The following is a 71,856-nucleotide window of genomic DNA, read 5'->3' on the forward strand; positions in this document are numbered from 1 at the left end:
CAAAGTTCCTTAGTTTGTCCGTTAATCATTTCTGTCAACATTTTCTTCACAATAAACACTCCATAGCGATGGATGTCAAATCAAGAAGAATATAGTTAGGACAATTGAGCAAGAGTTCAAAGAAATGAGAAGAAAAGGGGAAAAGGAGAAAAATGAAAATGAACGGAAGAAGAGTGAGTAAAAGAGCAAAAAAAGGGGGGGAAATAAATAAGACATGAATAATGAATGAACTGTTGACAACTTTGCTGAGAATGAAATACTCAAGTAAAGTGGGGTGGTTATTAAGGAAGATCAATGCAAAGGTGAATTGGCAAACGAAGAATCAAGAAACAATTAGAAAAAACTGGGGCAGTTAGGATGATTTTATTATCATATGAGCTTTTTATGATGACATCTACATGCTAGTTTTGGTTTTCCCTACCCATTTACATTTTGTCCCAAAATAAAGTCCTCTCTGATCAATAAGAAGGCATAATTCATGTTGATGAAGAATATGAAGAGCAATCTCCATTCATATGGCTATGAAGAGAGCTTCAATAAAGAATAAAAAAATGAAAAAAAAAATGATGATGAGAGTAGACCATGAATTAAATCCCTAAGGTGGCAATTTGAGCATCCAATGCGTATATTAATTGTTATTTGAGCCTTTTAATCAATCATTTACAGCTTCCATCCCATACCATGTTTCATCCTAATGAGCAAGACCTCATCGATCTCTGAAAAATCGACCAATCAGCACTAAACAGACCTATTTGGCCAACAGTGAAGGACTGTAGTTGTCACTTGCTCTATTAAAGTATCAGTTTTATAGCCCACCATTTTTGTTAACAAAAAAAAAAAGAAAAGTAGAAAAAAAAATCGGGGCAGACCCATGTGATAAAGGTTTTATTACAATGAATCCCTTGTTCAACAACTTACAATTTCATCGTGCATGCTTTTGAATTCAATGAGTTTTGAGTAATGAAAGTATACACACTATCATCTAATGCGAACTAGACACAGCCCATTTGGACATAATTACTCTCATATGAGTTAAGGTTGAAGGCACTTTTATTCTTGAGTTTTGAAGCTTTTCCTTCTTATCATTTCAATATTTAATGTCTTTGTGCATTGCTCGATAATTGAATATTTACTTGTGCCATAGTTTGAGTTGTGTTAACCTTTTCAATGCGTACCTGACTTCTATCTTGGCTTTACCATCATATCATATCATTTTGCTTATTCATGTAATCCGTTGGTCCTGTCAACCTTTATGCTTTAAATCGCGTCAGAAATTCCGTTGGTCATGTCAGCCTCTATGCCTTGACCCGCGTTAGAAATCCCGTTGGTTATGTTAGCCTTTATGCTTTGACCTGTGTCAGAAAATTCCGTTGGCCATGTCAGCCTTTATACTTTGGCCCACGTCAAAAATTCCGTCAGTCATGTTATCTTATATGCATTGACTCACGTCATAAATTTTGTCGATCATATCAACCTGTATGTTTTGACCACATCAGAAAATCCCATTGGTCATGTTAGCCTCTATGCTTTGGCCTACGTCAAAAATTCCGTCGATCATGTCAGCATCTATGCTTTGACCCACGTTAGAAATTATGTCGGTTATGTAAGCCTTTATGCTTTGACCCACGTCAGAAAATCTCGTTGGTCATGTTAGCCTCTATGCTTTGGCCCACGTGAGAAGATCTCGTTAGTCATGTCAGCTTTTAAAAAACCAAATTAAGAAAAAAAATTAAACCAAAACCAAAATTTTCGGTTCGGTTTTTGGTTAAAACCAAAATTTAATAATATATACTTTATTATATATATTATAATATATATTATATATTATGAAATTGAATTTTAGTATATTATATATTAATATATAAAATATATAATATATATTATATATTACATATAATAATAAAAAGTTCGGTTGATTCAGTTAATCGGAATTCTAATCCCAAAAACCGAAATATCCAAACTGATTTAACCAAAAACCGAAAAATTGTACTGAAAAAACCGAAACCGAAATTTAACCGAATAAAGCTCACCCCTCACCCCTACCCACGTAAAAAAATCCATTTGTCATGTCAGCCGCTATGCTTCGACCCACGTCAGAAATTTCGTTGGTCATGTCAACCTCTATGCTTTGACCCATGTCAGAAAATCTTGTTGGTCATGTCAGCCTCTATGCCTTGGCCCACGCAAAAAATTCCATAGGTCATGTCAGCCTCCATGCTTTGACCCGTGTAAGAAAATCCTGTTTATAAGTATAATTTCTTTGACCGACACTAGTATTTTAATCAAATAAAGTTGATATAAATGATAATAAAAAATTAGAGAATAGAGAAAGAAAAGAAAAGCAAAAAAAAAAAAGAATGAAATGAATGATAAATAATGTTTAAAAATCTTATTTTACATTGTGTTATGTCAAAAGCAGTTATTAAAATCGTTCAAAATGTTCTAAAAAAACTAGAGAATATTTATTGGTGTTTTGTGATTGTGCTTTACAAGAATTTTGAACCTTTGTCTTAATGATTGATTTGTTTGTCTCTAATTTGGTTTTCTTAGTGATAGATTTACTTTAATCCAGTTTTCACCAATTTCCCTTGTCCAGTTTTTGTAGATTTATCATGATCTAGTTTTTCACAGATTTACTTTGATATTGTTTTTGCATATTTACTCTGATCCAGTTTTCACAAATTTACCTTTATCTAATTTTCGTAGATTTACCCTGAGCTACTTTTTGCATATTTACTTTGATATAGTTTTAACAGATTTACCTTAATTCAATTTTCGCATGTTTGCTTTGATATAGTTTTCACATATTTACTTTGATTCAGTTTTTCGTATATATACTTTGATCAAGTTTTCGCAGACTTATTTTAATCTAGTTTTACAAATTTACTTTGACCCAGTTTCCACATATTTACTCTGGTCCAGTTTTTGCAAATTTACTTTCACCTAGTTTTCGCATATTTACTTTGATCCAGTTTTTCCGCATATTTAATTTGGTCCAGTTTCCGTAGATTTACCCTAATCCAGTTTTTCGTAGATTTACTTTGATCCAGTTTTTTCGTAGATTTACCCTGTTCCAGTTTTTGTAGATTTACCCTGATCCAGGTTTCACAGATTTACTGTGGTAAAGTTTTTTTTTTTTTTTTTTTTTGCAGGTGTACCCTGATCCAGTTTTTGCATATTTACCCTGATTCTGTTTTTTGTAGATTTACTTAAATACAGTTTTTGCATATTTACTTTGATTCAGTTTTTGCAAATTTACTTTGATCTAGTTTTTGCAAATTTACTTTGATCCAGTTTCCGCAAATTTACTTTGATCCAGTTTTCGCATATTTACTTTGATATAGTTTCGTAGATTTACTCTGATCCAACTTTCATAGATTTACTTTGACATAGTTTTCGCGGATTTATTTTGATCCAGTTTTCGCATATTTACTTTGATCCAATTTCCGCATATTTAGCATGATCCAGTTTTCGTAGATTTACACTGATCCAGTTTTTCGCATATTTACCCTGATCCAGTTTTCGTATATTTACCCTAATTTAGTTTTTGCATATTTACCCTGACTCCACGAGGTTTTCACCTAGGAGGGCCATTTTTTTCAAAATATTTAGTTTTCACTAACTTTGTAAGGTAAACTGATAAGTTGCTTTATCACTATTACTTTTTTTTTTTTAATTTCCTTTACGACAATTGTACCTTGATTCCAAATGTTCTTGATACATAGGAAAGGTCGCTTTACCAAGAGTAAGATGACCTGTACATAATGAAACATTGTTGTATGATAACTCCTTTTCGTTTCAATCCCCTCCCTCATCTTGCCCCTATTCCAAGCCCACCCTTTGGAAAAATCTCTGAGTGCTTTATTTTGGTTTTTGTTGTTTTGTAGTTTCCTACCTCACAACAAAGAGGGGTTGTTGTCAGCACTCGATTTTTGCTCGGTTCGTCGCTTGAACCCCAATTCACCCCAAATTCCCAACCAGACCCTTCCCATCCTTTTAAAACACTTAAAAACCCCAAAATCCCGACTTTCAGCCCTAAAGCCCTCAAGTTCACCATTAAACCTGCCCGATACCTATTTGATGAGCCCGACCAACCCCCACTTACTCCTCAACCATTATATCAGACACAACCACCAGACCTAGTACCTCCCAAAACACCTACCCGTAAAATTTTAGCTCAAAATTCCTCAGTTCACCTATTCATCAAGCGAAGATTCCATTCCGATGCCTCTTGTTAACCTAAGCACTAAAGTCCCAGTTCTCCTTCATCTTAACACATCTGAACCGATCAAACCACATCATTAAACTCCCAACACATCATAACACCTGCTCATAAAATTTTACCCCCAGATTCTCCTACTATCTCTTTTATCAAATCAAGATTTCGTTTCGAAACATTCTATTTACCTAAATTCCTATGATCTTAACCCTCTAAGATTGATAAAACCTCATCATCAGATCCTAGACACCCCCAAATACCCACTTGTGAAATCTCAGCTCAAAATACCTCCCTGTACCCTTCAATCACACCAAGACTCCATTTCAAGGTCTCAGATTGACCAGATTACAAATCTGCCCGATTCGGGCCTAATTGTCTCAATCTAACCTACCAATCACCTTAGACTATGCAGAAATCCTACCTTGAGAAATTTCATCCAAAATAGACATTGTTTGCCCTTCGATCACAAAAAAGATTTTGTTTCGAGACTCTAGATTGACCGAATCAAATCCCGTGCAGATCTGACCAATCTAATCCCAGTTGGACCAATATGACCTCACCAATCAACTTAGAATGTCCAAAAGCTCCACCCTGTGAAAATTCATCTAAGAATACCTTCATTTACCCTTCTATCTTAAAAGATTCCATTTCGATCAATTTTATCGGCACACACATGGACGACCCCACTCCGCGGTCAAATCCATCATAACCCTCTGATCATCAACCCAAAATGGCAAAAACCCCATCGTTGAACCAGAACCCCCATTCGACCCTTGGGCTGACTTTGATCTGAATTCATTCAAATTACCAAATTACCCTTGGATCGCCCCAAATCACCCAAATGCCATTTTAACCTAATATTGAAACTTTGGAAAACTTCCCAATTAGTAGCTTGTACTTGGGCTTAGTGCCACTTTAGTCCCTAAACTTTAAAGTGCGACAATTCAATACCCAGGCTCTCAAAACATGACAATCCAGTACCCGCTGTTAAATGTTAACCAACCATTAACTGACATTTGAAAAATATACAAATGCCCTTCAAGTGTCACCAAATTTTTTTTGTCAACTATCAAAACATTAACAAAAAAATTAACGGTCTCAAATTTTTGCCTCTTCTATTCAAAAAAGTTAGGGTCATTTAAATGCCCAATCAAACTTGACTCCAACTTTCTTGAATGGAAAAGTCAAAGATTTGGAACTATTAATTTTTTGTCAATGATGAGATAGTTGATAGAGAAAATTAAATAACTCTTTAAGTATTTGTGTCTTTTTCAATTGCCAATGAACAGTTGGTTAACTAAATTTTTAAAAGTTTGGATACTAAATTATTGCATTTTAAAGTTAAGGAAACCAAAGTGGCACTAGAAGTAAAAGATACTAATACGAAAATTTCCCTAACTTGATTTCATTTGAAAGGAAGGGAGACGGAATTCATTTTTTGAGACAGTATTATCTCCTTCGAAAGAGAACCAGAGCGGCGACAGTTCTCAGCTCGGTAACCTTTTCCAGCTCCGACGTATCGTCTCCCTTCTCCGAATTATTCATCTTCTTTCTGAAGCGGTGAATCCAGCGGCGGAGAACAACCCTCATTTGACACTGTTCATCTTCCACCTCTGGGCCTTTTCCACTCCCTTCATCGGATTCCTCTCCCTCTCTTTTATTCTATTTCTCTCTCTCTCCCATCTGCTTCTTGCTCCTCTTCCTTTTTTTTTTCTTTTACTTTTTGAATCCCCAAAAATGTTGTTCATCATTTTCCTCTCGACCCACGAACTAGCAGCAGCTAAAATCACCATCTGACCGAAATCCACTGATCGCCTCCTTCTTTTACCTCTCGACACCGAACCAGCGGTGGCGATCGTCTCAATCCTCCTCTCGTTAGATCCGACACGATCTCCGTCCGCTGTTGTAGCGAACCCAGGCCAAAACAGAATCAGGTAAGCTTCATTTTTTTTTAATCACCGCTTCTTCTTCCTATGCAGTGTGATCGGGATTTGAGGGGAAGGGGGAGATCCAACAGAACCACTTCATGTAGGTTCTCCGTCCCAACCCAATTGTTGGGAGATCGGATTTGAGCGTCTCTATTTTTTCTATGTTATCGGCCTCTATTTTATTTCTCTGACTCTCCTATGATGAATCGATTCTAGATGAGACAAAGGTTGCTGCAATATTAAAGTTAATGTTTTACATCTTTTTATTTAATTGATTTTCTATTGTGCTTGATATGCTTTAAGATTAGTGATTATTTGCTTACTTTGTTTCATTGTCCGTGGTTTCACTATACGTGGTTTGTTTAGGATGAACTTGTAGTTGTGATTCCTCCCACTCCCACGAATGCATCTTTTTGAATTGAATAGTAGTTTGATTTATTTAAGTTTAATCATGTTAAAAAATGCTGGGTTTGTCTTGAACATTCGGCTTCACTGAGGTAAGACAAGACTATCAATAGTGGACCTCTGATTACATAAGAGCAATTGGGCCATAAAAAAAACTAATAATAAGATATTGAAAAAATATCGTGATACCTTATTCTCTATTTGTTTTGCTTTATTATGCTATTAGTGAATTAAATAATTATATATTATGTGTTTGTTTGTTTGGGATACCATGTGGGTCCCACCTATTGGACCTAGAAGAGGGATGCTTAACCCTTTCTCTCTCCCATCCGAATCTTACCCAGGCTGGTTCAACCTGTGTCTCAAGCTTTGGAGTCGCTAATAAATCAATATGTTTTTTTGATGCAAATCCCGGAGGTCCCATCACCTCCAATTTCGTAATTGATGGGTGGCGATTCCATTCCCAGCCCAAGTGAGCCATTTTTTCGACACTCAGAGTGGCTAACAGGTTTGAGACATTAAGATTTACTAAAATTGAATCATTGATTGATGAAATGGTCAAACGAGGGATTTTTGGATGAAATTTGGTAGGTATCCATTTTTTAATGTTCTGAATCTAGTGGAAGCGGTGGACCTTTAAATCAGAGGTGTGGATTGACAAATTTAGTTTGCATTCAGGTTTTAGCTTATGGGTTATCAACCAAGGAGAAAGTCCAAAATGGAATTTTTTGGGAGGAATTTGAAAAATTTAAGGCTAGATTTGCTAGGTGCTTTAATTTGATGATTTTGGTATTGGGATGATTTATTGTGTGGTTTAATGATAAACGTCAAATTGAAATCTTAGTTGATTAAACGGTTAAACAAGGGAAATTTTGAGTTAAGATTTGATGTGTGGGCATGAATTAAGTGGATGGTTCTGATATGAAAAAATAAATGGTTGATCTTGGTCTTCGAGGTCTAATCATTCAAGGTTGTTGAAATGGGATTTTGATATTTTCAAGGTTTATCGTCATAGATTTGTGGTGGGATTTGCTACATTACAAAAAAATGTACATATACTAATAGTTACAAATTTGTTGGTTTAGATAGTTTTTACTAATGGAAAATTTTTATCTGTGACTATATGTCCTATAAAATACCAACACAATCATCAATTCATCACTAAAATCCTATCTATATTGACGGTCATCTTTGTTGATAGTTATAATACATTGGTATTTGTAGTTTTTACCGATGGTTATTAGATACATCGCTATATGTTTTATACAATACCATAGTTTTCAAGGCGTCTGGGCGACACTGGGGTGCCTAGTCGCCTCGGCGATAAAAATTTTATAATATGAAAAACTAACTTTTGGCTAGTTTCCTAGTTTTATATATCATTCAACATGTATGTTAATTGAAAAATAACAATTCTCTTTATTAAAAACATTAATTTTTTTCTAAAAATGTGGCAAAACATCACATCTAAAAGATAAAAATCTTTTACATATATTAATTTCATTATTTTAAAAAATATTACTACTTTAATAAGTATTTAACAGAGCAAATTCATATTAATTAGCAGCTAAAGAAGGTTATTAACTTTATATGATAAATATTCAAGATAGAAAGTAAAATAGAAAAAAAACAAGGATTGAGTTTCTGCTTTATTTAATTAGAGAGAGAATAGAAAAAAATAACTTTATTATTCTATTGTTACTTTCCCCTTTATTTTCTTTTCTCAAAACCCTTTGATCTTTTAAATTTCAGTAGTAAAACATTAAAACAAAATATAATTGATATATATATATATATAAATAGTATAAAATAAAATGTACTAATACATACATTAATAAGATACAACAATATAAATGATATTATAAAAGGCGCCCACCTTGTCATTTTTGGCGCCTAATAGAGCGCCTAGTTGTTAAAAGTTAAGGCGTTTGGGCTAGACACGCGTTGACAATTATGTACATTAATAAGATACAACAATATAAATTATATTATAAAATGTGTCAACCTTGTCATTTTTTCGTCTAGGTGGGCGTTTAATCGCCTAGGCGGGCGCCTAATTGCCTAGAAGGGAGCCTAGTTGCTAAAAGTCAAGGCGTTTGGGTGAGGCACCCAGCCAAGGGCGACTAGTCGCCTAGGCGAACGCCTTGACAATTATGTACAATACTGACAAGTATTGATATCTGACAACCTTTATTTTATACAATATTGGTGGATATTATCATATTGATATTCATCACTATATGTTTTATAAAATACTGACAGAAACATGGTCCATCACTATATGTCCATACTATACTAACAAAATCTATAACATCCCTATATATAAAATTAATGTTTTGAAAATTGGCTCGATAGCTAAACCGTATTTGCCTTCACATTATTGGTAATCGGTTCGACCTTTTGGATTGAATGGGTCAAATTGTTGCATGTTAGTATATTATTAATTATTTTATATATAATTTATATTTTTATTTCAAATTTTAATTTTTTATTTATATAAAATTATATATATGTATGTATAAGTTGATTCTAACTTTATTGACTAGTAAAATCAGGACGTACGGGGCATTCTAGTTTTTAGTCTAGTTTTAATCAACTCGTAACTGGGATTTTGGGCATTTTTTTATATGAATCATCCTTTTGAACCGAAATGTCAAACTATTGATATGTAAACTAATTGCCAAAGCGGTTTTGATTTCAGGTCGGTTCTTAAGACACTGAGTTGAACTATGGTTTTGAAAAGCGAACAATTTCACCCTAAAACAACTGTCCCTGGCCAAAAACCATTAATTTGCTCAATAATCCGCGGATGATCGGATCGTTTGACTGAACCGATGGCCAAAACGGTTCCTTGTCTGATCCGATTTTTAAAACCTTGGTCTAAACCATGCTTACCAGCTTCAGGACATAAGATAACACCCGCGCGCGGGGAAAGCTGCGCGCGAACCCTTTCTATGCTCTTCGTCTCTATCTCTGATGTTTAAACCCTTTCTATGCTCTTCGTCTCTCTCCCTCCGTTTTTTCTCTATTCGATCACATTTCTCACCTTTTCCACTCCTTCTTCCCTTCTTCCCTTCTTCCCTTCTTCCTTGCTCTCCAGCCGTTGGTTCTCTGTTCATCATCCCCACCGGTGAGAGCGGAAGAGTTGCAGCAGCAGTACATCGTTTACTCTCATTGACTCCAGCATAGGCCTAACCCTTATTCTCAGTGAAACTCGAGCCTGGAAACTCGCTTTCCTTCAGAAAATCCTCCCAGACTGTGATCTCCCCTGCCGCAGCGAACGAGTTCAGGTCCATATTCGATACAGGTGAGCTCCATTTTCGCAGTATTTTCTCTTAAATCACATTCCTCATATTCGCATCATCTCATCAAGTATATCTCTGTGTAATGGTCGGTATTCGGGGAGGTTATCAGAGCGTGGCAATGAGGCCATCACCAAACCGGCTTCTGAGAAGCATTTTGAAACCAACTCAATTCCGTGAAAGCCCAATCCCATGCTACGACTGTCCCGGTTCTTTTATTTATTTATTTATTTTTTTCTATTGTGGGCTCCAGGAAGAATTTTGGTCGATATTTTTAAGAAATTGGTCATTACCTGGTTTAATAATTATTGTTTTTCTCTTGGGAATATTACAGTGAATGTTAATGGCGTCGCTGTTTAATATTTACTTCTGTTCTCCATTCTATTGAAAATCAAATTTGCTTTGAATGAAATGGTCAAAGGGTGTTAAACCCTGGTATACGTATAGCAGTCCGTTTCTTGCAGCTTTTCCATTAATCAGTGATTGTTCTGCTTGCCATCTTCAAGATTTGTATTAATGCGATGTATGCTCTGTTGTTTTGATCATCGATGCTTAGTTTGGATGCTAGATTTTTGTTCTGGGAATTGGGTTAAATGGCCATGGTTGTACCCCCCTCGAGACTGAGATGAATATGGCTGTGCTCAAGCTAGACAAGAATGAAGTATGAATAAAATCAATTTAATAAAAAAGGGGAAGATGATCATACAGAAAATATGAAAGAGCTGAAGTGATCCCATATGTAGGCATATGTTAAACCTCTTATAAGAGTTAGAATTATTAAATCAACAATGATAGAAAGATACTAAAAAAATCAAGAGAGTGGTTTCTGAAGTGGGCTGGATGCCTCCCTTTTGTGTATGCATGTGTCTATGTGTGTGTGTGGGGGGGGGGGGTGAAATTTCTTGCATTGGCCAAATAGTTGCAAAATTGTCAAGTGCTTTTCCTGTTTTCTTTTGTTTTTGTTTTCTCCCTTTAACAAGTCATTGAGTTCAGTTAGCAGAAGTTCTGAGAAACTGAGGGATTGGGCCTAAAACCTCCTGAAATATATCATGGCTGAGGTTTTGACCGAGTCACCTTAAAATCTTTGATGAGCCTTGTATGTGTTTCAAGATGACTTGTAAGCTTTGTGACAGCATGGTGCTCTGTTATTCCATGTTTGCATTCAATAGTATTGAGCCTTATGTCATTCTGCACTTCTAGTCTTCTAGATTGTCCATCAGGTCGCTTGGTTGACCCTTTTTAATTATTTTAATATTACCTCAAGGAACATCATGTTTATATGTTGTCTGGATCTAGGTGTAAGACACTAGATGGTTGGTGTAACATCTGTACATGTTGGTAGGCGAGACATAATATCTGGGAGTGCAACTTTGGTGGGCTAAGTTCCTTCTGAAGCCCAAATCCCAGGTGTGGAAGTCATTATCTAACTTGTTTTTATTTGAGAGAAAGTGTAATCGATTGTATTAAGAATCAGAAAAGTACAGTATATGATATAATGTACAAGAAAAGCCCAACACAGAGATTACAAAGGTAAGTGTCTGTCACTAAATAAAACTTCCCTCTGAGCACCTGACTTGCTAGGTTGTCTTCTAAAGAGTTTAGTTCCCAAGGAATCCAGCTGAATTTAAACAATCAAGGAATTCAAAAGGTCTCTTGCCTCAGTCATATCAATACTTTAAACCTTAGTTGAAGGAGGAATGGAGGTGTGAGGTAGCAGAAGAGAGATTCACCAGTCAGTCATTGCCTGTCTGAATAATGAGGTATTATATGGAGGGAGAATTCGAAGTAGTGGGAAGGTGGGGAAAGGAAGTCTCGTTCGAAGCAAAGCAATACAAACTAGAAGAAGTAAAAATGAGGTTTCTGGTGTTTCTGAAGATAAGAGAAGAAAAAAAGAGCCACGGTGTATCTCCAAAGGGAGGTAGCAGCATGGCTGAAGGGTTTCCAAGATGTAGCTTTAGTGTCAAGGAAAACACAAGCCTGGAAGAACTCAATCAAAATCAATGGAAAGGAGTTTGTAGCTGAACTCGACTAAATAGGAAGGGCTGGTTTATAACAGTTTCAGAATGGTTCGGTGAAGGTAGAAGACAAATGATTTGTATTCCCATGGGAAAACAAAGCAAGGGGTGGATGCTGTTCGTAAAGGAATTGCAGATGTTCTTATGGAGAAACGAAAACAGGCCAACGAATATCCAACCCGACCAAGCACAGGAAAATCAATCACATATAGTTGGTGAGAAGGAAGATCAAACATACCAGAACTAGCGCAAAAAATATGTGATACTTGCAAACAAAAGAGTAGGCAGTTGGGGATGTGTCGCAGAGGAGATTAAAAGAAAATTGGAAGTGGATGGAAGCTTTGTTCGTCGACCATTTCAAGAAGATAAGGCAATACTAGAACTAGAAGCAGACAATCGGGTGGAAGAAATACACGCGCTTCCCATTCAGACTGTTGAAGGAGTAATGGTGAACAGTCAGTTGTGTCCGAATGCAAATCGTGTAGATCAGATAGAAATCTTCCGCATCAAAGTGCTAGGGCTCCCATTTCATCTTTGGTCCTGTGAAAACTTCAAGAAAATCACAGATCTGTGCGACAGAGTCCTGGAGGAAGTGGCGTATCTAATATCAGCTGATGTGGCAGCTGGAGGGAGTGGAAATAAAAGAACAAATTTTGAAAGGGCGCCAAAACTGGACCAAAGGTCTAAACTGGTCGAACCAGATAACTTAAACAGGTCATGTGACCACTTAAAATCACATGGGCGCAGGCCGGCCCAAAGGCTTGGGGATGGTTGCTCGGGTCTATCATCGTTCAAATCAACCCCTGCAACCTCCTCTATTGCAGCGGTCACGGAAAATCTTTCTAGAACCCCTCTAAAAGCAGCCGACGACGCTGGGGTAGGAACCGACCGGTCAGAGAGCAACTGGAAATGGATGCCGGTTGCAAAAACAAACTCTAGACAAGTCGAACCCGAAATTTAATAGGCCCGAGCGTGAAGACTCTAAGGAAGAAGATGATTGGGAAGATCCAAGGCAAGAAGATGTCTGGCACGATGAAAGCAGCATTGGAAGTGTTTCACCCACTAAAACTTACAATTTGTGGAATGGTGAGATAACAGGGACGCAAATATTGTTTGAAGACCCCTCTAGAATCTCTGTGTTGTCACCAGAAGAAGAAATTTAGGTGAGACTTCCCTCATCCCCTAAGGTGGACCTAGTTGTAGCTGACAGTGATCCAAGAGAAATACCAAGGGAGACACAAATTCAGGATATCCAAGATAGAGAACCGGATATCAGCATTATCCGAAGCACAGATACACAAGAGGAACAGAAGTTAGATGATATCCCAGCTTTACCTGTCAAGGACTCTCAATCAGTCGGCTTCGATCAAAGGGAGGTTTTGGACGTGCCGAACCAGGGAATCCCTACACCTTTATCTCCTGTTCCATTTTCCTCTCCGTTGCTTCCTTCTAAAGAGGTCTCTAATTTGTTCTTGGCTACCTGTGCAGGTCCTGTCATAACCCCACCTACTATGGAACTCTCAATCCGAAGTGCCACAATTTTAGAGCCAAAGAATCTTCTAGGAGATGGAGTAGAGGAGGAGAGGGCTAGGGCTATATCATTAATCCTGGAAGTTCTAGCTAACCCAACCCTAGGTATGGATAGTGCTGATGTTAGCCTAAACCCACTCACTACCCAGACAAAGCAAACCCAGAATGAGACCCTGGAGGGGACAAAGGAAGATGGGCAGGAGGGAAAGGAGGGGTTAGAAGGAGATAGGGTGGGTGGTACAAAGGCAAAAGGAAAGAAAGTTTACCTGAGAAAAAAGAGTAAGCAAAGGGAAAGGAAAATGAGTGAGATTGAGAATCTTAAGAGTGGAATAAATTATGAGAAGGAGGAGAATGGGAAGAAAAGAAGAGGGGAGTGCTGAGAAGTACCAACCCAGGGGTGTCACAAATCACTAAGATGAAAGTAATAAGTTCGAAAGAGAAGGTTGCTGAGAGGGTGAAGCAAAGAGAAGGTTGCTGAGAGGGTGAGAGGGTGAGAGGGAGAGGAACTGTGTTTTCATCTGGTGCCATTGTCTGAGATGGTGAGAGGGTGAAGCAAAGAGAAGGTTGCTGAGAGGGTGAGAGGGGGAGGAACTGAGATGGGAGAATTTGTGGAGGTAGGCCGTTGGAAAAAAGTTTTGAAGATTGAATCTAAGGAGCTCCTATTTGAGGAACTGAGATTAAATGGTCAGCTGAGCTTGAAAATCAGGGAAGCAAAGAGAGGGATGGTGCTGTTAGAAGGGTTGGGGGTAATTGAAGGGCTCAAGGAGTTTGTGGAAGGTGCAAGTAACAAAGGCAAGCAAAATAGTTGGAAAGAGCTTTTCTCAGAAACTGGAAGAAGGTTTGTTGTAGAGTGTAAGAGAAACCTTAAAGGTTATTTTATCTCCTTGACAGAATTTTTTGGCAAGGGTAGAAAGCAGATGATCTGCTTTCCAGAAGGAAGGAAGAGTCAGGGCTGGAAGGCAGTTCATGGTGCCTTATGTGAACTGCTGAAACGCCTAAGTGTTAAAAGAGAAGCAATAGTAAAAAGGAAGGTAAGCAGTTCTAGTAGTATGGTGAACAAGATTAAGCAAGAGACTCTTTTAGTGTTAGCTGGGGCAGGTAAATACAGAATGGGAGTAAACATACAGAGAGGGGATTGGGAAAGTAAACTGATAGTTAAAGCTTCAGCTCCCATTCTTGACTGGAGGAAAGTTGCAGATCTGTTAACAGCAAGTTTAGAGTTGAAGAGCACATTTATTTTAACATCCTTTGAGAAGGACAAGGCTTTGCTGGATTTGCTTGAGAACAGAGTAGAAGTTGAGGCTTTAAATATCCAAGCTAAGCTTGGAAATTTCACAGTTTCAAGATGGTGTCTGGGATCAAACTCCAAAGATTTCTTTGTTGAAGATGGAGTGGTGGTGCGTCTTTTAGGTCTTCCCTTTCACTTGTGGAAGCAAGAAACTGTTGAAGCATTGCTTTGATGTGTGGAGGATCACTAGGAGGTGCCTTTTGGGGAGACCTTCGTTCAGCTTCCATTTATTGAATGGAGTAAAACCTGAGGAGATTCTTCGGAAGATAGAGGTGCTAGTCGAAAGGCATTGCTACTCAGTGTGGCTGGCTTCATCCACTGAATCGATGCTCTGGAAAGAGGCTCGTATGGAGGGAGATGAGAAGGTTGAAGAAGAAGAGCTGCGTGGCAAGAAAGGGTTGGAGGATTCAAACAAGAAAAGCACTTTCACTAAAATGGAAAAACATTTGCTGGAGAAACAAAAGGGTAGTAGGCAGGGGGTGGGATTTTCGCGTGTGGAAGAAGTGAATAGTCTGGAGGGTGGTAGGTCCTTGTTAGACAGTTTTGTATGCCCTTAGCTTCAATCAGAATGATGTACTTTATGAGTTTATTGTAAATGAATAAAGATACATATTTGATTCATGTTCCCTTGGTATGTTTCTGTGTAATACCCTTAAACTGGACACTTAATGAGACTCGTGTTAGTTTAGAATGTTCACAGCCAGTGGGTCGGCCTGGGGAGACCTATCCTGACAAGGTTGACACTGTGGTGCCACCAAGTCGGTTGGGGTGGCCTGTCTCAGCTGCCAGGGTGAGACCCTAGGCACATACAGTGTAGGATTAATTGAATCTTTGAACTGGACCAGATTTCCAGTATTGCCCTGGACCTTGGAGATTGATGGGCAAAACTGGAAAGTTACACCCGACCCCTAGACTCGATTATGATACTACACTAGGTGTCGGATTGGGCTGTCTTTGATGTATCAATCAGTGAGATCCTTAGCGGGGGTCAAAACCTGGTTATGTTGGGACAGTCCGAGAATTCATCTGAGTGGGTGATCATAGTGACAGGATCAGCCCCTTTGTCGGACAAAGGTAATGATCAGGGATGCACTCTCACTGATGGAAACCAAGACTGCCGGCAGCCGATTTCAACCGTTGAGATTTGTTTTGCAAAATATATTTTATATAAGATATAAAAGTATATATGTATGGTTTCTAAATTGTTTGCAAGAAGGTTTTAATTCCCGGGATCCATATAAGTGGAGAGTGCAACACTGTTCCTTGCAGCCGAGGGAGAGGTCCTCTCTTGTCGGGCAGTGTATGATCATTATGGGCTGAGAGGTTAAGTGTAAGACCATTGAGGATAATGCCTGATGGGCTAATCTTGCATCTGCCCACAGTCCCTGGGTGTTACAAGGTGGCTTGGCCCAGGGACCACTTAGTGTAAGTGTTGGGCCCATAGAGTTCATTTGATGGGTTTCAGGGGGTACACTGTCTTCAGCAGTGCATTCGGCTAGGCCTTGTAACAAAGGCTGGGCTGAACCCATGTGGCTGATGTGTAGATCAATGCTTGGGTCCCACGCCATACAAGGAAGCCCAACTGGGCAGCAATTTGGAAGCCTTTTGAGTACATAACCTTAAATGGGCCTTAAGCCCATTTCGAACTGGGCTGATTTGATCAGTCATTTAAAGGGGGCGAATTCTAAAGAGGGTCAGCTGAAAGGATTGGGCTTAGACCCTATCCACTCAGAGAGTCCAAGATCTAAATGGGATTTAGATCTGGAAACCTCCTAATTAGATTAGGAGACAGCTGATCTTATCTGCAGATAAGATAAGGGTTATCCCTTATCACTAAGGGACTTCTAACCCAAATATGATTTGGATTAGCAGCTCCTAATCTGATTAGGAGCTGATCCCTTTTGAGATTATAAAAGGGGAAGGGGGCGGCAGCCTACTACACAACAACATCCATAGCATTCTTCTCTTTGAAGAAAGAGAGATTGAGAGATTTCCTGCATACTGCGAATTCTCTCCTGCCGCCACCTTCCTGCTTTTGCCATTCCTTCAGTTCGATCTCCAGTTCTTGGGAGCAATCAAGATTGGATCTTGATTTCAATCTTTTAGGGAAAAGATTGGTTGGAGCTGTACTCAAGTCGTCCAGTTGATCCTTAAGAAGGGTCAAGTTCTTTTGGAAGAACGTAGCTGATTCTGCTCCACCCTGCACTGCGCCATCTTCAGTGGGAGCAGTCTTTGGATCCTTCCTTGGGCGTGAACACCTCCATTGGGAGATATTACTTCTCTATATCAGGTATAATCCTCTCCCATTATTTTTGGTTCAGATCTGGTTCAATTTATGGTTCAAGATTGATCCTTGAAAATACGATTTTCTAAATAGGGAATACGATTCCCAGTTGAAGGGAGAGAAAAATTTTTGAAATTCGCCCCTTATTCCGCAATCTTTGGGCGTCCATAGGATGGATCTCTCCTCCCCTTCACTTTGCACAGGTTGTAACCGGCGCCAAGACTTTTTTGAACAAGGAAAAAGGGGTTGGTCCAAGGAAGAATCGAACTTAGACCTGTTAAAACCAAACCGAGGTCGGGGTTGGACGTGCATGACCTTCTTAAAAGTCACGTGAGCTCGCAGGTGCTTCAAAATGGGCCAAAGCAAAAGCCCATGTGGGCTGCTAATGGTATTCTTAAAGGCCCAAACATGCCAGCGGGCCCGACCTAGCTTGTTAAAAAGGCGCGTGAGCCTTTAAAGAAACTCGTGACTGGGGTTTCGACTATGATAGACATCAGTTACGGTCTATCATCGTCCCCAGCCGCGAGCCAAAGGGGGGAATGTGCGCAGCGCCGGAAACCAGAAAAGAAGAGGGCGTTACAGTGGGTCTCCCGACGAAGCTTGCAGGAGCTTAGCCCCGTGCGAGGCTTCTCAGAGAGGTTGGAGCCAAGTTTCACTAGGGGAAGAACTGAAGAGAAGAAAGAGAAGTTTGAAGGATGGGTGCAGTGCGGTGAAGGCGATGATGAATCGGAGGACCTTTCTGTCGATGGCTCTAGCGTGGGCAGTGTAAACGATGAAGGCAGCTGTGCTGGAGGTGATATGGAAGGGTGGTATATTGCAAGATTATTCCAGGGTGAAGACTGCAATCGGATTATCTCATTCCCAAGACCACAGAGTGCGCAAGGTTTATCAGAAGGGGAAAATCCGGAGAACCGGAAGCAGAGCAGGAATATGCTATCTAGGGGTGACCCAGGGGTAGAGTGGAAAGATCACCAGGTTGACCAAAGGATAGAAGTACATCCCAACCAACTCAGGAAGATAATTGTTTACCAACCTTCAGAACAAGAGAAGGAGGCCGGGAGCAGTCCTATTCTAGCTTGTCCATCTGTCCCAGGTAACCATGTGATTTCGGTTTGTGCTATTAATGTGTCTCCTGTGTCTTTGGTTCCAGATTCCGTTTCTGTACCATGTCCTGTAGCCCATGAATATGCAGCCGAGCTAGTAGGCGGGCTCTCTGAGGAGGGGGAGAGGGGAAGGAAGGATTGTGGGAAGGTGCGGGAATAAAGGTATAGGATGGACAAGTGTGGGAAATCATTGAAAGAGTGTTTAAGGATGTGGAAGGGCAGCTGATATGGAGGAGGGAAGGGGAGGAAGGGACAGAGGAGGGGTTAGTGGAGAGGAGGGACAAGAATGAGGGTAGAGATGGAGAGGTTTACGGGGATAAAACAAGGAAGGAGGGAGGTAACATTAAGGGGAGGAAGGTTGGAGAGGAAAGAACTGAGGTGGGACTAGAGGAGAGGAAGGAAAGGCAGGTGGACAGAGATGAAGGGGATTCTGTAGGAAGGGTAGGGGTGGTGGAATCGGTGAGAGAATACACGATAGCAAAATTTGTAGGGAAGTTGGGCTGTAAGCTGGAAGATTTGAACGAGTTGAAAGAAAGTTTACAGAAGAGGAAGATGCAGATCATAACAAAGAAGAGGAGGTTGAGTGAAGTAGAGAGATTAAAGAGAGATGTAGAAGGAGACAAGAAGGTCGAGGTAAAAGGAGATAGAAGGAAAGGGGGAAAGTAGCGGGTAGGTGGCAAGGGGTTTGTAAAAAAGAAGCAGAATGGAGATTCTTAGTTGGAATGTGAGGGGAATTGGGAGTGCGAAGAAGAGAGCAACAATAAAAGAGGTAATAAGACGGTATGACCCAGACATTGTGCTGTTGCAAGAGTCTAAGAGAATGGAGTTTAATGACAAATGGGCGAGGAGTGTATGGAAAGCCAGGGGGATTAGCTGGGTGGCGGCTCCATCGTGGGGTGCTTCCGGGGGGATTGTAACAATGTGGAAGAGGGATGTGGTTGAAGGGATGGAGGAGTTGATCGGAAAGTACTCGGTTTCCATGAAGTTTAAGCAGCAAGAGGATGATTATATGTGGGTGCTCACAAATGTTTACGGACCGAATGACTACAGAGAGAGAAAGGAGCTATGGGAGGAACTGGCTGATGTCAGAGGGTTGTGGGATCGGCCTTGGTGCATGAGTGGGGATTTCAATGTGATTAGGTTCTCGGAAGAGTCCAATAAGATTAACCAGAGGGTGACAAAAAGCATGAGGAAGTTTAACAGTTTTGTGGATGCCTTTGAGCTTACAGAGATTCCCCCTAGAACATAAGGCATTTACATGGTCAAATCTCCAATCTAGACCCATTTGCTCTAAGCTGGATAGATTCCTGTTCTCTTTGGATTGGGAAGAACATTGGGGAACCTTGGATGCTAGAGCTCTCCCAAGGGTGACCTCGGATCACTGGCCCATAGTGTTATGCAAGGAGGAAAGAAGGTGTGGAGGTCCTACCCCCTTTATATTTGAAAATATGTGGTTACTGCATCCAGGGTTTCCTAAGAAAGTGAGGGAGTGGTGGCATGAGTGTAACCCGTCGGTGGAGTGGGAGGGGATGGAATTCCATAAGAAACTACAATTCTTGAAAGCAAGAATTAAGGAGTGGAATTTGATGGAGTTCGGGAGGACAGAAGAAAGAAAGGGAGACTTGATGAAGAAGATTGAAAGCCTCGACTTTAAAGAGGAAAGGGGAGAATTTGGAGAGGAAGACAATGACCTCAGGAGAGAATTGAGAAGACAGTTAGAGGACTGCCTGCACAAGGAGGAAATTAGCTGGAGGCAAAAATCTCGGTGTAAATGGCTGCAAGAGGGAGATAGAAACACTAGGTATTTCCACTCTCTAGTAGATGGCAGGAGAAGGAAGAACTTTATCTCCAAATTGGTAGTAGATGGAGTTGAGTTAGTACAGCAAGAGGAGATTGCTAGGGCCTGTGTGGAGCACTTCAAATCTATTCTAAGAAGGCTTGTGAGTAGAAGGGTGTGGGTAGAAGGTTTGGATAGGCCAGATGTAGGGGTGGAGAACAGGAGAAGGATGGAAAGAAGTTTTAATATAGAAGAGATGAAGGAGGCTGTGTTTTCTATGGATAGAACAAAAGCTCCAGGGCCAGATGGGTTTACAATGGCTTTTTATCAGGATTGTTGGGATATCTTGAAAGATGATCTCTTGCGGGTGTTTGAGGAGTTTTTCAGGAGAGGAATTGTCAATCCGGGTGTGAACTCTACTTTTATAGCCTTAATTCCCAAAAAGAAAGATGCATCCCACCCGAAGGATTTTAGGCCAATAAGCTTGGTTAATAGCTTGTATAAGATCATTGCAAAAGTGTTGTCTTTGAGGCTGAAGAAGGTACTGCCGGATATCATTGCACACTATCAAGGAGCTTTTGTGAGTGGAGGACAAATTACAGACCAGATTTTAATTGTTAATGAGAGTGTGGAGAACTTTAAGAGGGATAAGAAGAAGGGAGTGGTCTGTAAGCTGAACTTGGAAAAGGCTTATGACTTGGTGGACTGGGAGTTCTTGAGGAAAGTTTTAACTAAATTCGGGTTTGGGGCTAGATGGTGTAGGTGGATCATGGGTTGTGTCCGGAATTGTCATTATTCAGTGCTAGTGAATGGAACAGTGGTAGATTTCTTTGCAGCTAGTAGGGGTATAAGACAAGGAGACCCCCTTTCTCCTTTCTTGTTCATTTTAATTGCGGAGGTTTTGGGGAAACTGATTCATAGAGCAGATTCTAGGGGGCTCATTAGAGGCTGGAGGGTTGGGAGGGTGGAAACCCCCCTCACACACTTACAGTTTGCTGATGACACGATTATGTTTTGTGAAGGTGGTAATGTGAGGTTTATCAGGAATTTAAAGTCAGTGATACAACTGTTTGAGCAAATGTCCAATTTGAAGGTTAACCTTGGGAAAAGCTGTGTTGTGGGGGTGAATTTGGAGGAAGGAGAGATCAGGGAGAGTGTTGAAGTGCTGGGGTGTGAAGTCTCGGGGTGGCCTCTGAACTATTTTGGATTACCATTAGGTGATAATCCCAAGAGAGAGAGTTTCTGGAACCCGGTGATGGAAAGGTTTGAAAAAAGATTGGTATCCTGGAAAAAGAACTACCTCTCTCTTGGCGGGAGAATTACACTAATTAAGGCCACACTTGCTAACTTACCCATCTTTTTCATATCGGTGTTTAAAATCCCAGTGAAGATTGCTAACAGATTAGAGAAGATAATGAGAGATTTTCTGTGGGAGCCGGGAGAAGAGAAGAGGGATCATAGAGTTAGCTAGGAAATAGTGTGTAGGAGTAAGTCGTGTGGTGGTTTGGGGCTTGGGAGTATTAGGAGAAGGAATATGACTCTGCGGGAGAAACTATGGGCTAGAATAGTGGCAAGTATTCATGGGTTGGAGCACAATGGATGGGACGCTGTAATCAGAGCTAGGATCATAAGCAATTCTCCTTGGAAAGCCATTCATGACCTGTTACCAGTTTTCATTCCTAATATCAGGTATGACTTGAATTCCGGTAACTCCATAAGATTTTGGGAACAAACCTGGGTGGGGAGCGCCCCTCCAAAGGATCAGTTTTCGTCTTTGTATGCTCTTTTTGTTTTGAAAAATGAGCCGATCTCGTCTTTCACCACCCCGTCCTCTTCCACTTCTGGGATTGGGTGGAACTTGGGTCTAAGAAGGGATTTGAGGGACTCAGACTTCGACTGTATTTCGAGCCTTCTTGCACTTCTTGATAATGTTGTCTTAGACCCCACTAGGGCGGATTCTAGAATTTGGACACCTACCCCCAATGGCCTTTTCTCTTGTGCTTCGTTCTTCTAAGTCTTAAGTCAGTCCACCAATCCTACCCTGACCCCTTTTCCTGTTGGTGAGGTTTGGTGCAGAGCTATACCTCCTAGGGTTGGTAATTTTTGTTGGGAAGCCTATCTGGAAAGAATCAACAGTAGTGATCTACTCCAAAAGAAGAGACCCAATACTTGCTTGTCACCTCAGTGGTGTGTTCTGTGTAAAGCAGATGGGGAGACTGGTTTTCACCTAATGGTGTCGTGCCACTTCGCGAGGTCATTATGGGATTGGGCTTTCTCCTGTGCAGCTGGAATCCCCCATCAGACATGCAGGGCCTTTTCGCCCCTTCTTTTTTCAGGTGGCGGTTAAAAAGGGGAAGGACAATGTGGAGAGGACTAAGGGCTGCAGTATGTTGGACACTGTGGAAAGAAAGAAACTCCAGGATATTCTCAGAAACTCAAAGAGGGACAACAGATTTGAGGGCTATCATATAGTTTAAGGCGGTACAGTGGCTGAAATCTTTGGAAATATTCACAGATTACACTGTGGATGACATGTTGAGGAAGTGGGGTGAAATTGCAAATTGCACGCAGACCAAGTCAGTAATGAGTGTGGCTTGGATCCCCCCACCTAGTGGATTCTTGAAATTAAACTTTGATGGATGCAGTAGGAGAAACCCGGGACAATCGGGGATCGGGGGTGTTTTTAGAGATGAAAATGGGGTCATCTCTGCTATGTTCTCAGGCCCAATTGGAGTGGGTGACTCCCTTAGAGCTGATATATATGCAGTTATGGAAGGAGCTCGGAAAGCTAAGGAATTGAACATCAAGGAACTTATAATTGAAGGGGATTCAGAGGGTGGTGATAGGGTGACTGACTAAAGATCAAAATGATTTATGGAAGTATAACAATGAGAAGAGGAAATTCAAATGGTTGGTGCGGGAGATGGAAGTTAAGACATGTTGGATTAAGAGATCAGCTAATTCCCTAGTTGACGGTTTAGCAAAACAAGGGGCAGAAAGGGATTCTTTGTTTTGGGCTAAGCTGTAACGTTAGTGTCCTTATATCTTTGTATTTTCTTCTTTCCTTTCTTGAAGTTCTTTGTGACTCTTGGAAGATAAGTGTGTTTGTCTTCCAATTGTAAATTTTCTACTGATGAATTAATGAAAGTGTTATTGATAAAAAAAAAATAATAAGTTTGAATGTAAGAGGATTAGGAAGTGCCAAGAAGAGAAGGTTAATCAGGAATATTTTTAGGAAAGAAAAACCAGACTTGATCATGATTCAAGAAACCAAATTATCATAGTTGAATAGTAGGTGGATAAGGAGTATTTTGGGAGCTAGGGGTTTGAGTTGGTCATATACACCCTCATGGGGAGCTTCAAGGGGAATTTTGACCATATGGAGGAATGAGGAAATGGAATGTGTGGAAGAATTGATTGGCCGGTATTTAATCTCCCTAAAAATTAAAAGAAAGTTGGACGAAAGAGAATGGGTTTTAACAAATGTGGATGGCCCTAATTCTTATAGAGAAAGAGAAGCTTTCTGGGAGGAACTATGTGCCATCAGGGGATTGTGGAATGGCCCGTGGTGTGTGGGGGGTGATTTTAATGTCATTAGATATTCGGGGGAATCAAACAACCTGAACTAGGGATTTACTACTAGCATGAGGAGGTTCAATAGGCTAATAGACTCTCTGGAATTAAGAGACCCCCCTTGCTTCAGGTGGATTATACTTAGTCAAACTTTCAATCCCCCCCAACTTGCTCCAAACTAGACAAATTCCTCTTATCTCCTTAGTGGAAAGAAATGTGGGGATCCTTGATAGCAAGAGGTTTTCCTAGAGTTACCTTAGACCATTGCCCTATTTGTATCGAGAAAGAAATCCAGGGGGAGGCCCTTCCTTTCAGATTTGAGAATATGTGGATTGAGGACCCTACTTTTAAGACTAGGCTAAAGGAGTGGTGGGAGGCACTCAGACCTTTGGGGAGGTTGAAAGTGGTAGGTTTCTTTAGAAAATTGAAGAGGCTAAAAGAAAAAATAAAAGAATGGAATAAAGCCCATTTTGGAAGGGTAGAGGAAATAAAAGATAACTTGGTGAAAAGGATTAAGGAGCTAGATAGGAAAGATGCTCTCAGAGTCATTTGAGAAGAAAGAGGGGAAAGATGGAATCAAAAGCAAAAACTTGAAGAGATAGTACGAAAGGAGATTTGTTGGAGATAGAAATCAAGGTGTCGGTGGCTAGCAGAGGGGGACCAAATACTAAGTTTTTTCACTCTCTTGCAATTGGAAGGAGAAAGAAGAACTTAATCTTGAGTGTGGAGGAAGAGGGACAAGTGGTAAGAGAAAGTCGGGTGATTACAAGGATTTTTGTAAATCATTTTAAAGAATTCTTCTCAAGCCCACACGGAGTGTTGCCAGAATTGCCAAAGATGGAAGGGTTGTTTTGTCAGAAGAACAATCTCGTGTCCTAGAAAGGAGATTTTCTCTGCAAGAAATCAAGGAAGCTATTTTTTCAATGGACATATCTAAAGTCCCTGGGCCAGATGGCTTCTCCATGGCCTTCTATCAAGAGTGTTGGGATATGGTGAAATCAGACATCCTGGAAGTCTTTAATGAATTTTTCTCCAAAGGGGAGGTATTACTAGGAGAAAATGGCACATTTATCACTTTGATTCCAAAGAAGAGGGAGGCTAAAACCCTTAAAAGACTTTAGACCAATAAGTCCCATTGGGTGTGTTTACAAAATTTTGTCAAAGGTTTTAGCAGCAAGACTAAAATGGGTATTACCCTTGATCATCTCTCCTTTTCAAGGAGCTTTTGTAGAAGGAAGGCAGATTATGGATCAAATCTTGGTGGCTAATGAATGTGTAGGGGAAAGAAGAAAGGGTAGAGAAAAGGGGTTGGTTTGTAAGGTAGATTTAGAAAAAGCCTATGACTTGGTTAATTGGGATGTCCTAAAAGTTTTAGAAAATTTCGGATTCGGAGATAGATGGAGGGCTTGGATCGAAGGATGCTTGAGTTCAGTTCACTACTCAATCCTAATCAATGGTACAACAAAGGATTTCTTCCCGGCCAGGAGAGGAATTAGGCAAGGTGATCCCCTATCCCCATTCTTGTTTACCTTAGTGGCAAAAGTGTTAAGTAGAATGGTGGCAAAAGCTGATGCTCAAGGCCTCATTAGAGGGTGGAGGGTAGGTAGACATTGAGTGATTGTTACCCATCTCCAATTTGCAGATGACACCATATTTTTTTTTTTTTTTTTTTTTTGTGAAGGAAACAATGAGGAGTTGGTGGAAAATTTGAGGGTGCTGCTGAATAATTTTGTGGGAGTGACATGCCTGAGGATAAATTGGACCAAAAGTGGAATTGTAGGGGTCAATTTGGAGGAAGGAGAACTAATAAGATTTACGGAAATCTTGGGGTGTGAGATCAGAAGCTGGCCTATTAGTTACCTAGTTTTATCCTTAGGAGGAAATCCCAAGCCAGTTGGTTTCTGGAAACCAATGTTAGAAAGGTTTGATAGGAAGTTAGCCCTTTGGAAGAGGAATTACATTTCTTTGGGTGGAAGAATAACCTTGATTAGAGCCACTTTGGCAAACCTCCCCACCTATTTCCTTTCAACTTTTAGAATCCCTTCTAAGGTAGCAAGATGCTTAGAGAAGAATATGAGAGATTTCCTATGGGACCCAAGATAGGAAGGGAAGGATCACTTGATTAAGTGGGAGTAGGTTGGTAAACCCAAGGAACAAGGGGATTTGGGAATTGGGAACATCCTTTTAAGGAACACAACTCTACTAGGTAAGTGGATTTGGAGGTTTCCCTTTGAGGGTGACAGGTTGTGGCACAAAGTGATTGAGAGCATTCATGGGGTGGCTGGAAATGGCTGGGATGCAAAACTTTCCCCTCATAGGTCCTCGGCTTCTCCTTGGAAAGCAAATCATGAAATCTACTCCTACTTTCCTCAATTCCATCCGGTTCGATGTGGGACAAGGTAATAGAATTCTGTTTTGGGAAGATCTATGGGTAGGGGAAACCCCACTAAAAGATCAATTCCTTGATCTCTTTGCACTCTCTAACCTAAAGGGGGAAGCTATATCCATGTTGGGATCACCGTGTCCAATTGGTGTGAACTGGAATTTGGGCTTTAGAAGGGGACTAAGGGAGAATGAGTGTGAATCCTTAGCCCGCTTGTTGAACTTCTTAGGGCAGATCCACCTGGACCCTTTGTTGGAAGACTCTAGAATCTGGGTAGGCTCTCCAGGCGGCCTCTTTTCTTGCTATTCTTTCATCAAAGTACTTGCTTCCCCCAACCCTCTAGATGGGACTTTCCCTGTAAAAGAAATCTGGTGCAAGCCTATTCCCCCGAAGATCCAAGCTTTTTGTTGGGAAGCATTCCTTGGTAAGGTAAACACTTGTGATATGCTGCAGAAAAGAAGGCCATATATGTGCCTTTCTCCTCATGTGCGTTCATTGTGCAAGGAAAGTGGTGAGGCCCTTTCTCATTTAATGATATCCTGTTCTTTTGTGCATTGAATTTGGGAATTCTTTTGCACTCTCTTTGGTTGTAGGTGGGCTCCCCCTCAAGATGTGGTAGGACTCTTCAATCATGATTTCTTGAGACAAAGAAAGAAAAGAGGGATGGTAATGTGGAAAGCAACAAAGGCAGAAATTTGTTGGGTAATATGGGAAGAGAGGGACAACAAAATTTTCTTGGAAAAAAGTAGAATAGGTAGAGGAAGTGGTTGATAGTATATCAAGGTAAAAGTAGCCCATTGGGTAAAACTCTTGGACTGTTTTCAAGTCTTCTTAGTCGCAGATATTCTAAGAACATGGTCCGAAGTAGCACAATCTTCGAGAGTAAGAGATAAAGTAAGGATGGAGTGGAAACCACCTGAAGGCAATAAAGTAAAGCTGAATTTTGACGGGTGCTCATATGGAAATCCAGGCATATCAGGAAGAGGAGGAGTATTAAGAAACTCCGAAAGGAGGATATTGGGTATATTCTTAGGACCGATTGGCAAAGGAAACTCACTGAAGGCTGAACTATTGGCATTTCTACAAGGGTTAAAGTTAGCCAAACAACTAGGATGCAGACATGTTGAAGTGGAAGGGGACTCAAAAGTAGTAATTTCATGGGCAACAAATAGCAGCCACACCCCATGGACATATTTAAACATGTGATTAGGGAAGTGAAGAAGATTGCAAAGGAGGTTGAGGTTGAATTTAAATGGGCCCGAAGAAGTGCAAATGGGCTAGTTGATGGATTAGCAAAACAAGGGGCATTGAGACAACAATTATTTTGGGCTACACTGTAATGAGGGGTGACTAGAGTGATTAAAGGGGATCAACAGTCCCATCATCAAGTTGTATAAACTGCTTACAATCTGAATTTTAATAAAATACATATTTATTGATAAAAAAAAGGTCTCTTGCCTAAGTCAGATAGTGAGCTAATCTCCAAGGTTCACTCCTTCTCCCCTAGCCATTTTATAATTTTAACAGAATCCCCTTTGATGGCTAGAGCGGTTTGACCAACTTTGATGGCTTGAGCTGATTAACCTGGCAATAGTGCAATTGTCGGTCATCATCATGGAACAGTCATCAATTACCAATGGTGAATAAGCCTAAGATTCTGCCATTAAACCAAGCAATGGCCCCTCAAAGGACACCAGATAAGCTGGGATCTACATTTTTAATGACATTTTAACTTAGAATTTAGTGATGCTAAAGAACCCGTGTGCCTAGGGGAACTGTTAGGAATCAGCTCATAATGATTTCTTGAATTTATTAGTTCTATCAATTAAATCCTCTTTCAAATAGAAACAATATAGATCCTATATAAAGTTATAAACTTATTTCCATGGTCTAATGACTCTAAATTTATCTCTCATACCTATAGATGGAGTGCTGAACTGAATTGACTAGAATTCTTTGAAAACCTTCAAAAAATGACTTGTTGAGCCATTAAATGCTTAAAATAAATTTCTAATAAGGAAGCAACATTAAAAATTTGAATTCTTACCAAAATAAATACTAAAGCTACTTGAAGCAAATCACAACTGAAAATAACTAGAAGAATAGAAATCCTGTCAAAGTGATGCAGGAGCTGAAGAGTCAAAATTGGAAATTTATGATATTTTATGTATTTCTGTATTTTTGGACAGTAGGGGTGTTTTTGTCATTTTGCAATTTTCTGTGGGGTCCAATAATATGTTTTGATTGTCTAGTTATAGTTTGTTTATGTTTAAAATTTCAGAGTCATTGCATAAGTAGGATTAGAGTTATTTAGTCTTCTTTGAATTGAAATAGGATATGACAACTTAGTTTGAGTCCTACTAGGATTATTAAGTCTAACAGTTCGACTCCTAAGACTATTCTGAGTCATTGTATAAGTAGGATTAGAGTTATTGAGTCTTCTTTGAATTGAAACAGGATATGGCAGCTTAGTTTGAGTCCTACTAGGATTATTGAGTAACAGTTTTGACTCCAAAGACTATTATGAGTCTAACAGTTTGGCTCCTAGGATTATTATGAGTTTAGAATCTATAAATATGTATGGACGTTTTACACAAAAGGCAAAGGAGTTTATTGAGTTTTATTCAGCTTATGCTAGGTATGGTGAGTGATTCCCGTGCCCTAGAGTGATTCTAAGCACCATGTGAGTGATTCCAGTTATTTTCTCTCTTCTTTCTCTCCCTATTTTCTCTCTTATTCCTTTAAGAAGCCATTACAACCATTGACAGCCATAAAATTCTGATCAAGAAGACCATTCAACATTCTCCAAGGACTAGAACTGAGCTGGTCCTATATCAGTTTGGTATCAGAGCTAATGGTTTATTCACTATGTTCTCACTAAGTGACCGATTTCTAGGGTATCTTCTAGACAATCTTACATGTCTAGAGTCAATGATGATTGGGTTTCTGAACTATATGAAGGGTCTTTGATTGACTTATTTGAGAAGATGGTGGAAGAAAACAGATCTAATAATGTTGGCTACGGGAGCAAGGTTTTCAAACATGTTAGAAGAGAAAGGAAAATACCAGATTTCAAAGGAGATGATGATCCACAAGCATACTTTGATTGGGTTGCTGAACTAGAAGAATATTTTGATTGGCATGATATGCTTGACAAACAAAGGATTAGATTTGCGTGCATGAAGCTGACGGGTCATGCTAAAGTATGGTGGAGAACTCTTGAGCAATGAAAGATAGAGGCAAGGATCCAATTAGTACATGGGCAGAGATGAAGATATTTTTTTGGTAATAGCAGAGATGAAGATGTGTTTGCAAGAAAAGTACATCTCACTAGACTTCCATGATGATCTATATATGGAGTTGACTAATTTCGAGCAAAAGAAGCAGCAGCGCAAACGAAGCAACAACAGGTTACAACAAAGAACTTGAAGTCAATGGGAAGAAGGTACAAAGTTGAAAAGAAAGTAGATGATTCCTTGCAAGTTGATGCATATCCTAGAACTAAAGTTGAGGATGAAGCTAAAGAAGAAGAATTTCAAGCTATAGTAGTTGTAAATATTAAAAGTCAAAAGGGTGCAGGCCAAGAAAAAACAGAAATTGCTGAAGTCCCCAACACCCATGATCAGTTTGAGGTTAATGATCAAGAAGAAATAGAAGTGGAGCAAGCTAAAGAAATTCAGGGTGCAAGATGCAAATGTGTTGATTGTAGTAGATCCTAGTAAGGAAGTAAGTGACTTTACCTTTCAAGTTCAACTAGAACCAATTCAAGAATTACAACCTGACATAGCACAAGTTCCACCAACATCAACAATGAAAGGAGTCCTAGAGTTTGTTGAAAAACCAAGGATATCAGAATACATAAAGATGGTGATTCCTAAGCTAGAGGTTGAAGGAAAAATTCCAAATGTTGCAGTTGAGAATTTGGATAAGCGAGGCGAAAATTCATCACAATCGCTGGTTGATGAATTAGGTGTTCAAGAAACTAATGTTATTGATGATTTAATAAAGATGGTTATGGAGGACAGTGTTTCAAAAATACATTTCTTTCAAGATCCTTTTCTATTTCTGTCTGTGGCCTCTACATACCAAGCATGTAGCTGTGGGAAGTCCTACTCCTTTTGTAATTGGGGCATATCAACTTTTTATCCTCAAGTTCTTCAAAACTCGAGGATGAGTTTTTTGAATTGGGGGAGAATGATGCAGGAGTTGTAGAGCCAAAATGGGAAATTTATGATATTTTATGTATTTTTGTATTTTTGGACAGTAGGGGTATTTTTGTCATTTTGCAATTTTCTATGGGGTTCAATAATAGGTTTTGATTGTCTATTTATAGTTTGTTTGTATTTAAAATTTCAGAGTCATTGCATAAGCGGGATTAGGGTTATTGAGTCTTTCTTTGAATTGAAATAGGATATGACAACTTAGTTTGAGTCCTGTTATGATTTGGTTTTGCCTTAGAGTTATGTCTGTCTGAGATCAGTTATGTAGAAAGAGAAAGGTTGAAGAAAGAGAAAGAGAGAAGGGAGAAATTCTGGTTCGAACCGGAAGACTCAACATGACATCTCCCAGTCGGCCAAGTAGTATTTATATTATTAAAATTAATTGAAAAGACATATGTGCCCTTATTTAAGTTAGGAGCACTGGTTCCAACACAACATTACAGATCAACAACATTAATCTGGGTATAAAGACAGAAATACCCCTACTCTAACACTCCCCCTCAAGCTGGTGAGTATATATCATATACTTCCAGCTTGTTACATATGTAGTCCACTCTTCCCCGACTCAAGCCTTTTGTAAATAAGTCAGCCCACTGATTTCCTGTATTAACATGTGTAGTGTCTAACTCTCCATTCAGCACCTTCTCCCTCACAAAGTGACAGTCAACCTCAATGTGCTTGGTTCTTTCATGAAACACTGGATTAGAGGAGATATGAACTACAGCCTGATTATCACAATAGAGCTTCATTGGAGTGTTGATGTTGTACCCTACTTCCTGTAGAAGGTTCCTTAGCCACACTAATTCACAAGCGGTGTGCGCCATAGCCCTATATTCTGCTTCTGCACTGCTTCTTGCCACAACCGTCTGCTTCTTACTTTTCCATGTCACCAGGTTACCTCCCAGAAACGTGCAATAGCCTGTAGTAGACCGCCTATCAGACATAGAACCAGCCCAGTCAGCATCAGAATACCCTTCTATTTCAAGTTTTCCACCACTCTTGTATATCAGACCGCGACCCGGACCCCCTTTTAGATACCTCATAATTCTCAGAATTGCATTCCAATGAGGAATCAGAGGTTTCTGCATGAACTGACTTACCACACTAACCGCAAAAGAGATGTCTGGTCTGGTAATGGTTAGGTAGTTCAGTTTACCCACAAGTCATTGGTATCTGCCAGGGTCTTCAAACACTTCACCCATATCACTGCTTAGTTTGGTATTTGTGTCCATGGGTGTCTCAGCTGGTTTAGCACCCAACAAGCCTGTTTCCTCCAGCAAATCAAGCACATATTTTCTCTGGCACAGGTTAATACCATACTTGGATCTCATTACTTCTATCCCCAAGAAATATTTCAGCTTACCAAGATCCTTGGTCTGAAAATGATCCTGCAGATCAGTCTTCAGCTTGTCAATACCCATGTTATCATTCCTAGTAATAACGATATCATCTACATACACCACCAACAGTATTTTTCCTTTTGGAGAGTCATGACTAAATATAAAATGGTCAACTTTGCACTGTTTCATACCAAACTTCTTTACCACCTCACTGAACCTACCAAACTATGCTCGAGGAGACTGTTTAAGCCCATATATAGCCTTCCTTAGTCTGCACACCTTACCTTCCTCCCCCTGAGCAACAAACCCTAGAGGTTGCTCCATGTAGACCTCCTCGAGTAAGTCACCATGCAAAAAGGCATTCTTGATATCAAGCTGATATAGTGGCCACTCATACATGGCTGCAAGAGAGATCACAACACGAACTGACCCTATCTTAGCAACCGGTGAGAAGGTCTCTGTGTAGTCAATACCATAGGTTCGGGAGTACCCTTTAGCAACCAACCGCGCTTTCAGGCGTTCAACACTACCATTAGGCAGATACTTAACCGTATAAACCCATTTACAACCAACAACTTGCTTCCCAGGAGGAAGAGCAGTGAGGCCCCAAGTATGATTATGATGAAGGGCTGAGAGTTCTTCCATGGCTCGGCACCACCCTGGAGAGGCAAGGGCTTCCAGGACATCCTTAGGGACAACAACTGATGATAACAGGGTGACAAACTGGCGATGGGAAGCGGAAAGGTGAGTAAGAGAAACATAACTAGAAATGGGATGAAGGGTGCAAGTACGTTTACCTTTCCGCAAAGCAATGGGTAGATCAAGCTCAGATGCTGAGTGCGGGTCTGGTGCCGGATCCGTCGACGGAGATGTAGCCGGAGGAGTAGTAGCTGGTGCGCGTGGGCGATGTGTTTACACATGACGGATAGGTGGTGGCACCGGAGGCAAGGGTTTGGTCACGGCCGGAACAAAGAAAGGAGGGTCGACAACGGGAAGTGGAAGAGGAGGAGGTGATGAGGAGGAAGAAGAATCACCGGACCCCAAAAAGAACGGAGTAGACTTAAAGAAGGTGACATCAACACACACAAAGGACCGTCGAGAACCAGGATGGTAACACCTATACCCTTTTTGGGTCCGAGAGTAGCCAAGGAAGATGCACTTGAGAGAACGGGCATCGAACTTGTCATTTCCCGGACCTAGATTATGGACGAAGCAGACACACCCAAAAACTCTTGGCATAAGAGGAAACGGAGACAAAGTGGGAAACAGGACCTGAAATGGAGATTGACCATCAAGGATGAACGTGGGCATCTGATTAATCAGAAAGCAAGAGGTAAGCACTGCATCATTCCAAAAAGGTTTGGGAACATGCATGTGATGCATGAGGGATCTTGTTGTTTCAAGGAGATGGCGATTCTTTCTCTCAGTCACCCCATTTTGTTGTGGGGTGTAGGTACACGAGGTCTGATGTATAATGCCATGTTGGTCCAGGTAATCCTAAAATGATGAGGATAAATATTCGCGGCCATTATTAGAACGGAAAACTTTGATGTGAGTACCAAATTGGTTACGAGTCTCAGCATAAAATTTATGAAAAATGGTAAACAATTCACTTCTTCTTTCATTAAATAGAGCCACGCCATCCTTGAAAAATCATCCACAAAAATGACAAAATATCTGTATCCATTATATGACATCACTTTATAGGGACCCCAAACATCTGAATGAACTAAAGAAAAGGACTCGACACACGGTTATCAACCCTAGAATTAAAGGGAACACGATGGTGTTTCCCAAATTGACACGACTCACAATCCAAAACAGAAAGCTGACTCAAGGACGGAACCAAGGACTTCAAGAATTTTAGTGACGGATGACCAAATCGGCAGTGCCACTAGAGAGGAGAAAGGGATGACTGGAGAGCTGTTGAAGTTCTACCACCACCACCGTCAAGATAATACAGTCCACCTGCTTCATGCCCTCCACCAATCTTCATCCCCGTTTTGAGATCCTGAAAAACACACATAGAAGGATAAAAGGTAATGGAGCAGTTAAGTGATTTGGTCAGCTTACAGACATAAGATTAAAAGGCAATTTAGGAACATACAAAACCGAGGAGAGAGATACAAGATCTAGGTCAACATTACCAACACCACAAATTGAGGATGTGGAACCATTAGCAAGGGTGACAGATTGTGATATTGAGCAATGAGATAAGGAGGAAAACACACATGGAGTTCCAGTCATGTGATCGGAGGCTCCAGAGTCAATGATCCAGGGATTGGGTGTGGATGCCAGACAAGCCATACCTGAGTGAGCTAAAGTCGCCGTGTTCTGCTATGATTGGATAAACCTCTGATATTCATCACGTGGAACACTCACCATCTCCTTCATGGGACCATCTGTGGATGTAGGAGGCATCTGATCAGATGAATGATTCTCCTGTCTAAAGCTGGAACTTGAGTCACCGGTCGCGACATGATTGGCCCAGGTTGAGGGTGGACCATGTAGATCATAACATTAGTTGATGGTATGTCCATCCATACCACAATGAGTGCATTTCCTCGGGCCTGAGCCACGTCCTCTACCACGGGCTCCCCTTGAATCTCTGCCCCCAATACGACCACCACCACGATTATGAGTAGGCCCACCATTGCCACTTCGGCCATACGCAGAACCACCACCACCACGACTAGACTGAGCTCCCCTAGCTCCACCTCTAGCACCACGGCCTCTCGATACAGCAAAGGCAGATCTATCTGAGATATTAGAGTTCTTAGTAGATCCGATAGAAATCCTCTGGAGTCGAGCAAATACCTCTTCTATGGAGGGAAGAGCTGATCCTCCTAATATCTGAGCCCGTACTGGTTCATATTCAGACTTTAGTCCCACCAAAAATCTAGTCACATCAAGCTGTTCTCTCTGTTGTTGCTGAATCTTGACATCAGAAGTGAGAGGATGATAGACATTCAACTCATTACGTATGTTTCTCATGTTGGCATAGTACTCCTCAAGACTCTGATTGTCCTGTTGCAGGTTAAAGTACTCTTGATACAGCTGATAAACTCTGGTTGTATTGTCCTGCCCCGAATGCAATTTCTTCGCATGGTCCCACACATCTTTGGCAGTATCAAGAAACATGAAGTTCACACTAATCCTGGGTTCCATACTATTCCACAACCATGTGATGATCTGAGCATCCTCTTGCTCCCAGTCTTCATACTCGTGAGAGTTAGAGGAGGGTTTCTCCTCTTTTATGTGTTTTACCTTCTTTTTTGCCTTCAGAAAGACTTCGACGGATTTAGCCCAAGGCACATAATTCTCTCTATTTTTAATGGAGGTCATATGAACATTCAGGTAGTCTGTAGGCACCATCACACTAGGTTTATGTTATCACCGATTCTGCACACTTGCTAAATTCTATTACCACTGAGATCTGCACACTGCACACCACTAGGTCACACCTGTCACACTGATTGCAGCACTTGTTGTTGCTGAAATGTGTGCTCTTTACACCACAAACCTAGATCACACTGTCATTCTGATTTCAGCACTTATTGTTGCTGAAAAGTGTGCTCTTTACACCACAAACCCTACTCCTACAACTACTTGAAATCTCACCACTATATGGTCATATCTCTTCCTTCAAAATGCACAAAGAAACCAGCATAAACCCTAGCACATTACTGTCCGAAACCCTAGCATATGGTCTGAAACACACTTCCTATTTAATCCATAACAGATATCATGCACTGAGATCTCTTACCTTATCACTGAAGTAACAACCATACGAGCAGGAAATCAGTCCACACACAACAGCCATTGCACACACAGTTCAGCCCTCTATTCTTCCTCTACTAGGAGAGGGCGATCTCAGAAACCACAGCAACCGACCACATACAACCTGACTAGAGGCATAGAAACCTCCAAGGGAAGAGGGCGATCACTCCTTTTCAGCCCTTTCCCTTATCTCCAATCGAATGCAGAAAAAAAGGAAAAAACCCTAGATAGGGTGTGCAAAGAATAGAAACCTAGGCAAGCAGAAATCTAGGCAGATTCAAGTTGCTCTGATACCATGTTATGATTTGGTTCTGCTTTAGAGTTCTGTCTGTCTGAGATCAGTTATGTAGAAAGAGAAAGGTGGAAGAAAGAGAGAAAGAGAGAAGGGAGAAATTCTGGTTCGAATTGGAAGACTCAACATGACATCTCCTAGTCGGCCAGGTAGTATTTATATTATTAAAATTAACTGAAAAGACATGTGCCCTTATTTAAGTTAGGAGCACTGGTTCTAACACAACATTACAGATCAACAACATTAATCTAGGTATAAAGACAAAAATACCTCTACGCTAACAAGTCCTATTAGGATTATTGAGTCTAACAGATCGACTCCGAAGACTATTATGAGTCTAACAGTTATGCTCCTAGGATGACAGGAGTTCTACATTAGGTAGTGGCATATTGTTTGCTGACCATGGACATTTGAAGTTAGAGGCTTACACAAATGCTGATTGGGCAAGGTGTCTATGTCCTATGATGACAGGAGATCTACATTAGGGGTTTGCACTCTTGTTGGAGGTAATCTAGTTTTATGGGAGAGTAAGAAACAATTAGTTGTAGCAAGGTCAAGTGCAGAAGCTGAATACAGAGCCATGGTACATTGTGTTTCAAATCCCCTTTGAGTCTGATTCGTGTTAGGGGAGATTGGAGTTAAGGCCGAAGAACCTATGATGCTATATTGTGACAATCAAGCAACAATTAACATTGCCAACAACCCAATTCAGCATGATAGGACGGAGCATATAGAAGTGGATAGACACTTTATAAGGGAAAGGGTGACATCCGGAGAAGTGTGCTTACCATATGTTGCATCTGACTTGCAACTTGCTGATGTTCTTACAAAAGTTGTTGCAAGAAACAAACTGGAGCATGATCTTCACTAGTTGGGAATGTGTGACATTTATTCCCAACTTGAGGGGGAGTGTTGGTTTTGGGATGATGACATTTGTTTTTATTTACAAAACATAGTTAAAGAGTTATTGGGCCCAAGGTCCATTAGTTTATGTTTAAATTAAGAGTGTTTACTTACTTTTACATGAAACTGACTTACTAAGGGCATACTTGTCTTTGTACTCAGTTTTACTTATGAGTATATGAGCTAATGAAAGGGGCGGCCAGACCTAATTTTGGCTTCTCCCCATTCTCTTCAACTTCTCTCTTTTTTTCTCTGCACAAACCTTTTATTTTCTTTCTTTCTTTCTCTCTTTCATAGATTTTATATCAAAACAGAATGTGTACTTTTCTTTAGCAAGAAGGATTAAGCTAGTTATGGGGTGCATTATCTTGGAGTGCCTAGGGGCTTTTGTGGGAGGAAGGTTGATGGTGGATGGGGGTCTTAGTAGCAAATGAATTAATTGACTGAAGGCTGAGAAGTGGAAGGGGTGGGCTGCTTTGCAAAGTAGATTTGTAGAAGGCATATTGATCATGTGAATTGGAGTTTCCTGGACTACAGGCTTAGAAGGATGAATTTTGGATCTAAATGTTTGAAATTGGATGAAGGTATGTGTTAGTACCCCGTCGTTTTCGGTTCTGGTAAATGGAAGAGCTAATGGATACTTTAAAAGTTTGAAGGGGATTAGACAAGGGGACCCATTATTCCTTTCTTGTTTATTTGTGTGATGGAAGCTCTCAACAGATTGGTGAAAAGGGTTGGCTTGGGGGAATTTTTAGAAGGTTTAACAGTAGGTAATGAGAGGGTGGAGGTTAATTTACTGCAATATGCTGATGACACTTATCTTCTATGATGCATCACAAGAGCAGTTATATTTTGTAATGTCTGTGCTGAAATGGTTTGAAGTAATTTCGGGGCTGAAAATCAACATAAGCAAAAGTGAGTTAGTGGCTGCAGGAGCTGGCTCGTTTGGCAGAAATGTGAGAATGCTCCTGGGTGCAAAATGTATCCAAAACAATTTGGGAGCCAATTGTAGAAAGACTTAGAAAGAAATAGGCCTTCTGGAAAGCCAAATATCTTTCTTATGGAGGCAAAGTTACCCCGGTGAAAAGTGTGTTATCCTCCCTCACCATGTATCTTTTATCTTTGTACTCAATCTTGGTAGGAATGACAGCCATCATTGAAAAGAAGATGAGAGATTTCCTTTGGAGAGCCTGGAAAGAGAAGTACCACTTGGTTAATTGTAACAAGGTTTGTCAGTCCATATCTAAAGGGGGGTTGGGGGTTAGAAGGGTGAAAAACATCAGTATTTCCTTGCTAGGGATTAGGGAAGTGGTTTCAGACATTTGGGGAGTGCCAAAGAGGGCTTTGGAAAAGGGTTGTGCAGGCCAAATATGGAGATAGAAATTTTGGATGGGATCTAGGAGCTTCAAATCAGTCCTACGGGTGTTCGGTTTGAAAAGGAATTGAAAAGGCCTACAACTTGTTTGCAAAAGGTGTGAAGTTCAAAATAGGAAATGGGGAGGGTGAAATTTTGGAAGGATGTTTGGTATGGGGAGAGGCCCTTGTATGAGAGATTCCCTCCTTTGTTTGAAGTGGCAGTAGACAAAGAAGTCAAGGTTGCTGAAAGCTTGCAAATTCAAGATGGTAGCTTGGTCTGAACCCCACAGTTCAGGAGGAACCAAAAAATTGGGAAGTGGATGAATGGATGGAACTTTGCAGCTCCTATATAGTACACAGGTGGAGTTTGCCAGGTCTGACAGTAGTATCTGGAAGTGGGAGAAGACTGGAAGATTCATAATTAAATCTTTTTACAAGGCCTTGTACAATGCATTAGGACATTCAGTCCCTACTCACATCATCTCTTGTAAAAATGTACCTTAAAAAATATCTTTTTTTTTTTTTGTCTGGACAGCCTATCTCAACAGAACACTTACAAGGGACAACCTTACTTGGAAAGGTGCTGTACTGGATTCAGCTAGCTGTGTTCTTTGCGAAGGACAACTGGAAACAGTGGATCACCTTTTACTGCACTGCAGTTACTCTGAGATCTAGCAGAATTTCACACTTGTTTGAAGTACAAAGCTGCTGCTCAGGATGTAGATGACTTTCTAAAGGGTTGGAGGGTGGAAGGACTGAGTAAAAACGGAAAATTAATCTGAAATATAACCCCAACGGTGGTATTCTGGTGCCTTTGGCAAGAAAGAAATACACGAGTCTTCAAGAGCAAGATAAGTTCTGCTGATTCCATTTTTCAGAAAATCGTAGGGAAGATATTCTCATGGTTGTCTGTCATAGGTTGTTTAAGGGTGTAGGTTTTGAATCCTTTTTTTTTTTTGTATAGGATACTCTTTTTGTAAAGCAGGGTGGGGATCAAGGTTAGAGGGAACAGTTTTTTCTTGTTTCCTTAGTACATCTTCTTGCTGTACATTTTTTGTTCATACTAATACAATGATACCATACCTTCTCTCAAAAAAAAAAAACATAAACATAATATGCAAAACGTATTCAAATAAACATTTAAAAATAAAATCAAACATATAAAACATTTTCAAGCATGTAAAACCCACAATCTCTTTTTTTCCTCAATTACATTACTTCAAATAGCTAATGTGATGTAAAACTTCTTCCATCCCTGATTCTATGAGTTGCATTTGTAGTTTGTACCAAGCCCCTCGAGGCAAGCCCAAACAAGTCCATGTTAGGGTCTTAAATTGTTGATCCTTGCACACAGAAAAAGATTTTATAATTTTAATTGCCTTTTAAGAAGATATTTTATTAGCATGAATGAATGAACAACATTAGCAAATAAGGGGTTCTCATCCACCCTGGTGCCGGGTGTTTGAGGCGCACGCCTGGGCTAAAGCGCAAGGCGTACTAAGTGCAGCAGTCACACACATTTTGAAAATGCTGCATCTTGGGCCTAGGAGAGGTGCAAAGGCACATGCCTTAATGCGCCTCATCTAGGCACCTAGGTGCGCCTTTGAACTCACTGGATGGTCTATTGGAGAAATGTTCATCGGTGGTTTTACAATAACTTTATTTATTGATTCTACATCTCCTTGATTGCAGTGGAGAAACGGGAGACATTTCCAATTACAATGGCACTATTTATAAACTTGGCATAAGGACTCAGATTTCCCTTTTACAAACTCCAATTTAAATTCAAGAGCTGGCCAGATGCAACTCCTAATTTCTTTAGGACTAGGATGAAACTATGGGTATAACCTTTAGAGAAAAAGGACATTATCAAATGTTGGTCCCAGCTATTTGGGGTCTTGGAAGGGGTTGACTGGATATAGACCAACTTTTGACATTTCTTTTGTGCAAAGTGGCTACTCAAGACTTGAACACACATTCCCATGCTTATCAGCCCTAGGTTTTACCGTTACACCAAGACACTCAAATAAGGATCCTTGAAAAATAATCTGAAGGAAAAATGACATTATTGCGATTTCAAGTTTCCCACATTCTAAAACTTCTCTAATATTACACTTTAAGACAATTAACCCTGTTTTAAAGAAAATGGGCCATTGCTTGGTGTAATGGTAAAATGACTAAAATCTCAGGCTGATAAATGTGAAATGTGGGTTTGTGTCTGTGAGTGATCACTTTGTGCCAAAAAATGCCAAAGGTTAGGTTTGTATTCAGTTGACCCCTCCCAAGACCCCAAATAGCTGGGACCAACATTGGGTGATGGCCTTTTTAATGCTATTTCTAAAGAAACTGGAAATTAAAAATTCAAAAATATCAAATTTGTAATCACCAAAAATATGAAATTATCACTCTATAAGGAATTGGGATAAACTGATTTCTTTCTCCATGGTTTTTTTCCACTTTCCATTTCTGCATCATTATGCAACATCTAAAAATATGTTACTTACAGCTTTGTAGGGTTATCCTTATTGCTATTAATGTTATTGCTGTTGTTATTATTTGTTATTGTAATTCTTGGACATGTTCATTCTCACTGTATACTTTTGAAACATGGATTAGTTCCTCATGCTTGGGTTAATTATCCCAGGATAGAGCATTGAGATTAAAGAAAGATGCCACACAGAACACGTCCTATGGCATCACTCTTGGTGTTTATGGGGGTCAATGTGATCTTGGTGTCAACCATTACTCCAGTGTATGATTTCGTCTGCTTCCATCCATATTGGGAAAGGAGGGTATTCTTTTAGTCTTTATTTACTTTTAGTACCATCATAATTATGATAGTTATTCATGCTTGTGTTTAAGTTTGTTAACCATTACTCCCAAGTATATGATTTCATCTGCTTCTATCCATATTGGGAAAAGAGGGTATGCTTTTAACCTTCATTTAATTTTAGTACCATCTTAATTATGATGGTTATTCATGCTTTGTTTAAGTTTGTCCCCAGGCTAAAGATTTGGGTGACCATCTTTTGCACAAATGGGCATACCATTACTGAGCCATTACTGAGAAGGCAAAATTGCCCATCTTCTTTTAATAATAGTATATAATTAACATTTAAGGATACTTCTTTTTTAAAATAGTACATTTTGACAATACCTGATACAAATGGTGTCAAAAGTGAATTGCAAGTGATACCAAAATAGGGAATAGTTTTCTGAACAAATATTAAGATTAACCAAATTTGCTAATCCTTCTGACTCCAGCCAAAATCAATGATGAATTTGAGCTTGATAATCTAATTCACTGTTCCCAACTTTCCTTGGGGTCAAGGATTTGCATGAGAATGGCATTGTTTGACTGTCCCAGGATCTAGGTGAATGCTTTTATTGCTTTCTTTTTTATGTTTCTCAAATAGAATCTATTTACAGATGGAAAGATCAAGCCATAGACTGTTTAACTTTGTCCCATGAGAATGGTATTTGAAAGTTTTGTTTTGTTTTGTTTTTTTTTTTTTTTAAATTTTTTGTTGTTTTTCAACACTTAAACAGGACCAGTTCACAGAATGCCATTAACGAACTTCCAATATCATATGTAGAGAGTAGCAAGATAATTGATTTTTTTTTCATCTTTTCCACTGGCTGAAAGTGCACTTTATACCTATCTTCTTGAACATTGCATGAGAACCCACCTGGACCGGCACTATGTTCCAAATGTGTGGTATACTGGTGTATGATGCACTTGTGTCCAGTTTGTGGAAAGAAATGATCTTCTTTTATTTATATGTTCTAGAAAGTCTAAAACAAGGATCTTAAAATCAATTCCAAGTCTCACTTTTGACAAGAACTGCATGTTGCATCACAAGTACTTAGTCATGATTTCTACTAAGAGTTTTATTACCATTCTTCATTTATGTAAGCAAATACCAGAGTCCTGAAATACCTGGTAGGCAGACCCTAAGGATGGTTTTTCAAAGGTAGAGTATGCCTGGTGCTCATGGAAGGAAATGGGACCAAGAATTTATAGATCATAACTACATCTTCAAACCAAGATTTGACTTGACAAGTTTCTAACCATCTGATTACATTCTTATTTCTTTGGGTTCCTCACTATTTTATCTGCAGCTTCACAATTGGAGGCCTGTCATTTTTTTATTGGGCCAAAATTTCGCATTATCTCTTACACACTATCAGACTCGCTTTCATGCAAAATATGTGACTATATGAATAGATGATTCATTTATTGGGAGGCTATGCATAATATGATTCTAAACTCTGGAAATTTATACCTTGTCAATGATCATTAAATATGAAAGCTGTATATTTAATTCTGATAACACGATCGTTCTTCATTATTTCATTTTTATTTATTAGTTGTTCTGCTTGTTTTATTTATTTATTTATTTATTTTTTATTGAACATACATGTTATATCAGAGAGAACGCCGTCGCAAGGAACGTGAAAGCTCTCAATCAGCGTAAAGAGTATGCATGCCAAGCAAGCACAGAACACTACAGTGGTATACCTACTTTTTAGTCCAATCCTGGTATGGTCTTTGAAGTTGTCATTTCAAGGTTTTTATGATCATAGCCATATCTATTAATTTATGTAAAGATGGAAAGCCATATTTAAATTTTAATTCACTTCATTTAGATTTTCTTTTTTTTTTTTTAAATAATGAGACAGCTTCATACCATTGATAGTTAAAGATTACATGAGAGGTTCGGCTAGAGTCAAAGTGAGCAGTTACTCTAGCTTTACATGCTTAGTCAGAATATGAGCAGCCTGATATTTTTCTCTATTTACAAAACCAAAAAAAAAGACTTAGGTGAACTTTAACAGCTCGATCATCTTCGATTGATGAAGGTGCTTCACCCATTTAGTGGGGATGATTCGGTTTTGGAAAAAAGATGCCAGTTACTTGGAGTCCTTATATACTGTGTGATCATAGCTGCATTCTGGGTTGAAGTTGCCTCTAGACCCGCCGCAAGGTCCCTTGGTTCTGCATCATATGGACTGATGGCCTAGCAAGGTTGTCCTTTATAAATAGACTGGTGGCCTTGTGCTTGATGTAGGTAGGGGTGTCAATTGAATTCGATTTGGTCCATTTCGATCCAGTCCAATGTGAGTTCATTACAAATGGACCAGGTTTAATCCAATCCAATGAATATTTTGAACCGGTCCACTTCAATGTCTGGACCGTCTAATCTGTTCAAATTCATTTTAATCTGAACACCTATATTCTTATCTTATATCAATGGACTAGATATTGGCTTGATCCAACATAACCCAATAAAAATTTACTAAGAATGGGCCAAGTCCGGTCCAATCTAATAAATATTTTGGACTGGATTGGTCCAATCCAATGTCTTGTTGGTCTGTTCAATTCATCCAAATTGATTTTAAACCGGTCCATTGACATCCTTAGATGGAGGATGAAAGGGCATCCTGAGCTACCTGTGATGTGAAAGGGTCACAAGAATCATCAATTTGTAAAGAGGAAAATCCAGTTGGCAGCCCGTATTCATTTGCAGGTGCTAAGGGATTCTATATATGATTGATAGGTACTGGTAGGAAAGTATGTTCTCAACGTAGCAATGATCTCTGTAGGTGTAGTTTGGGATTGCTCATGTAGCTTCTTATTCCTTGCTTCCCAGATGTGGTAAAAAAAATGCAACCTCTCCAAAGGGTGCAGATGGCAATTGCTTAATTTAGAATTCATTCTTCAGTATCCATACAGCATGAGTGGATAACATTTGGAGTTGGTTTTGGTCATGGAATAACTGATCCCAACCCTTATCTCACCTGGTCCGCCCAAGAATCAAACCAAGGCACTGGGCCGGCCCAATGAGTTTTGTTAAGTGAGAATGGTCATGGAATAATCATCATATACCAAGTAGAGGAGCAGCATTTATCAACAAACTTAAACAGTTGTTGATTTGTTGTCACGAGCTTGAAATCAGTCCAATACCAGTTGAGATACCTCTATCGACTCATACCAAGTTTAACCTGTGGATGAATCCAAGGTTTCAAGTAATTGATACCAATACGCCAGATGGGGCGTATTTGGTAATTCGACCCCACACCTTTTTTTTAATTTTTATTTTTTTTTCAAACCCTGTTCAGAGGTTTAAAGGCTTTATAATCCACTGAAACAGGTCACAACACCAAAGCTTATGTTCGGCCGCCAATATGTGCTGATATGTAATGAAATTTTGAACCTTCGATCAATCAGTGAGTGATCTTTTTTTCTCACTGCTTATATTGGGGTGAAGTGATTTCAGCCCATGGGACTAATGTCCCTCTGCCATATCAAGAAAGAAGTTCCCATGCTTTTTCATATAAATTACCCATGGAAACTCGAAATCAAATCAGCCCCCATAAGATTGCTCTGCACAATGTCCCACAGCACATCCCTATCGTGTATTGGGAACATCTTCTGATGATATTAGGAGAGACGAACAAAAATCTTGAGGGGGCTGATTTGAACTCTGGAAACTCAAGCGCTAGGGCCCTTGTAGGAGAGAAACAAAAATCATTAGAAGATGGAGAAATGATAATTATTTGAAAAAAAAGACATGTGGCTAATCTAGGTGGTTCCTCACTAGATGGAATAGTGTCCATTTTCTTTCCCAAGAAAAAAAAGGACCAATTACTTGGTCCCAAGGTTCAAAATATCGATACGCCTGATACGTCGGTATGGGCATATTGGGCGAATTGATACTCTTTTTGTTTTTTTTTTCCAATTGGTTCAGGGGAGCCGGTTTAGGTCTTTGCCACACCCTGAACTGGTCAGACCACCGATACATCCACTACAGGAGCGTATCGGTGGGGTGTCGAAATGATATGTATCGACTGATATGGGCCGATATGTATTGATACTTTGAACCTTGCTTGGTCTTTATACTCTTTTAAGAGTCAAGCTATAAAAAACCTTTATAAAAATTGATAACGATATTTAGGCAATTCCAAAATATTTTGGTGCTTGCTTTCTTTCTTTTATTTTGTATTTTTGGGGCAATCATATGCAATGATTTCCTTTGGGATCCATTATCCAGGTGCCAAGTCTTGAAGCATTTAGTTTGGGGTTTTAATTTGATTTAGGATATTAAATTAAGTTTGATTTTTAATTAAGCAACACATTCTATCCAAACCAATGTAACGTCTTCGGTCCTTGTGCTTGGTTCTAATTTTGAGTTAAGAAACCAAGTGAGATTAGATTTGTTATTAAAGGGTATGTGACAGCTTTCTAATTTGGAGTGGAGCAACAAAATTTTAGGTCTGGAGTGGGACCCAAGACACTACACATTTTTATTTTGAATTAAAATTTATTTAGCCCCCCTTTTTATTCAATTCGACATTTCGGCTACCCAATTGCACTTTGCAGTTTGCACCCTTAATCTGAGCTGAATGCGATGGCTGTTCAGTGGGCTGTTGAGCCAATGATGAAGTTACACGCCATTATAAATTCATGGGCCCTCTGTGAAAGGTGCAGGTTCTGTGTATTTTATTACTAATATGAAACCTTATAATTGGTTCAACAGCCTGATTAATAGCCATTTCGTTCAACTAAACCTTGCTCCCCTAATTTGAAGTGAAGTGGGCTACGAATCCTTGACTGGATAGTGGAGTGGTTTTGTTGAGACAACTTCATGTTATGAGAACATATCTGGAAGTGATAAAATGGAAGTGCTTTCCTCCTCTTCGCTATGATTATTGACAATAATAATCCACCAAGGAAGAAGTCAGAATAGATACCATAGGCGCGCCCGATAGAAAATACAAAAGCTTGAGGCATAAGATATTACTTTCTCTTTGCAAATCTAAGGTTGGTGGTGAGTTATAAGGGGTTATTTTTTGCCAACAAAAGAGAAAAATAAGAGTAGCGGTTAAGAGTAGGGATTAAAATATCAATACGATATATCTGATATGCTTGAATGCACAGATATCGTGTATCGTATCAATATTGGTGTATCAAGATATATTTGCATACATTGATACAATTATAAAAAAAACTTTTTTAAACATTTAAAAAGTCTAAGACCTCTTCCCCAATCCTTGATCATTATAAAATAAAAAACTGAAAAAATAAAAAAGCATGAGTATCAGCCATATTGATACACACTGATTACCATCGGTATCGTGCGAAATTTTAATCCTTAGCTAAGAGTATGATTCAATCGAATATTTTTTTTCTTTTGGGTAAATTATATACTGTCACGTTGTATTTTGGGTAGTGACACCTAGCCTCCCAAACTTTCATTTGCAATAGAGATCCACCCTAAATTTTTCAGATTGCAGCACCTTGCCCCCACCTTATTAATGGTCTTGACGATAAATTTAAAATTGTGAAAATTCCCATTCCAAGTTCTATATTCATTTGCATTTTCTGTAGTTTTGTACTTTCCACTTTTCTTTGTTTGTTTTGTTGAATTTTCTCAATTTCCTTTTTTTGTGTTTTTCTTTTTTGTTTTTTTGCTATTTTCAAATTTTTGTATTTCCTCCTCTTTGATATTTTCTTCAAATTTCCATTTTCTCTGTATTTTTGTTTTCTTCTTTTTCTTCATTTTTTTTTTTGTATTTCATATATTTTCTACAATTTCCTACTTTTCCTTTATTTTCCTTTTCTGTTGTATTTTATCATTTTTCTACATTATTATCGCCATCCAAGCTTCATCCCAACTATACTGGGTTGTTTACATGAATCCTACTTTGCCATGCCATTCCATTCTATTTAATGCCATGTCCATTGTCAAATTATGAACACTTAAATCATTTTTTACTATTTTGACAAGGGTGCCCCTAGTCCCCATATTTGTCTATTTGATTATACTTTATACTAAAGTTATCATTCTCTTTACTAAACTGAATTCACGAGTCACATGGGGTGAAATTAGGGCCTATTTTGTTCATAGGAATAGGGGTCTGGAATCGGAATTGGAATGGTATTCAAATTATTACTAGAATGGCATTCCTCCATTTGAGGGAATGGCCATTCCCTCCCCCTCCGTTGGGTATGAAATCCCATTCCAATTTATTCAAATTCTGATTTTGATTCCAGTCTGAACCAAACAGATTACGAGAATATACCATTCTGATTCTGATTTCAATTCTGTTTGTTTTGCAGTCAAAATCGGAATGGTCTATTCCTCCTGCCTGTTTGGTTCAGATTGAAAAAAGAATCAAAATTGGAATAAGATGGAATGGATTCTCATTCCCAAGGGAGGGAGAGGGAATGGTTATTCCCTAAAATGGGGGAATGCCATTTTAGTAGGAATAAGAATGGGATTCCGATTCCGCCTAACCAAACAGTTGGACCATTCTGATTCCAATTCCAGACCCCTATTCCTGCAAACCTAACGGATTCTTAGTAGATTGGGAATACAGATAAACCACCTCTTATTTGCTAACAACTGTTCTTTGGAAAGTGTTTCACAACTAAGGTTTCTTGTCTAATTAAGAACAAATGAGACACTTCTGTAAGTGGTTAGGACGAGAAATTAATTTTCAAAAGTCATCCATTTATTAGTACAAATACCCATCACTATATTAGACAAAGAACAACTATATTCTTGGATGTGAAGTTTATGCTGTCAAAAGATAAATACCTTGATGGCATATTTTCTTTGGATGATCCAAAGGTGCACAATTGGCACTTTATTATCAAGAAAGTTACGAGTAAATTGCAAGGGTGGAAGGCTTGGACTTTCTCAAGTAGGATGAACATTTTGATTAAGACTACTCTTGAACCCTTGGCCATGTACTACATGCAAACTTACTTCCAAATTTGGTGTGCAATGAAATTAACTCCATGTGTCATGATTTCTGGTCAGGGAAAACTTAGACCCAAAAGAATATCTAGAAGAATGAAAGCCTTTTCTAATACCAAAAGAATGTCGTGGTCTTGGATTGGTTACGTGGAGGCTTGCGATAAGAATCTTATCACTAAGGTGGTGTTTGATAACAATTTTTAGATGTCTAACGTCTAAATAACTTGCTTTTTAGACATTGGCCTATTTGTGTTTAGGTCTAAATACAAAATCTGATAAAATAAAAATAGGTTTGTTTTGGAGAGTGTATGCCGTTAGGTTCAATAGTGTTTGTAAATTAACTATGATTGTGAATAAAAGTGCAATTATTTCATGTGTCATGTGGTGTATTTTTGTTAAATTAACCCTTGTACTACATTTTTAGGAATATGTTTGAGACAACATATTTTGTATGTAGTATAACTATTCTCAATCAATCGATAGATTTGGATGGTCTAATCTTAACAAGATTGACATTCACATATTACCTAAGCGATGGAGCATACTGTTTCACCTCTTGGGGTTGTGACCAAAGTGTAGGAATTGGTAATTGTATGAAACATTAAACCAAAACAAGTTTCAAATTATTCTTGGACTTTTGGATAGGTGGAATGTCTAAACCATGGCTTATGATCCCTGATTTGATAATGGTACTCGATCGGATATCTAGGAGAGCTACTTTTAATATACCAATCAATGAGATCCTTTCAGGGTTAATATTTGGATGTGTTGGAGTAGTTATGGGCAAGGTTCAAAATTTTGCAATGTATTGGATTGTATTGGCCGATATTTATCGTTCCGGTACAAGTCCAATACACGGAACACATAGAAATTATCTGTAGTGTTCCTTTTCATATGGATCGGTCTGTATCGGACCATTTCGGGCCCTGTATTAGACTGTTTTGGGTTTGTATCGGCTGATACAGCTCTAAAAAAGTCCGATATAGGGAATTCTCTTCTCATTAATTTTGTTAGTTAATAACCCTCTTTCTCATTAAATTCATTTTGTTAGTAAAAAACTACAAACTTGCAATAGCAAGATTTGAACCCTAGCCATTCGGGTTTAAAAACTAGATGTTCACCACTAAGCCACACCCACTTACTTGCTATAGGTTTATACATTTTTTTTAAGTAAATTTTCTCATTTTCTTAGTATATGCTTATCAATAAATGTTAGAATTAATTATTAAAATTTATGTATTAATAAATATTAAGATAAATTATATTGATTGTTTTAAAACTAATGTATATCAATATAGTTATTCCATCATTTGTCATTAGTTACTAAGTGTATTTCGATATCTCGAATTTTATATAGACCATTAAATTACAGTTTTCTTACTTTTAAATAACTTATTTACAATCATCTAAAACTTGTAACTATTGTTATTAATATATTTTTTAGGATTTATTTACGTTTTTTATCATATTTATGCGTATCTTGATTTTTCGTCCGTATCCATACATATCTAAAGCGTATCCTGATACGTCTCTTAATATTATCTTTCTGATACACCTTACGTTTCCAATACTTTAAACCTTGGTTATGGGAGGTATTTGGGCAAGTGATCATTGTGATATAATCAACCACTTTGTTAGACAAAAAGAATATCTATGAATATACCCTCTTCAGTGGGTAGGTCAAAATTGTTGATAATGGATTTTAAAAGTTGTTGAGATTTGCTTTGTAAAAGTATATATTTATTTATAAATAGTTTATTTTGAAAAGATGTTTGTGAAATGATTCTTTCATGGGATCCATTGATGAGAGGGTGTGACATTGGGCTATGTGTTGAGGGAATAAGTCCTTCCCTCAACCCGAGTGTTAGATATTGATGGTTGAGAGATCATGTAGCAAATGCCATATTAAGCCCAAAAAACCTGATGGGCATATAAATGGAAGTGGATAGGACTTGGGCTTTTAGAATGGCTGAGGCCTAAGTATGTAGTATTAAGTACTATTGGGCTGAATTGCTGAAATGTTCATGCACTTCAGCCTAGTGGTCCCAACTCACTTCAAGTGAGTGAGTGGAGTGTAAGTGGTTCGATCCAATTGGCATGTAGGTCCCATGCCATATCTCTCTTATCCCTTGAGAAATTAGAAAACTATTGGAAGTGGTTCAAACAAGATTTCAGGACTTCTAGTATTAGTAGGAACCCTACTAGTCTTTTCTAGTCAAACTAAGATTGAATTAGTAGCTTTCCTTAGACCAACCATTCCCTAATTTGGTTGGAGCTTTTTCTAGGGATTAATTGAAACTTTTTATAAGTTTTAAGTGTTCATTAGAGGCTGGTATTGAGGGTTACATGTTCAGATATTGTAGAGAACAATATTCAGTTCAAAAAACCTAGTTGATATCTAAGAGTGAACTTGCATTCTTGTCCCCCATTCTAACATCACCTTGAACCGCATTCAAGAGAGGATTTTTTGGGATTCTTCTATAGTAGAAATCCACCATTAACAAGAGGTCGAGCTATTCAATAACCAAGATTTCGCCATCTTCAGTTCAAGTGAATCACTAGAGAGGGAGGCTTAATTTCTTAGGTGTAGACTCCACCAGCAGTTCTTTCACTTGTGAGGACCATTCTATCAAGTAAAGTTCTAATCATTATTGCTGGTTTGGGTTTAATATGATTTGGTTCAAATTCCAAAATCAATCTTGAGGAGAAAATCAAATATTCTCCTATGCAATTTTGCTACTCTGCCGGTCGAATTCTTGGGTTCTTGAACCCTAGTTTCAAATTTATTTTGAATAAAATACTTCTTCCTTTTGTGAGTGTCAACTTTCAATTGGTATCAAAGCATTCGATTTAAATTTTGGAATTTGATTCGCACTCAATTAGACTCTATTTTAATTCGATTATATTTCTGAAATTGCATATATCAATTTACACTATTCTGGGTTCGATTGGAGGTGTAACTAGATTGTACCTTAGGGCAATGTGATCTGAAATTAGGGTTTGAATTTATCTTGTGATGATTGACATATATTTCTGCTATGGTTTGGCCAAATTATCAATATGATTATTTATACATTTAATTTGTATCATTCAAGGGTTGTAATTCAGCTTGGTCGGTTTCATACTTTGAACCTGTTTCTTGGGTTTCTTATTTTTCTTGTTTAGAATCAACTTATATTAGGTTTTTCCAGTTGTAAGCATTAGAAAAGTAGGTTCTTTTGTTAATTTTTGGAGGACCTGAAGTTGGCACAAAAAGAAGGATGATGGAGATTTTGGTTTGATTTACAAGATGGGATCTTGATCAAATTGCTGCAAGAGGATCAATAAGATTTTGGCCCCACCATTACATCTGTGTTTTTATCTATTTTTGATTAAGTTTTCTTGCATATTTTGATTACTTTTTGTTCAGATCACATTATCTCAATTTGGTTAAAGTTGCAACACATCAAACCCTAAAATCGATTTTGGCTGTGTTGGGAGCAACTCTTGTTGCTGTCCAAATCATACCATTGCTGTGAATATTTAGAATACAGTTAAAGGTTTTGAGGTGCTAGAACCTTAGCTAAATTCGTCTACATTTAGAACCCAGCCCAATTAACATTAAATCTAGATAAGTCCATAGTTGATAGCATTAGTGTATGGGCCGAACTGTCTCTTGCAACAGGGTGTGTGTAACTTGGACTGTTAAATTGTCACATGATTAGTTGTTAATCCTATTAGTTGCTTTTTGTGATTGTGATTACATATCTAGTGTGTTAAGTCACACATGGCCGTAAGAGCTTGGCTATGTATGACTTTTGGTGACTCTAGCTTGTTTCATGGGTCCAACTTACTTAGTCCCATATTAAGGATTATTAAACAAACCCTTCCCCAACTAAATTGATTTTAGATTCCTCCCAAAGGGATCCTCCAAATCATTCAACCCACATGGATTTATTATTAATTCTAGTTTTATGAAGACTAGTGGGAGTCACCATGGTTAACCTAACCCTAGACCAGTTGGAATTACAAATTTGAATGTTCCCTCACTAAATATATAAGTTCTAGAGATAGGGATAAGCTTTGGAAGTCATCTTATAAATCCTTCCATCATTGATGAGTAGGTGAGCTGAAACAGTAAGTGGAGATGCACTCTAAAATGGGGCTATCTACTTGACTATGGATGTTCCTACATCACTTATTGAAATGATAGGACATCAAAGACTAGTTGGAGAGGCCTATTTTAAAATGGGAAACTCTTTACGGTACATTTGATACTTCTATGTGATAGGTTTGCACTCAATTATTGGACAGGGTTTAACCCAAAATGGCTATGAAACTTAATTCGAAAAAAGTTGAAAGGAAGTTCATTAGATGAATGGATAGAGTGTCCTTCACAAAAGTGATATGGTTATGCAACTGAAACAGTTATCCCTATGTACCTATGCGATTCCTTACACTCTCAGAAGGATTTCTAAAAGATGAATAAATGAGAGTGTAACCCAGACAAAATCGTACCTTAGGTATGATACATGAATTTAGGTCATAAACTAATAAGTCGTTCTTTCTCTCATAAATGATGTTCAGTCCCCTAGCAAAACTACTTGACGACTATAAGCTTAAGGATTTAATTACATAGACTGGAAACATAACCTCAATATAGTTCTTCCATTTGAAAAGTTGCAAAAGGTTGTGACTAAGGATGCCCTTGAAGGTCTTGGTGAGAATTCTTGTGAGCGTAGAAGATAACAATACCTTGACTAGCAAGATAAGAATTCCAGTGAGGCATCTCTTCAAAAGCAGCATGAGAATCTCCACACTTCAAGGAGATACTCCAAAGTCTAAAGATGATGTTTGAGGAGCAAACTTATTTTGCTAGATGATTAAGAGTATGCTTGTCTACGACCATACCATGAAAATGATTGGTTATATAAATGAACTAATGTCTCTTGATGTTGACTTGGATGATAAGACAAAGAATTGACACAATCTTTACTTCTCTTTCTCCCTCCTTTAATTATTTCATGTTGAACTATAACTTAGCAACATGTTGTAGAGGGTTGAGGAATTGATGAAAAAGGACAAGCTTGTAGCCATGCTTGTGGAAGCAAACAAGAAAGTTGGTAAGAAGAAGAGGAGAGGGAAAAAGAAAGTTCAAAAGAAGCAAGGTCACCCCAAGAAAAGGTAGAAGAGAGGCAAATCATATGATGAGTGTCATTACCACAAGTAGACAGAACACTAGAAGAGAAACTGCCCACAGTACCTAGAATCCATTAAGAAGAAACTTGTTGAAGGTAATTTGTTGGACACTTTTGCTTTTTCTTGGTGTATCGACTTAGGTGCATCCTCATATGTGTGTTACACATTACAAGGATTAAAGGAAAGAAAAAGGTTGAATGATAGCAAGGTGGTGCTTTACATGGAAATGTCAACAACTATTGCAATTATATCTATTGGAGTAGTACTATACCATATAGAGAAGTTATGTTGAACTTTTATAATGGAAGAATGCCAAATAACATAACAATTGATTTTAATTAGGATATAAGAATTTGTATGAAAGATTTTTTTACAATTATTTAATGATTCTACAAATTCTTTTTGGTATTTATTATTTATTCTCCTCTATTTTAACTAATCACTTATATTTAATTTGTGGTTGTCTTACAAAACTTAGAAATGAATTATAATTTGAAAATATTGTTGAACAAATGCAAATTAGATTTAAAAAATATGGGGGGCATATTTGTCCATTATAATACTTAGCTGTAATATTAGATCCTAGGATCAAACTAGAAGGTGTAAATTAATACTTAATTCATACAATGAAAACATACAAATAAATAGAGGCAGACAAACAAAGAATTTAAAAGAATATTATTTGATATGTATGATATATATGGATCTAGAATTAATAAACTAGTTGAATATCACCTACTAAACCTACTAGTTGTTAGGATTGTGTCTTGTTTTTCAACCATCATATTAGTTTTTAATCTAACGGTGTGTATGGTCCCTCCTTTAGGTTAAGGTGGGTTTTACATATAGAAGGCTACTTTTGTATGTAGGGTTTTCAAAATACAGTTTTCTCTTTTTTCTTGTTGTAGGGGAAAAAAAGATGTTAGGAGAAAGAGGGTGCTCTTGGTGTAAGAGTGTATTTTGTTTTTTTCTCTTGTTTTGTTTTTCAAGTTGAGAGGGGAAAGACGGCATGAGTCTACAAGGGTTAAGGGTTGGTTTGAATTGCAAGCCACAAGGTACCTATATTATTTATCATTTTCCTTCATAGTGAAGAATGATTTTTGTCTCTCATGTGGATGTAGGCAGTAAAGTCAAACCACATAGATCCTTTGTATTCTTGATGGTGTAGGTGGAGTGGTGAGGCCATAAGTGATGGTCTCCTTAAAGGATAAAGATAGTAAATGGATAGAATCTAGGGACTAAGATGTGAGGGGTGAGTTCGGTCTTTGAAGAAGGAGATTACGGTGATGTATTAGGGAGTACAGTTTGAATATTCTGGGGTCAAACTCATCGAAGGTGATTTGTGTCTCCCTTTTTTATAGAGGAGATCCTGAGACTAAAAAGAAAAACACCCAAAAGGGGAATTTTCTCATTGAGAAAGGAAATCTCGACTCTTTATTTGTTACCAGATAGACCCCATTAGGGTTTTGCCACATGTCGAGTGAGATCCTTTAAGAACAGGGTTTCCTTTTCTTTAAGGAGTCTTGCACGACACATGTAGGATACTTCCCTTCGAGTCTCCCTGTGGCCATGTGTCAGAGGTGGGATCCTTGAACGGTTAGTGTGTTCAGATAGCTAGGCAAGCACCTTAGTACGAGTCATTGTAGCTCATCGTGATCAGTATAGAAATTAACCATAGTTTTCGTGTGCTATGGACGATGTTTCATGCTCATATCAGGTGTGTGTGTGTGACTTCCATTTGCTTCATAGAGTATTCCTGCACCATTGTAGAGACTTATTGCATTTGCTGATCGCTTGATTGTTGATCGTAGTCATGGTTTTCACAAGTGTTTCACTTTGCTTTACTGTGGTGTTCATGGCAAATAGAATCCCTTGTATAGTTACAATTCAGGGTTCTTATTGTAAATTCCATGGTATCGAGCTACATATACTTACAATTAGCCCCTTGCTTATTGATAGGAGTATTCTTTTCAATAAGCAAATCTTTCCGGTTTCTCTCTCTTTTCTTTTGTGATATAGTTCTCGTAGTTAAGGGATTGAAGATGGGAGGATTAACTATCTTGTTGCAAGTCATGGACTTGTGAATATCATGAAATGGTTCTAGTGGTTGTGTGTTTTTATTGAAATTAAAATTAAAATTAAAATTGTTATACTTTGTTAGTGCTGATGTTTCTCTTTTATTAAGTCTTTTTGAGTCATGTATGGAATGTTAGCGGCGCCTTTGGAGTGGGGTGGGGATTGTAAAAGTATTACTTATTTGGTCTCTGTGTTTTGCAACTCGATATCCCCTATACGTTAGCCCCCTGCTTCTTGACAGAGTTATTTCTATCAAGAAGCAACTAGTACCATGAGTTTTAAGGGTTGGTTATGATTGGTTGGGGGAGATGATGCTTCACCGGAATTCATGTTGTAAGAGCTGGTTCTGTTTGGTGGAATAGGCTGAACAATATTGCAACGACAGATGCAACTTTTATTTTAGTGTTGAAGAGCATGCTTGCCCTTTTCGGGGTATTTTAGTAATTTTGGCCATAATTTGTGTCATTTGAATTTTATCCCCAATTTTTGAAATGGTCATTTCAACCGTTGTGCAACACTGTCCCAATAGCTTGGCATGGTCGTTGTGATGTTAGAAAGGGAAGGCGGGGCAGTACCCCCCACTTCATCTTTTTGTAATCAGCAACACTAGTAAAGTTGTGGTCTTTGTATTCTCCTTCTTCCATTTCGTCGAGTTCTTATTCAAGGATTTTAGGGTTCTATCAATCAGATGGCACCTTGTAAGCAAAAAGAAGTCAGTCCAAGAGGTCTATCCATTTCTTTCTTACGTTAACAATCCAAGAAGCAAAGGCAAGTGATCTTGGCAAAGGTTTTTGGCCTCCTGTTCCAGTGCCATTAGGGAAAGACAACACATATGATGCCATCGAGAGAAATGGGCTCTTATGTTTATACGGGTGTCAGAAGTGGTCTATCATTTATTGTTTCTTGGAGCCGAAAGTGGAAGTGGGTAAAGGTTTGGCAAGCTATACCTTATGGGCGATGTACGTGATGGAAAACCCTATGTATTGCAGGTTTCTTCACTGTGCTATTAGCTTTACCTCTTCTTAAGGCCATTTCACCCTTACATTTTTAGTACGAGGAGTTGATCCCTAATGAGTTTTCTGGTGTATATGAAGATCTGATGGAGAAGGTGAAATGCTTTAAGGTAAGAGTGGATGCGATAACCGCTAGGGGGAAGATGCTTATGGACATGTAGGTTAGGCATTGGTTCAAGCGCAGGAGCCACTAAGAAGTTATGGTTCGGAATGCTGATAGGCAGTGTCATTTGGTCGCATTTATTTTGTATGTGGTTCCTATTCTCTAGTAGTATTGACTATGGTGTCCAGACATCGCTAATTACTCTTGCTGTACTGGCATTAGGTGGATATTAGCTTCCATTGGCGTCAATGTTTTTGGGGTATCTATATGATCAAATGGATGATGGATCCAAGCTGTGCCTTAAAAACTTCTTATCAAGGTTCAAAGTATTGACACGTGTATCGTGCCGATGACTTTCCGATATGCCCCTCCAGGGGTTGTATTGGGTCAGACCATGGTTCAGAGGGTAATCAGGACTTAAATTGACCCCTCTGAACTGGTTTGAAGAAAATAAATAAAACATAAAAAAGCACCGAGACATATAGGCTTGTATCGATACTTTGAACCTTGCTTCTAATGTCTTTACACCATTCTTGTTTATGTATATTTGTGAACAGTTCAACCTCGACATTACTCCCTAAAAGCTGACCAGTTTAGAAGTACACATGGAGAATTTGGAGGGTACAAATTCAGAGAATATTTTGTTGGATGTATGTCATGGGAAGCGTTGGCTAAACGTTTGGAGAGGGAAAGCCTTATGTAGAGGGTGTAGTGCATGGTATTCTATTTTGTATTGGGGTGAACGTCGTGGAAGGAGGTGACCAACATTGCATTGTTGGTATTGATAATTTGGTGGCAGGGGCTACGCGTCTTGTTCTATGGCTTGGGGTAGTGAGTTACTTGGACAAAGAAGATGAGGCACAGTCATTGGTTTATCAACCAGACCAATACCTTCAACAGTTTTGTTATGATGGTATTGGTTCTCAGTTCTTGCAAGTGGAAGGGAAGGATGTCTTCTGGAAGAGGCACAGTGACTGTGCTTTTGCCAATATTACACGGTTCCTGTTGGCCAGGTTTAGGCATGGGGAAGTTTGTCGCTTGTTACAGCATGGCTATTTGTGTTTGTTGTTTGGAGCATTTAAATTATTTCTCATTACAGAGCCACGCCACAAGCATGTGATGGCCCCTCCCGTGAGACATGTGGTAGTGGAGACTAGATCTGTTCATGCACCGGGCTGGGTCGGGCTTTTATTCTGTATTAACAGAATTTTTTAAGGCCCGAGCCCGAGCCCGGCTCTCATAAAAAACCCGAAGCTTGGGCCTGGGCCCGGGCCTGAAATTTAGCCCATACTGTTAGCGGCTGAATAGAGAGAGAGATTATAAAGAAAAGAATAAAAAATGTACATATTAAATTATAAATATATATTTTAATAAATATTATATTATTTATATATATTTTATATAATATATAAAATACATATTATATATTTTATAAAATAAATAATGCTGAATCGGGCCGGGCCAAACTCAGGCCAGGCTTTTTTGACAAATCCCGAACCCGGCCCGAAACACAGTCGGACTTACTGTGTTAGGCCCGAGGTCAGGCCCGCGGGCCTAATTACATGACCAAACCCAACCGGGGTGCGGGCCGGGCTATGAACAGGTCTAATGGAGACGTCAAATCAGCCTCTAGTTACTTGTAGCTGGTTGGTACGTTCAGTGATTAGATCTGGACCATGTGCTGGCAAGGAGAAGCTGAGATTGCTATAGATAAAGGAAAGCAGCCAATAACTAAAGTTGGTGAGAGTAGCCATCCTACTGCATCGAAGAAGCAGAGAATAGAGATGGAAGCGCAGACAAGGGAGGTATCAGTCCTCGGCCTAGCCACTGTTCCCATCCGTCCATGGGCGCCTACGAGAAGACTGTCGTGGAAGTTTCTTTGAAGCACGTCGTTGGATGGAACTGCAGTACAAGGAGCAGGGGTTTCTGAATCTATAATTCAGCCAATACCGACACCTATTCCAGAGTTTATCACATCCATTCCTGAGTCTGCAATGCATGGGCAAGAGTCACAATTGGTGACAAAGGTATAGCCGGAGGTGTTGGTGCAACAAGAGGCGGTCCAAGAAACATGACAAAAGCCAGAAGTGAGGCCAGACGTGCAGACAAAACCCGATGGTGTCCAGGGGACAATGGTTGTCTTACTTGTACTTGACAAGCGTCTAAAGAAAGTTGTTTCACGACCTCAAGATATGGGTGTTAAGGATTCTAGATTGATTTGGTAATTTTTTTAGTTTGTAAGTTCGTTTATGTTTTCCATTTTTTTTTTGATTCTTGGTACAATAATTGGTTTATCTTCATTAATTCTTGCAGACATTTTTGTTTCAGAGAGTCGATCATGGGGACAGCCCACTGGAGTCGATCAATTTCATTGGTCATCGTTTGCTTGACAGGCAGACCGGTCTGGAAGAGGTAGTATTGCACAAGAAACTCTAGTGTTTTAGTGATGCCATCTATTGTTAATGTGCTAGTTAATTAATTTCTTGTTTGCACGAGCCACCTTCTGTCACGACCCCACTAATGTCGCCGTGCCGAATATCATTAGGCGATTGGTGGCTGACCTGTGCCAAACTGATGTAGCACAGTGTGTTGACACAACATTTCACGATGAGGGTGGGGTGGCTTGGCTGAGGGATGCGAGTCCAATCGTCCCTTTGAAAGGTTTGAAAGGGATAGAGGAAGCACCAAATCATGATGTTGACACCATCATAGCTGCCCGCACCGAGGCTTTGAATGAGGTGGGAGTATATCACTTGGGTAACGAGGGTGTCATTGGGTTGACGGAGTAGTGGGTCCAACGATATGCTTTGATACACATTTTGGTGGACAATGCAATGTGGAAACAACAGAGCCTATGGAGAATGTTGGAAATATTTAAGCCAGCGAACAATATTAGCTGAAGTAGCATCAGCTTGAGGCAGTTGAGCCAACGATAGTTGGTGATACTAGTGCAGAAAAGACAGTGGTAGGTGGTGATGGAGCTGGCATCACAATGGAGACAGGTCTGAATGTAGCACCTTTCACCTGCCTTGATGTAGAGGATGGTGCCTCAAACATTGTTGGGGGTGATTACCCAGGGCTTTATAAGACAAGTGCCTAGGGCTGGTTACCATGGCTTTTTAGGACAATTGCTAGGGGCTGATTACACAGGGCATTCGTAAGATGAGTGCCTGGGACTAGTTATCTAGGGCTTTTGTAAGATAAGAGCCTAGGGTTAGTTACCGAGGGCTTTTGTAAGATGAGTTCCTTGGGTAGGTTACGTAGGGCTTTTGTAAAATAGGTGCCTGGAGTTGGTTACTCAAGGCTTTTATAAGATAGGTTCTTGAGCTGGTTACCCAGGGCTTTTGTAAGATGAGTGCCTCGGGCTGATTACCCACGGCTTTTGTAAGATGCCGTGTAGTATATTCCATGTGTGATGTGACAGCATGTGGATGAGAATGTTGATGAGACGTGTAACAAGTAAGAGAAGTAATGTATTTAATATCATTTCAAGCAGTGACACATATGCATGTGAATAGAATTGATTATTGCATTGTCAACAATTACATGTTTATGTATAATCTTAACCAATGCCCATCAATTGTCTCATCGTATTCGACTGGGTGGGCTTCTTTCACAATCTAGGGTCCAATCCAATTTGGTGCAAATTTTCTAGCGGATTTCCCTTCTGAATGTATAAAGCTATTTTGAGTACTTCGTTGCCTTTTTTGAATCTTCTTGGTTTTACCATCTTGTTGAATTTAGAAACCATGATCTATTTGTATCTTATCTATTTTTGGAGACACATTTCTTGCACCTCATTGAGTGTTTCTAGTCTATCATAGATCATTTGGTCAATTTCTTCCATTTTGAATTGTTTTCCCATCACATAAACTACCCTAGTAGACACCGTTTGTATGGTGTTGCTTGGATTCCCTTCCTGATTGACGTCCTGTATGCCCAGAGTAGGACAGAAAGTTTATTAGCCCAATATTTTTGGTTCTTGGCTACCATATTTCCCAGCATTTTTAACAAGGTTTTATTGGTTGCCTTTGCCTGTCCGTTACCTTGCTAGTAACAAGTGGTGAGTGTTCCTAATTGTGCCTCGTATTGGCCTAGTAGGTCACGAACCTCTTGACTTTTAATGGACAACCTGTTGTCTGTCGGGATTCTTATGGGCATGCCAAAGCGGTTGACAATGTGTTGCCTAAGGAAATTAGTAACATTCTTTGTGACTACCCGACGCAAGGGAATTGCCTCAGACCATCTAGTGAAATAGTCTGGTGATGATGATGAAGCAATATCCCTTGGATGTGGGGTTGATTTTCTCGATAAGGTCCATGTCCATGTGTGGAAAGGCCAATGTGAAACTATTGGATAGAGTTCATTAGCTGGTTGGTGGATTCGGTGACCATGTATCTGGCAGATGATTAGCACCTTCTCATGTGTTTTTGAATGCCTTGTAACATGGTGGGTTAATAGAATCCGAGATGCAGGATGTGACTGTATAAGGTCATCTGTCCTTGATGGGTGGCTGGTTTAGAACTATGGGTTGTGTCTAAGATTTCTTCTATTTCATCACCTGTAAGGCATTGCAAGGGTTTCCCTGTGTGTGACTTCCTATAAAATAATCCAACTTGTAAATAGAACCTTTTGACCCTAGATAGGAGCCTTTTCCTTGATATAGTATCAGTTGGCATGGTGTCATCTCTAAGGTATGTGATGTAAGTGTCTCTCTAATTTGCCTCATCCACTGCAAGGCATTCATACTTGTCTGATTCAGGGATGCACTTCTCGTGCTACAGTCTAGCAGCGCCGCTTTTCATCATGGGCTAGTGGTAGACTGTGCGTTGTAACCTCCTATAAAGGGAAGTAGTAATGTCTTCACGGTAGGCTTTGTGGGTTTCTTTTAGTACAATTTTGGCCTCTCTAGGCCCTAAATCGTGCCCTTACTTCGTCTGCCATCTCAAGGTAAAGCATCCTATGTACTAGTTGGTATTGCAGTAGGATCTTATTGTCTTGGGTCACAGAGGTTGGATTTTGTAGCTTTTGTACTATGGGTAGCCTCTAATCTCCCTCTTGAATTTGGTCTTTTATTTCTACCAAATGAGTCAGTCAGTTTATCAAGGGTTGACCTTGCATTCTGATGGATATGGTAATGGGTTCCTCACTTGGCTGAATTTTGGATCCTGGGGTGGCGAGTGCTTTAGCAATATCTTTTTTTGGTTTTATTCTGATGCTCATTGGTTACTTCTAAGTCTTTGGTAAGACTTTGTATGAGGGTTCTATCAGGAAGTATGGATATTTCTTTGATTGTTGGCCAATTACCAACTTCGAGTCTCATATTAACTGTACTTTCTTAGCCCCTGAATCCCTTGCGATAGTCAACCCTAGGACAAGCACCTCATACTCTGCAATGTTGTAAGAACAAGGAAACTGGAGTTTTGAAGGTGTAGGCAGTGGTGTTCCCAGATGGGGAAGTCAGCGTGACACATGCACCTGTTGAAGAATTGGTACATATTCCTATTCGTCCTGTTGCGGTGAGATTAATTTATGAAGAACAGTAGCCAATCTATCCACTAAAAATTTTCCAATAATTTTATATGAGAAATTACAAACACTAATTGGCCTGGATCCAGTAAAAGTAGAAGGGTTCTTACTCTTGGGAATGAAAGAAATAAAGGCTGAAGTAAAGCTCTTTGGGAGCTCACCCCCTCTGAAGATGAAGTGTATGAATGCTACAACATCATGTTGTATAATATCCTAGGAATTATAGTAAAAATGACCAAAGGAGCCATCTAGGCTTGGAGATCTATCTCTTGAAAGAGACAAAACTACATGCTGAATTTCCCCAGAACTGGGGACTTGAAGGAGAGCTATATTCTCATCACGAGAGATGTGAGAAAGGATTGGTGCCAGGATCTCATCAGGCATTTGACATGGCTTCACAAAAAGAATACCACTGAAATAAGAAATAGCCTCTCTAACCATATCATTTGCATCATTAATCACCATTCTGGACTTAAGAGTAATGTTATGAATTTTAAAAGTGAGCCTGTTAGCTTTAATTGTTGCATGAAAGAACTTGTGCTTCTACCCCCCTTATTCAACCAAGAAATCCGAGATTTTTTTCTCAAAAAAATTTCTTCCTAAAGAAGCCAATGGTGGAGGTTGTGCTTCGCATCCTTAAATTGATTAAAAGAAGAGTGATCATTGGTATGCAAGTGTCATTGTTCACATCTCAAAACCTCATCTTCGGCTGCTTTAACATTTTAAAAGAGATCCCCAAACACAGTCTTATTCCAAATTTAGAGCACACCGCGGAGCTTACGAAGCTTGCCCACAGGGATTTGAGGAGTACCATTAACCGGCTCTGCCCAGCTAGTAGCAATAATATCAAGAAAGCATGGGTAGTTTATCCACATATGCTGAAACACAAATAAAGAAGGCCCAAGGCGTTGTTTATCAAGCAGCTTAACTAGTAGATGTGCATGGTATGAGTACTTCTGGTTTAAATGAGTGACAAGAAAAGTTGCATGGTTGGAGAACCAAGCCAAGTTCACCAAGGCTCTGTCTAACCAAGCCCAAACACATCCATTATCTTCTTGGTTATTACACCAAGTAAATCTAGACCCTGAGAAGCCCAAATCATGAAGGTCAACCAATTGAATAAATTCTAGAAAATCCCTCACAGAAGTGTTGTTTGGTGGTTGTGAGCTTTGGAAAATGGCTCACTTGATTAGAGTTGGAGTTGCCACCCATCAGTTTTGGAAATAGAGGTGATGGGACCTCCGGAATCTACACCGAAAAACATATTCGGTTTAGTAATGACTCCAATAACCCAAGGCACTGGGTAAACCAGTTCGGATAAGACTTGGATAGGAGAGGGAGGGGTTAGGAACCCCTCTCTTGGGACCAATAGGTGGAGCCCACATAGTGTTCTAAACAAGAAAGATCACAAATTTGCAATTAATCAAGCAACATACCAATGAGATAAGCAAATCGCAGGGACAAACCAATTATTTCCCTTTTTTATTTTATCAATTATTATTATTTTTTTTATTTTCTAATGGGATCCTATTAACCTATTTATTTACTAACTACTCACTAAGCTATTATTTCTATTCTAACTGTTCTTAACTTAATGATTCCTCCTAACTACTAAGCTTGCCATAAATCAGTCCAATTATCAAAGACTTTTATTATCAATATATTTACCTATTTATTTATTTATTTACTCTGGCTTTTACAAAACCATGCTCTCTATAATCGACCCCTTTTCACCGGAGCATTCAGATTTGTCACCCTCTTCGGCTCCATTATCAGTGAAAATACACAATTTAAGTAATAAAAAAGGTGGTCTGGTCACGATCTCAGAGGAAAAATTTAATGGTCATTCCTTTCGAACTCATGTAAATGGAGAAGAAAAAAAAACTTCACAGATAGCAAATCACCTAAAAGCTGAGATGATTAGTCTTCAAGCACAACTTAACTAGGGGTGCAACTTGGGCGGGCCCAGCCCGAGCCCGAACCGGCCCAACCTGAAATTTTGCATGGGCTGGGCTTAGATTTTCGGTCCTCGGGTTGGGCTTGGTCCTAAGAAGGTTTTTTTTTTATTTTTAGGGCTGGGCTTGGGCCTAGCCCTTAGGTAGCCCAAACTCAGCCTGAGCCTGACCCAATTATATACATTTATACATATATATGTGTATATGTAAATGTTACATGCATATTTACATATATATATATACATACATATTTGTATATATAACATTTGTATAGATATTTTGCATACATATTTACATACATACATAAATATATATATATATATATATTTGCATAAATACATTTATATATGTATAATTTTAGAGTGGATTCATTGACTAACCCGAGCCCAACCCTAATGCATTAAATTACAAGCTGGGCTGGGCTTGGGTTGGAAAAATTGGGCTTGACCTCGGGTCTTAAGCCCAAATTTTAGGCCGGGCCTGAGTTGACCATAAACCCAGCCTTACCCACCCGACTTGCACCCCTAAACTTAACACATCTAACTAAATAGTTGTTTCATTAATGGTGAAATTACTGATGAAAGAAAACAGATAATAAATAAGAACAGAAGCTGAAATTGTAACCCATTCTCTACAAACTTATCAACTACATTTAGTTCAATCTAATCTATACAAGAAATTTTGGATGGAATTGGGAAGGGGCTGAGAACTTATGGAACTGGCTTCATCAATTCCGTAGTTTCTCTTCCCTTTTCTCAATTCCCAATCAATCTATGGTGGAAGGTGAGTAATAAATCAAAGTTACAGAATGAAAATGCAAGGGAAAGGGAAGGCAATTACGATGGATCTCACCTGAAGAGATATGGCCTGAGACCGAACGATGAAGCACACGTTGGTGGTCAGGGACTATAATTGATCCTGTATGACCTCAGAGGTGTGTTGCTTTGAATCGAAGAGGCAGCACGATTGAGCTACCACGACAACTGAGAACTTTGCTAAACCGGTGAAGAAGAGAAAATTGAGAGTTGGAACTGATGAATGGAGAGAATGGAAGGGAGTCGGAGGAAAGGGGAAAAGAGACCAGGGAAGATGTAGGGTGTTCGAATTAGCCATTGCAACAAGTTGCAGCAACAAAGACCAAGAAGAACGGAAAATAAGTGAATGGGGAAATGTTTGGAGCAGAAAAATCAAAATGAAAAATGATAGGAGGGTGATAGAGGGGAGAGAATGAGAGAGAGAGAGAGAGAGGTGGAGATCGGAGTTAGTTTGCTACCGCCTCTATTTCAAAGCTCTCTATTCGGTTCGTACCAAGAAGATAGTGGTATAGTGAGTTGGCCCAAATAGAAAAGATTAGGTTGTATTTATAGGTAGCATAAAGGGTAATTTTATAATTTTAAGCATGTTCAGGGGGGATTTTTATAAATTTGGAGTATTTGGGTCAAACTGGGTCCAAGGGGTCAAACTGGGGTTCTAGTTCAATGATGGGGGGTCCAGATTGTGGGAATTTAGGTCAATGAAATGATCCAAAACAAAATCTTGGTTTGATGGAGGGGTGAATGGGGGAATCTTGGGTTGAAATTTTATGGTCAGGTGGTTTGGTGTACCCAGAGTTTAATGTTGTGGTCTGATCGGTTTGAATGTGTTAAGATTGAGGGAATATGGTTTATGAGGTTTTAGGCTAACGATAAGGATCGAAATGGAATCTTGGTTTGATAGAAGGGTAAACAGAGAAGTTTTGAATTGATATTTGCTAGATAGATATTCTAGGAGGTCTTTAGTCTAATGGTTATGTCGGATCTAGTGGTTGAGTTGTTGATGGGGATTGATCAAGGCCATCGTATCAGTATCGAAGAGGTTTAGCGATGATGTGCCTAAGTGGCAGAGAATCCATGTGCTATAAAGCAGAAAATTTCTATTTGTAATGTTTCAGATGGCTAAGAATCAACGTGCTATAGAGCAAAAAAATTTGATTTGCAATGTGCCAATGGTGGAGAATCCATGTGCTATAGATCGAAAAATATTGATTGTGATGTGCGAACGATGGAAAAACTTGTGTGCTATTGAACAAAAAATATGAATTATAATGTGCCAAAGGTGTGGAGAATCCATGTGCTATAGAGCGGAAAATACTGATTATGATGTGCTAAAGGCGGAAAACCTTGTGTGCTATTGAGTGGAAAATTTCGATTTGTAATGTGCCAAATGGTGGAGAATCTATGTGCTATAGAGTAGAAAATTTTGATTTGTAATGTGCCAATGGCGGAAAATCCATGTGCTATAGAGCAGAAAATTTGATTTATGATGTGCCAGATGGCAAAAAACTCATGTGCTATAAAGCGGGAAAATTAGTGGTTTGTGATGTGCTAAAGTGGTAGAATTTCTGATTCTTGAGGTGCTAGATGGAAGAGAACTCATGTGTTATGCAATGGAAATTCTCATGTTCTATAAAACAGAAAAGCATGTGCCATATTGTTGAGGAACATGGGCTACGTAGTAGAAAATTTTGATTTGAAGTGTGCCGAAAGGCGAAAGATCCATGTGCTATGCAGCGGAAATCATGATTAGGAGTGCAAGTCGGGCGAATTGGGCTGAGTTTATGATCAACCCAGGCCCAACCCTAAAATTTGGGCTTAACGCTCGAACCAGGCTTGAGCCCGAGGTCAAGCCCAATTTTCCCAACCTGAGCCCAACCCGTCGTATAATTTGATGCACTCGGGTTGGGCTTAGGCCCTGGCTGTGCTTGGGTTGGTCAATGAACCCACTCTAAAATTATACATATATAAATGTATTTATGCAAATATATACATATATTTATGTATGTAAAATATCTATACAAATGTTATATATACAAAAATATTTGTATATATATATATATATAGAGAGAGAGAGATAGATAGATAGATAGATAGATAGTGTAAATATGTATGCAACATTTACATATATACACATATATATGTATAAATGTATATAATTAGGCTAGGCTCGAGCCGGGTTCGGGCTACCTTAGGGTAGGGCCAGGCCCAAAATATAAAAAAACCTAACTTCTTGGGCCCGTGCCCAACCCGTGTAAAATTCCAGGTTGGGCCGGTTCGGGCTCAGGTTGGTCCCACCCAAGTTGCACCACTAATCATGATGTGCCAGAGGGGTAGATACTCTATGTGCTATGCATCGGGAAACTTTGATTTCTGATGTGCCAAAGCGCAAAATATCCATGTGTTGTGCAATAGAAAAGTTCATGTGCTATAAAGCGGGAAAACATGTGCTAAAAAGAAGAAAATTGTGATTTTTGTTTTGCCAAGGGGCGGAATATCTATGTGATGTGCAGGGGAAAAACTCATGTGTTTTAAAGTGAAAAAACATGCGCTAAAAAGCGGAAAATTCTGATTTCTGATGTGCCAAAGGGTGGAATGTCCATGTATTGTGCAACGAAAAAACCATGTATTATTCAGTGGAAAAATTCATGTGCAATAGAGTGGAGAAACATGTGCTATAAAGCAGACAATTCTTAATTGAAAATGTGCATGTGAAGCGTTAAACTCAATAAACTAATGTTCTACAAAGTGAAGAGAAAAATCGATAAGAACAATAATGTGCAAGAGTAGAAAAAATTGGTGACCCGATTAAACAACATAGTCAATGATGTAATTAAAAACTACGATTCACGATGAAAATAATGTAATTATTATGATGGAAACCAAACTTTGCAATGTAATGTGCAATAATGAAGACATGAAACTAACACAAAATCACAAAAATGATGGAAATGATGACCAGATTAAAAGTTTTAAAATGCCAATAATATGCAAGATGTAATAAAAGCAAAATGCGATAAAAACTCAGGAATTATCATCTCAACAAATTTAGTTTACCTTATTTGTTATTTCTCACTTGATCATTCTCCTTGTTGAGAATCATTTCTCAATATATTTTCACCACACTTTGCACTTTTCTTTTATTATTTATCTTTTTATTTATTATTTATTTTTTTTACATTTTTTTTGTGTACAATGAACAATTGAATTCCTTTTCTAGAAGACCTCTGCAATGTAGCGGCTTGAGTTTCTTCTTTAAGACACATTTGTGCTCGACTCGGATGCCAAACGCCATGGGCTTCCCTCAATCATTTGTTTTTTTCATTTTTTTATTTTTTCATTTTTTTCATTTTTTTTGTTTTATTTTCTTACTTTTTTTTTGTAACTTGTAGAGTAGAAAGAAAGTACAATTCAGGTCTGTCATGCATTGAATTACTGATTTTTAAAGGATCGAAGAGGATTTGGTGAATGGTACGAAACGTGGTTTAGGATTGGAGATCTGGAATGATGGGTAAAGGGCTTAAAAACTTATTGCCAAGGGGAAACTAGAAGTTTGACCTTTATACAAGGATGCTATCATCATTTTATGTTTATATTCTCTTATTCTTTTTTCTTTTTCTCCTTTTTGCTATCATAATTTTTTGTTTATATTCTGTACTTCACCAATGTTCCAAGGAATATTTAATAATTCTTGGGCTCCAAAAAAATTAGAACTTCCACATACTAATTTAATAAAGAGAGGAACCTAATCATTCAATTCTGCAGCTAAGTAAAGGAACATTAATTACAAGAGAAAGAGTCAACATTAAATAAAGAGAAAATGATTAAGCAATAAAAAGTATGAATTTTTAATCGATCAAATGAGTTGAAAACAAATGAATTAAACTATAACAATAATTAATTGCTAAAGAAACCAGATAACAAAAGTCTAATTATATCAAACTATGTGAATAAGAGCATAAAACAAGAGTTGTTTTTTTTTAATGAAACAAAACTTTGAATTTGTGAATGTGTGCATGCTGTGCTATATGCCTGTTGTTGGTGCAAGAGGAGAGCCGACTTCTGATTTAATTGAATAATACATAGAACCAGCTGGTGTGAGAAAGACTAACTTAGCCAATTATAGGATGGAGAGAATGCCAGTCTAGCCATAGCGATAATCTAAGGAAAGCAATTGATCTAAATGCATTGGCTAGTGAATTAATAAGCCAAGAGTTGGGATCCATCCAAAGTTATCTATCATGCACCTAATTAATTTAAAAAACTAATTGTGCTGATGAAGTGATTGAAGTAGTGAACGAAAGAAAGCTAAAGAATGCAACTAGTTTGACAGTGGAACGAATGAAGTGGAATGTCTATAATACTTTAGTGTGAGATGATGTAGTAAATAAAAGAAACCCAACCCCAAGGATGTAAAAAATAAATAAAATAATAAAAAGGATGAGTAGGAGAGGTGAGAAGTGTGACAATATGATGATTAAGCAAATCACGACACTTTCTAACCAGTTTGCTATATGTAATATTAATATCGTATAGACGATTAAACAAATCACAACATTTTCACGTTTTCAATTATGACATGGATTGGGTGCCATGGTACTTGTATCTCTATATTCGGACTCATTTGATAGGGTACAAATTGCCCTACCCATTTCCAAACCCACCTATGTATCCTTGATTTCAAACTTGTCTAACTTTTCCTCTCTATTTCCAAACCTGTTAAACCCCTTGACCAAAGGTTTTCTAGTAAAAAATAGTTTCTTAATGGTGACTTGAACCCAGAATCAATTAATGATAACACCAAATCTCTTAATACTACTTTAAGCCACTAAGCCATCTCGCCTTTTATATTATTTAATGAAATAAAATAGATTTTATCAACTTTTGTGTTCATCAAAACAATCAATACATGTATATGATTAAGAATTCCAATTAAAAATTAAAAGAAATAATATTTAAAATTAGTATTTTATAAATAAATGAAATAAACAATTTATCAAATCAAAATTTACATCAAATAATGATTTTAATCCCAAGAAATTTATACAAATAAAATATTAATAATAAAATAGTTATCTTAGTACTTAAAATTTATAAATTTGTACATGATATATAATATAATAGGCTAATAGATTCATACTTATGCATCCTAGGTATTAGGTATCGGATACCTTAAAGTCAAAACCCACACCCGTCCCAGACCCTATAGGGTTTTAATCTAAAATCCCAAACCTGTCCCAAACCCTATAGGATTTTAACCTAAAATCCCAAACCCTATAAGGTTTTGATAAATAGGTCCTATTAGGGTCGGGACGAGTCGAATACCAAAAATTTCCCACAACATTTCCATCCCTAACTGTTAATTTTTCTACTTTATATCCTGAGTATTTATGGATGAACTTGCCTTTAAGCATAAAAATCTGACCGCACAATAATAATTTCTTCAATTACAAAAGGGATCAAAAGAGATTTTAATAATATGCGAAGTTCCTCTTCGGTTGGCTATGGGGGGCCAATCCTATAGGACTATTTAGAGCAGAAAACTCAAAAAAGAACAGTGATTATAAGAAAGAAAATGGAAAAAAGGATTAAATAATTAAAATCAAATAAGAACAATGATTATAATAAAAAAAAATGAAAAACAGCATTAAGTAATTGTCAAGATTGCGGTTTAAAGAGCATGACACCTTTTTGTTGGTCAGAAGTGATGGTCTCATCCGTGTCACTGATTAAACAAATTGAATCATTTAATCACATCTCAAAGGAGACTAGAACGAATTGGAATCACCTTAACCGAACCTTATCAATACTGTCAGCTTTGATCATTAAAAATAAATTCGAAGAAGTACGGACAGGTCCAATGCAGATTTTTGATTTTCACTGCAGAATTATAAATATTCAAAAGGTCAAAAATTCACACTCTATACACTTATACCTGCTCAAAATTAACATCAATTCCGAACTGGCACCTACCAGACAAATCCTCCCTTAAAAATTCCCTATACAAATACTGTCAGGGAATTCTGTGCGTTAACGGTCCAAAGCTGAATTAGGAAGATAGGAACTCTTGGGATGTGTTCCAACGATGAGGGAACCAGTTGGACCTTTGGTAATTGCAGTCCTATGTGAACATCAAGCTTTGGTACAAAATACTTCATTTAGGTTAAAAGAGTTTCAAGCATAGGCCATAGGGTTCTTCTAAGGGACGTTGGGATATGGGGGATGATTATGCATGTCTTCTTGGGGGGTATTTATAAGATAAACGTTTATCTAATAAATGTCACTTTAAACCTTTCCTTGGTATTTGGGTGCCGTTGAATCGATCCAATGGTCCAAGCTACACTTGCTTGCATATTTTGATATCCAAAGGTTGATTTTGGATAAAAATCACATCCAACGGTCAAAATAACAGGTATAGGGGATGTATGGGTGCCATTGAAGTGATCCAATGGTCCAAACTGCCCTTCGCGCATCTAATGTACATAGCTATATGATCTGGTGCCGTTACTTATCTTTAGATCATGACTGGGTCTACCATGATCTGGACCTGACTTGGCCCTTGCTAGTTGAAATTTGTGGTAATATATTTCAGAAGTAATTTGAACAGGCCCTCGATGGTTGCTTTATCTCCTATTATAAATTTCCTTACAATTTTAATGAGGCTGATAAAAGAGTCTAATGTTCAAGAAATTTTTCTTTGTAGGCAAATTAATTTCTCTCTCATTTTCCCTTTTTTTTTAATATTGATTTAGCTTTCCTTGCCAGGGAGCTATAAACACTTGGCCTCCACTTTCTCCCTATTTTTCCTAAGAAATTTTCTTTTCAACGCTAGTTATTCAAGAATTACTTGATGTTGCAGAAGAAACAATTGAAGAGCATGGTTTTTAAAACCGGACCTGAAAAACTGGGAACCGGTCCGTTTTTCCTCAAACCCGTTGATTTTGGTCAGCAAACCGCTGAATTAGCTAGTTAAACGTTCGAATGGTTTTGACCATTTTTCAAAATTTTTAATTTTTTAATTTTTTTGTAAAACAGGCCGGCCGTTCGAATCAAACGATCAAACCGTTCGAATTGATAACCAGACCTCTGACCGGTTCGGTCAGAAACTATGTTGTGGGAAAGAGAAGCCTGGAAGTTAATGTTTGAATTGTCACTACGACACTATTTATTTATACAAGGCATATTATCTATGATGCTGAAAAGATATGATGCCAAAGAACTCTTTATACAAATATTCATTTGAGAAAGAAACACAGAGGTTCCTGCAAGGTTAGGGATAAGTTATTGTAAAAAATTTAAGGTTCAGTTTGGAAAAGAGTACAGATGCAAATTTGTACAGCGTAAATATATACAAAATATAAGGTTTTACACTCTACATATTTGTATTTGTATTCCTTCCAAATTTAGCCTAAGGAATTTTTGGACTGCAATCCCCCTCAGAAGCATTTAGGTGTATAGTTCAGCTGTGAAGCATTTAGGTTCAAACAGATTTTTTTTCCTTTTTCCAATTTCTTTTCTTTCTGTAGGGTAATGGAGAAATATATTGACATCAAAATAAAGGATGTTTAAATGTGCAATAACATCTCCCTCCCCCAAACAGAAACTAAGATAAAGAGCTTTCACCATAAAATCTTCCTCTCTTCCCAGAATCTAGCAAGGCCATTTATCATACTATCCATATCTGAGGATCCATTGGATAGAGATTGAAACTTTCCTTATTTAATT

The 71,856-nt window shown here is 38.7% G+C and overlaps 1 protein-coding gene across 5 annotated transcripts; it reads left to right on the top strand.

Annotated features, from left to right (window-relative positions):
* The first annotated feature begins 5,567 nt into the window (after positions 1-5,567).
* LOC104598331 (uncharacterized) lies at positions 5,568-42,455 on the top strand. Of its 5 annotated transcripts, none has more exons than XR_016078949.1 (5): positions 5,568-6,247; positions 9,254-9,859; positions 11,151-11,261; positions 40,343-40,490; positions 42,132-42,455. XR_016078949.1 is itself a non-coding variant. In XM_088892467.1 (5 exons), exons 4-5 carry the CDS (start codon positions 40,368-40,370, stop codon positions 42,174-42,176), a joined length of 168 nt encoding a protein of 55 aa, XP_088748593.1. In that variant the 5' UTR covers positions 5,569-6,153; positions 9,254-9,859; positions 11,151-11,261; positions 40,343-40,367; the 3' UTR covers positions 42,177-42,455. The 5 variants fall into 5 exon arrangements, 4 of the variants coding, with proteins under 4 accessions (XP_088748595.1, XP_088748593.1, XP_088748594.1 ...); XM_088892467.1 differs by having other exon boundaries at positions 5,569-6,153; XM_010260351.3 differs by lacking the exon at positions 11,151-11,261 and having other exon boundaries at positions 5,571-6,153.
* The last annotated feature ends 29,401 nt before the right edge of the window (positions 42,456-71,856 follow it).

This window comes from Nelumbo nucifera, chromosome 7 (assembly GCF_055504915.1).
Source record: "Nelumbo nucifera cultivar China Antique chromosome 7, China Antique-T2T, whole genome shotgun sequence".
In the NCBI taxonomy this organism is placed as follows: Eukaryota; Viridiplantae; Streptophyta; class Magnoliopsida; order Proteales; family Nelumbonaceae; genus Nelumbo; species Nelumbo nucifera.

Bases quoted from the DNA above. Each gene is read 5' to 3' on its own strand.
- LOC104598331 (XM_088892469.1), top strand. From the start codon at position 40,368: ATGCCACACAGAACACGTCCTATGGCATCACTCTTGGTGTTTATGGGG. The intron at 40,491-42,131 runs GTATTCTTTTAG...ATGTTATATCAG, and splicing joins ATCCATATTGGGAAAGGAGG to AGAGAACGCCGTCGCAAGGA.